We start from the raw sequence: 72089 nt of genomic DNA, 5'->3' as shown, positions 1-72089 counted from the left end.
CTCTTGTCTTGAGGTTGGGTGTCACGCCCCAAACTCGGAAACCGGGCTCACAAAATTCCCGATCGCCGAATCCGGCGCCGACAGCCTCCGTAGAACCCCATTCTCGGCTCCCAGCGCCCATTCGCCAGGTTCCGATCCTGGGATGCTACAAGGAGGATTTTCAACATCAGTTTGATTCATAATAAGCATAACCAAAGGCATAACCCACAACAACAACCAAAAACTCCATCACATTTCCACTATAATAAAAAACTTTATAAGTACAATGAGCATAAAAGTTGCGATCCAACGTCACCTGCACGCAACGGTCGTGCATAAGCTTATAAAAAGCTTAGAGGGTGATGAAAGTGTATGCTCAAGGTGGTAATGTAGTTATGCAGTATCAGAGTAATGCGGAACATGCTGATGAATGCCAAGAATTCCATTAGCCGTACTAAGGTCATGCGGTGCAAAGAATGATGTCGGCCATACCAAGGCCATGCAATGCGAAATGCAATTCAAGCATGCAAATCCTTACTTAAGTCTACATATCAATACAGCTCAAAATCTGGAATATCACCGGGGTCTAGTACACTCCAAGCCAGATTGCCGCCCCATCGCGCGCAATAAGGTGAGTGGAAAAGGCCTCACTATCCGCCTGCCAATATCGGGCACGGCTCGTCAATAGCGGACCCATTCCTCGAGCTGGTCAGACTCAGCTTAGCATTGCCCCCTACTCTCGGGCGGGTAAAGCCGCACCCCCTTCCAACCGACCACGACATAGTAAAAAGCGCAACCGTCTGATAATCGGCACTCAGCGCTCATGCATCCACTCGGTCTAGACGTTGGAGCAACCTCTTGGTACCATAAGGGTTTAGGGACTTTCACCCAGGGATATCTATCGCACCCCATGTAGAACAATATTTTTGGTATCCAATCCTACCAACCACGATACGTCTGTGGAGGCTACGGCCCTGATGTCGCTAGGGCGTATAGTAACCATATCACACAATGCGAATGCATGAATCACACTATCCAGTCATACAGCAATCCTGCGCGTATCATGCGCTCATGTAGGGCAACACCCCCTGTACGGGAGCCCCTAAACAATCTGCCCAAAGGCATATGCTATGATCAGTCATTTCTCATATCAAGCATACGTATGATGCATATGATCATGAATCATGGAATTAAACATGCTATATAGGATGGATGACGTGCATAACGAAGGTGGGCCTAGACGACCTACACATAACACGCATGGGCCCAACAATGGGCCCTAGGGAAAGGCATAATGCGGACATTTAACCAACATTATACTTGCAATGTGGACGTCAAACCAACATTGCTCCCAAGGCACGACTGTCATAAATCATGTTGGGATTGCACATTGCAATGGACCTTTGGTATATCCCATTGGGCCTTCAATGCATCAAATGGGCCGTATCATATGGGCCTATATTCATTAAGTGGGCCACATCAATGGGCCGCACCAATGGGCCTTATGTACATTGCAATGGGCTATAACCCGTGGGCCTTAGAGTGTATCAAATGGGCCTTATGTGTATCAAATGGGCCACACCAATGGGGCCCCAAATGCACATCAAATGGGCCTCAACCCATAGGCCCCAATACGTCTTAATGGGCCTTAAACCATGGGCCTCGACCCATTGGCCTTACATATCAAAGTGGGCCTCAACCATCAATAATTTATATATAATATAATATATATATAATATATATATATATATATATATATAATATAATATACAATATATACAATATTAAATAATATTATATATATGCACATATATATATATATATATATAAATATATACACACACGCACACACCCACACACGCACGCATCACACACGCACGCACTCCACAGGCCCACCGTCCCTGGACGGTGGGGATAAAACACTTACATCACCATTGGCCCCACCGTCCGCCTGGACGGTGGCCACATAACATATACATCACTGTGGGCTCCATGTGGGGCCCACCATAATGTTGATATGCCATCCAACCCGTTGACAAGGCCGAGTGGGCCTAGGTGGAGGGTGGGAGCAATTTTCACCCTGATCCAAAACTTCTGTGGACCTCAAATGGGTTTCAAAGGTAGAGGTTCAATCCCACTGTTCCATACGGTGTGGGCCACCTGAGTCTTGGATCACGCTAATTTTTGGGGTGGGCCCATGTCAGGGGGTGGCCCACCCTATGAACGGTTTAGATGGTATATAAACATCAAGGTGGGGCCCACGGCTACAGCCGTGGGTGGCTATACATGGGCCCGTCCGTCCGCTGGGCGATGGCGCAGGCAGCGCTGCTGCCTTCTGACACAGCAGCAGCGGCTGCTGTGTTGCCTGTTATAATTTTTTTTTGATTTTTGAAAATCCGCAGATTTTACAGGTGGGGTCCACATCCAGTGAATCCACACCATCCAGTGTTCTTCCATGGCTCACCACGAGCAAAACAAGTCCAATATTGGACATATTCCAGTGTATAACCAATCAGGGAAGTTTTCAATGGTGAAAACCACCATTTGCTATGGTATGGCCCGCCTGAAGGTCTGATTGATCACATCTTTCGGGTCAATGCCTAAAAAGGGCTTGAGACAGGAATGGATGGTGTGGATTTTATACATACATCAAGGTGGGGCCTACACAAGTGGACCACCCCCATTGGCAAGCTAATACTTGCATTTTCCCAAAAACGTCCAGCGTCCCTGGACGCTGGACCCTTGTAAATACATTAAAGGTGGGCCCTGCTTAGGTGGGCCACCTCATGGAAAATGGTGTGGATACTACACACAAAGTGGGCCCCACTTGTAGGTGATTTGGATGGAATACATACCCTGTAGTGGGGTCCATTCAAGTGGGCCATACAATCTCATTATCATCACAAAAAAAAATAAAAATAAAAAGGAGAGAGATAGAGAGTGAGACCGTGTGATGGAGGGACCCCGGCACTATGGGCCCTCCCTTGCACTAAATCATACATCAAGTGGGTCCCATTACATGTGGGTCCATTAAAATTAAATCCAACGGTGGAGATTCCTTCTCCACTAAATTAAACGGTCTAGATGACCCTAAATATGCAAGAAAATAAATATCATGATGGGGTCCATGGAGAATGGCCCCATCATGGAATGATCATGATGATCCAAGTGGGCCATCGGCCACATCTTAGGGTCCAAAGTGAGATCCAAACCATTGATCGGTTGGCCTCACTTGGCCCATCAAAAAAAAAGATTAAAACTGCCTTATCAAAGCACCCACCACTTGATCTTCTTGCTCCCTTGGCTTCCTTAGCTCCTTGTACTTCTCTTAGATGGAGGAAGATGAGAAATGGATGGTTGAGATGAGAGATCTAAGGATGGAAAGGTGGGCCACACATGTAGCTTGGGAGGAATGGGAGAGGCTCATACGTATGGCATTTTTGTTGCTTTGAAAAGTTGAAAATGAGAGAGAGACTTGTAAGGGAGAGAGAGAGAGGGAGTGATGGGTGAGAGAGAGGGATGGGGGTGTAAGAGACTTTATAACTTTTTTTGGTTAAAGGTGTAAGAAAAGCATGGGTTGTGTAAGAGCCTTTTGACTTTGGGGGTTGCTTGGGAAAGGGTGAAAGTTGATGTGTACTTGACATGATGGGATTGATGGGATTGATTGATTGATGTGACACCTCGTAGAGATTCTCTCGGGATTCGCACACGCGGCGTTTCCTCGTACCGAACGCTGGCCCACAACTCCCGACCAGAGCATCGCATCAGCGCGCGAGTCGCGGCATCGGAACCGCGGCGACGACGCGGTCGCTAAGGTGTAAGCCCTGGGTTGAGTCGACTCAGGTTGACGGCACGAGAATCCAGGTCGCGCACAAATACCGATTAAGGGTCGAAGGTTGCCGGAATTCGACCGGGAAGACTGCGAAAGCCTATGGAACGGTACGGTCTAGGATACGGGGCTTACATTTGGGGTCCCTCTATCTCCTTCATCAGTATGGCCATGCGAATATGTTCAGATAGGCGTTGGATATAATTAGCAAAGTTAATAATGACAGGGGCCGGCTCTTTGAAGAAGGAAATGTAGTTTTCAGCAGACCGGGGTCTTTTCTGACCACGGGTCTTAGTTGATTGCAAGTCAGAAGGCCCAATAGTACTTGGGGAGGCAATATGTCTTTTTGAGCTAGCCATTTGATACCTATACATGAGTTGGTGAACAAGTTAAAGTCAAGAAAAGAAGTTCATTAAGTCAAAAGGAGGAAGTATAGAAGACTGCTAAAAAGGAGGGAGCAAATAAATTTAGAGTCTAAAGTCCGCATTTTATTATAAGCCAGTGTGCATAGATCACTGTGCGCAATATAGTGTGCACAGATCATTGTGCGCAATATAATGCGCGCAGAGCATTGTGCGCAATACAATGTGCACATAGCATTGTGCGCAAGTTCGTTGTGTGTAAAGTCATTATGTGCTACCTGTCCTTGCACTAAAAACTGGTTGTGCGCAAAGAGGTGTTGTGCACGAAGTCCTGTTGTGCAGGATGGGTGTTGTGCGGTGCGCAACGTTGTTAGCACATAACGATGTTTGTGTGAAGAATAACTTGACGAAGAAACAGTGTGCAGTAGGAGGAAGGTGAAGTGAGGAAAAAAAGAGTAAACGTGTTGTAATTATAGGAGAGGTGTGACCCGTTGTGCGGTGAACGCTATGCGGTAGATGTTGTGCGCCCACAACAGAGAAAATGACTGTGCGCCAAAGGGCTTGATGATGCGCACAACAGAAGAAATGAAGACAAAAGTAGTAGTTAAAATGAACCTTTATTTATTATTATTGATCCTACATTATTTTGTACATATAAAAATAAAAGAATGCAGGATCAAGGGGGCATCTATTAAGGCATAAAAAGAGAAAAAGACAGCAGAATGATCGTTGTGCGCATATCATTGTGCGGAAATAAGTGTTGTGCAGAGATAAGCCTTGAAACACAGATGACCGCACAGTGAAATCCGCACACAGGGCTCCGCATAGTGAAATTAGCACACAGAGGTTTACACAGTGAAATCCGCACACAGGGGTCCACACAGAGGAGTCCGCACACACGGGTCCGCACAGAGATGGCCTCACAAAGGACTTCGCACAATGAAAGTTGCGCAAAGAATTTCGCACAGTGATTATGTGGCATGTTCGCACGTGTGAGAAGGCTATAAATACCCCCAACCTGTCAGTAAGGGGTCATTAGCACCCAATCACGGAGAAGGAGAAGATTGCGAAAGAGGAGAGGTAGAGCCCATACTTGTTGTGTGGAATGGGCGTTATGCGGTGCACAATGATGTTGGCGCACAACAAGAGCCAGCGCACAACAAGAGCCAGCGCACAATAAGAGCCAGCTCACAATAATGTTCGTGCACAATGGCTTTTGACAGCGGCACAATGGTTTCTAATAATGTACAATGGCTTCTAGCACAACATTTGGCATAGTGTCTTAATGCTTGATACATTTACGCACCATGTTGCTGCTAAATATCTATTTTACATTATAATTCATAAATATTCTATTTGGAATCAAAGGAGAGAAGGATGTAAAAGAATTTGGAATGAATAAATGATGTGATTATCTTCTTTATTTTCTTTTGTTCATAATTAAGTGAATAAAATAATCCCCCAAATTAAACGCATTTGTTTCTTGTCGAAACAAGATCGATGCAAAAAGGAGTGGGACTCAGTATAGGAGGGTAGTAGGGAAGGAATGGAAGATGATTCTATCTGTTTGGCAAGGAGAATTGGGAGAGTGCATAGAGAAAAATGATTCTGGGTATGTGATTCGACGCAGCTGGGAGGGGGCTAAGCGAGATCATTGTGAATATGGGCGAAGTCCTTATGGAAATGGGCAAGTGGGTTCTTGGGGGATATAGGGGCAATTTGGTTGGAGTGTTGGGGAGTATGGTTACCTGGGACCTCAACACAAGTATGTATGGGTGTTTGCCTCTCGCGGCCATCGTGAGAGTGGGCCTCCAGTCCCTCTGAAGGCACAGAGGTATTTATACAAGCATGTAGTTGGCAAGGGATTGTTGGGATATTTTCGCAAGCATCTAGTGGGGTGGATTGTAGTGGGATAAAAGGGGTTGTAGAAATCATACCTAGCGCCATAGCATTGTGGATTGGAGAAGGCATGTCCTTGACTATGTGGAGATAGGAGGCTGAAAGCATTGCTCCAGAGGGGTCATAGGGTGATGGAAAGCTCTTTCCACCCATTCTTTAGTAGACATAGATACCGAATTGGATACGATAGGCCGCGATTCCTCTCCCTTTGATGATGACTCGAAAGAGTTGAAAATGCACAGAATCGGGAATTCTGAGTCTTACAAGACCAGCCTTCTTATTTTCTAGGTATCTCTTCCAGGCAGTAGCTTAACTCGTACTCTGGCCCCAATCTGAACAAGAACTAGAATTGAGCATCCATCTACTTCCAACACCTCACCGAAGGTACTCCCTAACCCTTTGAAAATCGATTCAAACTAGGCCTGCACAAGAATACCATACAATGTTAACCAGATTCCTTCCTGATTTGGCAATGCAGCTGGATTCCAAGCCTCCACTGACGAGATTTTCATCTTGGAGTGAAGTTCCGCATCCAAGTAAAAGGAGATGAGCTCCACCCTATATTTGAATACATTGAGGAAACTGTCAGGGCCCACTTGGGCGATGTTGATAGCAGACACTGCATACTTGGACTCTGCTAGGGTTCAAGAGAGGTGGATCAATTGGACTCTCCCATTCTCAGCATGGGCAATAAGGGCCAGCTTCATCACTTTCAACCTGCTCCTGCACTTCCTTTGTATTTGTTATGTAGGTGAGGTTGGTGGCTGTTGGGGGGTTGTTGGTTGCTGGAGGGGTGGATCGACCATCTCTGTTTTATGAGGCTGGGGAAATGTAATTAGCGGACTCAGCAATGCCTAGGCAGGAGGTAGCCGATGGTCTTTGTGGGGGAGAGGCTTGTCTGCTAGCCGAATCTCCGCACGAGGTGGGTAGGGTTTGGGAGCATTATTGGGCTTTTGGGGATTTGCAATGGCCACCATCAGAATCCTACCATCAACCATCTTCCCATTCAGCACTCCCATGGCCATAAGCATCTGTCGCGTAGTGGTATCTGATGAATGCATAAACTCTAGGTCAACAATGCTGCTCGTTACAATGCGTGAAAACGTCTACAATCTTCCCGTATTTTGCGAAGGTCCTGAACAGATCTTCATTAGAAGTGTTGAATGAGAGATTTCTAACAAAAATGCTGAACTCACTCATCATTCTATCAGCAAGATAGGGTAAACAGGAAAACCCCCAAAATCGGTGGACATGTGTTTATGGGCAATGTCATTGCCCACAAGGTTGTTGGTGTCGGATTGGTGCGCATCAAGATGTTTAAAGGGGTGAAGCGTATCCTGACAGATGTGAGACACGTTCCTAACCAAAGGATTAATTCGATATATCTTGAGGCACTTTGGTATAATTTTACCAGTTTACATTGTGTCATAAAAGTTTTAAATGGGGCGCTCATAGTGATCAAAGCGCAAGTTTAACCTTTACAAGTTGATCGAAAATACTGTATCGGGTGGAGCTGCAACATTTGCAGCGGAGTCTACATTAGCACGTTTGTGGCATACGCATCTAGGCCACATGAGCGAGTACGGTATGAAAGGACTTTGTGATCGTTGCTTGATTTCTACATATAGAAGTGTTGATTTTAATATATGCGAGCATTGTATATAACGTAAACAATCACGATTATCTTCTAAGTTAGTAAAATATGTTTGTAAATGGGGTGCTTGATTATGTGCATTCGGATGTACGGAGAATGTCGCCAGTTATTTATGTTGGGGTGTCATTATTTTTTGTCTCATTTATAGATAACTACTCTAGGAAAGTGTGAGTTTATTTTTAAAAAAATAAATATGATGTATTCATAACGTTCAAAGTGTGGATGACAATGGTTGAGAAGGAGACGTAATACAAACTAAAAGCCTTAACAACAGACAATTATAGTTAATTCACTTCAAATAAATTCAACCAATTTTACAAATATGGGGGGATTGTAAGGTATAATACAGTAAGGAACACACCGAAGCAAAATGGTATTGCGGAACGGATGAATCGAACTATCTTGGAGAGAGCCCAAAGTATGTTGAGCAATGTTGCATTGGGTAAAGAATTGTGGACTGAGGCCGTTAATACGACTTGTTATCTTATGTATTGATCCCCGTCTACGACGATAGATTATAAGATTTTATAAGAAGTGTGGAGTGGTGATGATGTAGAATACTCACAGGTGTGCGTATTTGGTTGTGATGCTCACTCTCATGTATCGTCAATTGAGAGAGATATGCTAGACCAAATGGCCAGAAGTATACTTTTTTAGGATATGGTAATGGAGTGAATGGATATAGGCTATATAATCAAGTTAATCTGAAAATCATAATTAGCCGATATGTCAGGTTTGATGAAGATTCCTTATTCTTCAAGGATAAACACAATGAACCGGAGAAATCAACGATCGTTGATGTCAAGATTGAAAAAATTATTACACAGGTAAATCCTAAGCCGCAAATAAAAGTACATGAGCAGGTGGAGCAGCCACCTCTTATGAGAAATCTACCGAGAGATAACAGATTACCAACTAGATACAGAGATAACTCGAATGTTACATTCACCCTTATTATAAATGAGGGGGATCCATATACCTTCCAGGAAACATTGAACGATACTAATGATAAGAAGTGGAGGTGGTCATGCATGACGAGATAGATTCTTTGTATAAGAATGAGACATGAGGGCTAGTGGAGCTTCTAAGTGAACGTAAAATGGTTGGAAGTAAATAGATCTATAAGAAGAAGCATGATAGGTACAAGGTGAGACTGGCAGCGAAGGGGTATGCTAAAAAAATATCGACTTCAATGAGATATTTACACCGATTGTCAAACAGGTATCTATCATATTTGTGTTGGCATTGGTTGCTCAATGCAACATGGAATTGGAGCAAATGGATGTGAATACTTATTCCTACACGAGGAATTGGAAGAGCATTCTACATGAAGCAACAAAGAAAGGCTCGAAGAAAATGGAGCAGATGATAAAGTTTACAAGTTAAGGAGGTCGTTGTACGACTTGAATCAGTCGCTTAAGCAATTTTATAAAAAGTTTTGATATTTTCATGGTGAGTCAACGGTTTATTAAGAGTGAATATGATCACTGTGACTACTTTAAGACATTGGGTGATGAGAAGTTCATCTTATTGGTATTATATATTGATGACATACTTATTGTTAGCCATATCATGTTTGAGATCAATATATTGAAGACTTAGCTATCAAGAATATTCAAAATGAAATATATGTTAGTTACAAAGAAGATTTTCGGCATAAGCATACACAAAGATAGATAGATGGGTAGATTGCAGTTGTTTAAGGCTAAATAGTTTGAGAAGGAGTTGGTGAAGTTTGGGATGAAATGTAACGTCCCGATTTTCAGGACCCGAGTATGTGACCCGTGTCCCAGAAACCCGAGTGTTAACTTTAAAGGATGGTCAGATATAATATTTTCTTTTATCAGAGTAAGCAAATGAGCGTAGTGTGGACAAATCGACATAAAGAAAAATTTCATTATCATTCAATTATGCCCATAATGACTTATACAAACCAATGTCTCAAAAATTAACAAATACAAGAATTACATGATTTAATACATGAGAAATAATAGAAAGTATATAAATAAGCCACCGGATCACACAGCTCCTCCAAGCATACAGTTAAGCATTCCTGGTGATCGTACTCTGCTTCTTATCAAGTCTGAACATGTATCACTTAAGCCACCTGTACTACCTATACGGTTTTATATTTGATGGATGAGTGGCCAACTCAGTGTGAATTCCCCTCAAGATTGCACACCACCGCATTAGGTAAGAAATAGTACAAAACATCCAGATAACCAAAACAGACTAAATGCAGACTTATTAGGTACATGGATGCATGAATGCAATCATCGACCCGGGTAAATCATCTGGACGGTCGGTGCCCCAGGAAAAATATCCAGACAGGCAATGGGGTCGTCACCCAAAGATGTGAGTGGTCATCAGCGCAACACGCAGCGTAATCGTATGGGCATGAGTGATCCAAGTCATCATCATAAATCGATCGGCTGGTCATTAGCGCAACTCGCAGCGTAATCGTATGGGCATAATGATCCAAGCCGTCGCAGTATGCTATGCGTGCATGATTTGCCAAGTCATTATTAGTCCATTTACAACCAGCCAATTTAGATAAGCTCAAAGGTCACTACAGGGAGCACATGGCCCAGCGTAGGCCGACAGCTCGGGCATAGTGTCCCATTACCACCATCACCGGCTCATGAGGCTACCATCTTAGGATGTTTAATGGAAACCTGTCGACTAATGGTCAATCATATTACAATATATGGGGCTTACCATCGTATGGTTACACAGTATAAAACATCGAACCCATATAGGGAAAATATCAAAACAAAGCCACATAGGGCGATATCAAAGCAAGCCACATAGGGCAATTATCAAAATAGGCCTCATAGGGCGAGTGTCAAAACCATGCGATAAAAGACCATCCTTGAAAACCATTTGGACACAATAACCCTGGATGGTAGGCCCACATCAATGATCCATTTAGACCACTACTCAATAACCACTAAGTCGAAGGTCTATTTTAATCACAACCAGTCGGGTTACATCCCAAGTATGGGTGTACATTTATAGGTGGTGGTTTCCCACTAATGTACCAGTTTAAAGTCCATAAGCAATACACAAATAATTCACAAGCATGAGCAAATATACAGGATGAACATTAAGTAAGTAATATAGCAATTCAATTTCCACCAGCTAATACATATGATTATAAGAGAGAGATATCAATTATAATTTTTAATAAAAACTATAACTTAAGCTAATGAGAAGATGGAAAGCTCAAGGGGAAGAATCATCACCTTATATTTTGAATCGCCTACCAGTGTCGCTAAGTGCTTACGCCCTTAGAATTGAATCCTACCACAGATCATGAGCTTATAACATTAGATCTAAGTTCCACGCACTACTTAGGGTTCTTCATATAAAATTTAGATTTTCATCTTAGGGTTTAACCTTAAATTTAGATTCTAGGATTTGAACTCTACTTAGTGTATTAATTAAAATTAGATTTTAATAATTACAAGATTACTATTAGCGTTAGTGTTATAATTTATATCAGCTAATATGTTAATAATGATAGTTCATAAGTCTATATTTAAATATAGTGTCATTAAGTTCTACACATAGATCTAAACCTAACACACCATCTACGTCCTAGTCTAAGATTTTATCTAGAGTTTAGGTCTAGGCTAGATTTTTAGATTTTGTTTATAGGATTTGAACTCTTATCTTGTATGGTCATGGATGATATTATCAAAGGGAATAATAAGATTAATCAAATAAATTGGTTATTAATTTAACAAATATTAACCATGGCTACTATTATATTAAATTACCTAACAACAACCCACGGTGGATCATATTGCTAATAATTCCAAAACAAATAGTAATATTGACAATATCCTTAACATTTAGCCAATGTGGCACTAATAGTCATCCTGATGAGAATAAATAGCGTGCTCTAGAGTTAATAATAATATTTTAAGAATGACAAGGTGAAATATTAACATTTTAATAATGAAGATTTTTATATGAATCAACTATTACCCATATGAATAATCTCCTAATGGTGAATCGTATTTTGATATAAAAAAAATATGGTAATAACAATAGCAATGATAATTAAAATAACTTAAAACTGGACAGAAAGATGTGGGCTCACCTAGTCGACTCAGTTCGAGTCGAGTTAACTCGGCTCAACAAGCACTCTTCTCCCTTTTCTTCCTTCCATTTCTTTTCTTCCTTTTCTTTTCTTCAACTCCCACGTCTGGGAATGACCAGCAAGGAGCTGGACTGGACCAGGCCTTATGATTCACAGCCCAGTCGACTCGCCAGTGAGTGCCACGAAGAGGACAACGTTCCTCTCCTCCTTCTTCCCTTTCTTCTCCTCTACTTTCTTCTCCACTCTTGTCCTTCTTCTTTCTTTTCTCTTTTCTTCCTTCTTCCCAGCTGCTGGGAACACCCAACAAAACTCGCCAACTCGGCCTGTCTCGACCGGGACAGCCCCACTCGCCTCTCTCACAAATCTCCTCCCTCTTCCTCCTTCTCTCTTCTCCTTCTTTTCTGCTTCCAGACAGTCCAGATGTGGCTGGACCCATCGCAGGGGTGGCCCAACATGGCAGACTCGGCTCGCAGTTGGCCCGAGTAGCTCGGTGCAACGGCTAGTGCGGCACTAGCTCGAGTCCACCTGACCTCTCTCTCTCTCTCTAGTTCTTTCTTTCTTTCCTTTTTCTTCTTATCTGTACCGGTTGACAACTACTGGACCAGACCGCACCCAACAGCCTCGGTCCAGTGGCACCAGCAGCACCTTTGAATGAAGAAAACAATCGGGGAAGATGGTGCGGCTCTAATGGTGGATTAAAATCTGGTGGCTCTTTCCTCATTCCACCTGTTGTGGACCGATCTAATGCACCCCAGTAAGCTTGGAGAATAGAAGAAATGAAGCTCAGATGAGCTTTTCTCGATGGGTTCGGAGGTGGAAGGGAAATGGCTAGTTTCATGGTTGTGGCTGCGAAAATGGAGGGTGAGCTACTGTTCCTCGATCCGCACGCCTTATATGCTTGCCCTGATCCCTCCTAAACTGTCGGATCAATAGCAAGTGGCCAGGATCTCCTCTGGCTGCAACCGCCTCCAAAACAGTGGGTGGGAACCAAAGCAATCCCTGGTTTTGCAAGGAACGCCCTAAGCAAATGGATGGCTGAGATTTTCCCAGACAAACGGTCGGGATTCACTGAAATAAAGGGCTGGGATTGGAGGACTTCTTCTCACACGGATCGTAACTGCTGGCGGTTTCCATTTTCGGAAATATGGTTTTGTAGGGCCGATTTGCAGTGAGGATAGTGCGTCCACATGTGTAGGAAAATCTTCTGTGACAGCTAGGTTTTGGTCAGCCCCACACTCTAGAGATGGTGGACGGTTTGGATTTTCTGATCGAATGATCATGGTGGCCAGCGGATCAATCAAACGGGCATTGCTCGTTTTGCTGGCAGAGAACGAAAGAAGAGGAGATTTCCTCTTTAGGCTTCATCGGGTCAGTTGTGCTTGACCGAGCTTGCAACTCCGGTGCACGGCGGGTGCTCCTGCACTGTGTACACGTGCAAGGAAATGTGGGTACACAAGTGGATTTGATGAAATCCACACCGCCCATTAGGTTCTAAGGGTCCAGTTAGAGACCTGGACCAAATATGAGGCAGATCCAAGGTCTAGGTGGGGCCCACAACTCGATTTGGGTCGAATTGGTGGATTCTCATCAATCTAATGGTCGGATTGTTCCGAAATTGAACGTCAATGGCTAAAAGGGTCCAAGGGTCCATTTAAGGCTTCCATCAACCAATACTAATATTAATATGTATGTACTTGTAATTAAAATGGTCAAAAACTCATACGTATATATATGTATATATATATATTTAATATGTTATTAATCACATATTTATTAATATATAATTCCTAATATACAATATCATATTACACACATGTATGGATTGAAAGTTGTATAATGTCTCATATACCATCTTATTTAAATATCTAATAAATTTTTGTATATATGTTTAATACTACGTTGATATTTATATTTTAATTATACATTGAAAAATTATTATCCACTATGTTTAGTTGATATAATATTACTTTCATAATATTATATATACATTACATATATAGGTGCGGACTATTTTTCAACGATCAAATTTAAACTAGGATGAACGTGAGCGCTTACTTAGGTCTGGCTTGTATTTATGCTAAGCTTGGTTATACGGTAACACCCGAGTACTGGAAAGTACGGGGTGTTACATGAAAAAAACTAAACCAGTTAGCACACCCCATGCTTTCTTCAGACCAATGCCTTATTACAAATGAAGAAAAGTAAGTTATATCTTATGTGTCCTATTTGAGCACAGTTGGCAATTTGATGTATGACATAGTTTCTATGAGACCGGATATTTTACATGCAGTTAGTGTTGTGAGAAGATACGTGTTAAACCCCAGTAAGCAACATCGGGATGTAGTGAAATGGCCACTTCGTTATCTATGATTTACAGTAGACTACGTCTTAAGATTTGAAAAATCAAAACGAAAAACTGGTAGGCTATGTGGATTCAGACTACACAAGAAATGTGGACAACTGAAGGTCAACTTCCAGTTACTCGTTTGTATTAGTGGCTGAAGCAATCAGTTGGATGTCAATGCTTTCGGTTTGTAGTTGCTCTTTCCACAATAAAAGCTAAGTATATGGCAGTGATAGAAGTATTTAAATAATGTGTTTGGTTAAGAGAGATAATAAATCGGCTTGGGCTTCAGTAGGAAGCCATGCTAGTCAATTGTGACAGTGAGAGCACGATCAATTTTATGAAAACTTGGTTTACCGTTCTTATACTAAATATATTGATGTTTGTCATTATTTTATTCAACAGGTGCTTGAGGAAGGCAATGTGACTCTTGAGAAGATCTACATGAGCGTCAATCCAGCGGACATGCTTACGAATGTGGTTCATACAAAGAAGTTCAAGTTATGTGCAACGCTTTTGGGCTTTTAATGAAGACAGAGTGTGCACGAGAAGTGAAAACAATGGTGAAGTTATGATGGAGGCAATTAGAGATGAAGTTTGGAGATATAGTTCATGATGATTGAAGTCATGGTGGAAATTATTGTCAAATGTCTTCAATCTGGCTGGAACATGGGTGTGTTGATACCATCAACAGACCACTTGATCCAATCGACAGACCACTCAATCCCATTAAGAAAATTTAAATTTTCTCCTATGCTCATTGGACTTTTTTTTTGTTGCATTCTTCGATCCCATCAAATATGGCTTTGATTTCATCGACATGCCTCAATGGTTGTCAATCTTATTAACAAAATTGCACGATTTAGCGGAAGTGCGTACTTTGTTTTATAATTCGGTTATAACACTATATACGCATCTGTAGTTAAAATTAAGGTAATGCTAAGCCGTTTCTAAGGTGTTCTAGAGCAAAAGTAGGATTTTGTAAAAGAATTTTGAGATTTTCGGATCGATAAGTCCATCTATCTCTTATAAATTCATTTTCATAGTAGATTCATTGTTACTTTGTGCCGTGGTTTTTTTGCCGCAAGAATTTTTCTACGTAAATTTGTGTGTTCTCTGTGTGCTTTTGTCTACATTTATTTTTCTATTGTTTTATTCGAATTCCGGATTTGCTTTTGCAATTCCCCAACAGCTAATGTGTACACTACGCAATCCAATATAGTGTTCCTGAGAGCCACATGATCTGATTGAACGTCTACTGTTGGAAACTTCTTGAGTGACGCATATAAGCTGTAGAAATTGTGTAGTATAGTTGGGATCATTCTTTTTAAGGATTTTCTCGTATAACCTCCTATCTTTTAAGCTATTTCCGAATAAATACTTACTTTCAAAATATTTAAAGTAAAAAGCCTAAAGTTTACACGGTCAGACATCCATTAGCAAGGAAGCTGAAATAGATTTCCTTGTAAAGCTAAGTCTCCGCTAGGAACTAAGTGAGTCCATCATTATGTTTGTGAGAAATCCACCCCATCCATCCCTTTTTTGAGATCATTTTAGGACATTTGACAAAAAATAATCATATCCAAGACTCAAGTGGGCCACAAGAGAGGGAAATTTAGGAAAAGAAATGACTGCCATTGAAAATTTCATGGCCTCCACCTTGATGTTTATATGCCATTCAAACCCTTTATAAGGTCATTCCCACTGAGATGAACTTAAAAAATGATAAACTTGATGTTTAGCCTAACACAAAACTTTTGTAACCATACAAATATTTCAACAGTGGATATTCAGTCCCCACTATTTCCTTTTCTATGGATGACCTGGGTCTGGTATCCGGTTCATTTTTATTCTCATGCACTACAATGATCTCTAAAAATGGATGGACGATTTTGATATAACACATACATCATGGTGGGGCTTACTTAACCACACCATGAAAGTAGGTGGTGGCACACCAGGCAATCTGCTTCCGCCGTTGGCAGCGGCATACCAGGTGCGGTTTCAATGGATCGATTTCGATGGATCGCTAGATCCACCCAGGTCAGTGGATCCCTAATTGTGGGGCCATTGTGATGTATGTTCCTTATCTCCACCGTCCATCCATTTTGATAGCTCATTTTGCTTATAGTTCATTTTAAGTAATGATCCAAAAAATGAAGCATATCCAAAATCTTATGTGGGCCATACAACAGGAAACAATCCTTATTGAATCCCATCATTAAAAACTTTATAGGGGCCACCGGGATGTTTGTTTTCCATCCAACCTGTTGATAAGGTCATCAAGACCGAGAGAGAGAGCTTTTTCCTACTGTACGCCTCACTTTTAAGCCACCTACTTTATTACGCCCGTGCAAACTTACCTTACAAAATTAATCCCCTACTATACAGGCGCACTTTTACCAGACCAAAATGCCCCTGGCATTCCTTTCGGAAGTGGATTGGCTGGTGTGCGAAGACGAGCATCGACGCTCCTTGAGCTCTAAGTTGTACGAACGATTCAAAAGAGATCAAAGTTACATGGGCCCCCACAGTTATGTATTTATTATATCCACAACGTTCATCCATGTTTCGAGATCATTTTAGAGCATTATCCATAAAAAAGAATCGTATCCAAAGATCAACTGAACCACACCACAGATAGCAGCGGGGATATTGATTTTCACCATTAAAAATTTCGTAGGGTCCACCATAACGTTTATTTTCCATCCAATTTATTCATAAGGTCACAAAGACCTGGATGAAGAAGAAAAACAAATTTCATGTTGATCCAAAACTTTTGTGACCCCTAAAAGGGTTTCAATGGTAGACATTCAATCCCCCACTGCCTTTTACAGTGTGGTCCACTTGATAGGTAGATCTGTCTTATTTTTCATCTCAAGCCTTAATACGAGCTAGCCAAATGGATGGATGATGTGGATATAACACATACCCCATGATAAGACCCACAGAACTTGTTGACATCAATACACCAACTATATAGCTGGTGTGTGGTACGCCAGCCAATCTACTCCCATTCCTTTCACGGCCACATCGCTACCATCGACCAGGCATCAGTCAGCGGTAATGCCCTCACATTGAGTCCCATCGAAGGTTTGGACCAATCTAATATTTGTTTTTTTTTCAATTCATCTAGATCCACGTGACCTCATGGACAGATTGGATGACAAATAAACATCATGGTGGGCCCTATTACTATTTCAACGGTATGAAACATTGACCATTGAGATATTTGTTTTTTTCATTCATCCAGATTCACGTGACCTCATGGACAAGTTGGATGACAAATAAACAAATGGTTGTATTACTATATATGTTCATTTCTCTTAATCAAAGAGAATCTTTTCCCTTCTAATTTCACATCAGCCATGAATTGAAAAGATAGAATCCTCCTCACAATGTTAGTTTTTGTCTATGGTCCATCTACAGTGGAGCCCACTATTTAGATGGTTTGGATTAGTTCATATTTATGGTCATTTTTCTATTAATATAGTAGGTAATTTGACTCTTATTTAGGAGTTTTTTTCGTCCCAAACACCTATTACCAGAAGGGCGTGCAACATTTTTCTATTAATATAGTAGGTAATCTAACTATTATTTCGGAGTTCTATTAACCTTGCGGTGAATTTCACTCACTTCGTGATGAATTTTATTTACTTCGCAATCAATTTCATTTACTTCATTCACTTCGCGGTAAATTTCATTCATGTCATGGTGAATTTCACTCACTTCGCGGTGACAAGGGAAGTAAAAAGGGGACAAAGGAAGGTCATTAGGCGAATGACCTAACTGCTAGTAAGCTTCTCAAGGAAGCGAACAAGTGTGTGAACATTAGCAAGCCAATCTTCGGAAGCATGCCCAAGGTCGAAATTGGCGATGAGTTCCGCGACAGGGTGGTGCTTTCCATCATTGGCCTTCATCGGCCTTATTAGGGTGGGATAGATTACACAAAGGCAAGGGGAATGATTCTGGTTACAAAATATTAACATTCCTCCTAGTCAATCATGTAACTTATTAAGGTCCATCACATAAATTGAAAAAATCTTCATCGTGAACTTCACTGCGAACAGAGTTAAATTGACCACGAAGTGAATGAACTTGATTGCGAAGTGAGTGAAATTCACCGCGAAGTGAATGAAATTCACCAAAAGGTCAGTGAACTTCACCGCGAAGTGAGTGAACTTCATCGTGAAGTGAGTGAAATTGACCGCGAAGTGAATGAAATTCAACGCAAAGAGAGTGAACTTGACCGCGAAGTCAATGATATTCACCGCGAAGTGAGTGAACTTCACCGCGAAGTGAATGAAATTCACCGCGAAGTTAATGAAATTCATAGCGAAGTGAGTGAACTTAACCGCAAAGTGACTGAAATTCACTGCAAAGTGAGTGAACTTCACCGCGAAGTGAATGAAATTCACCGTGAAGTAAGTGAACTAAGTCAAATTGACCAATAACTGTTTCAAATTGACATTGTGTTGACTGAGAACTTGCGAAAATTGGCCGACAGCTTCATGAGCGAGTTCTTGATCAATTTCAATCACTTACCGGTCAATTTCGCTATGTTCACGGTCAATTTAACTCAGTTTACGGTCAATTTCAGTTAGTCCTCGATCAATTTCACCAACTAAGCGATTTATCGGCCAACTTCACTCAGTTATCGATCAGTTTCACGATGTTCGCGGTAAATTTCATTCACTTCGCGGTGAATTTCATTCACTTCGTGGTGAACGTCACTCTTTTCACAGTGAAGTTCACTCACTTCGTGGTAAATTTCATTCACTTCGTGGTCAATTTCAATTAGTTCGATGTGAACTTCATTCACTTTGCGATGAATTCCACTCACTTCATGATCAATTTCAATCAATTCGCGGTAAACTTCATTCACTTCACGGTGAATTTCATTCACTTCACAATCAATTTAAATCACTTCACGGTGACGTTCATTCACTTCGAGGTGAATTTCATTCACTTCGCAGTTAATTTTAATCACTTCGTGGCGAACTTCACTCTTTTCGCAGTGAATTTCATTCACTTCGTGGTTTATTTCAATCAGTTCGCTGTAAACTTCATTCACTTTGCGGTGAATTCCACTCACTTCGAGGTGAATTCTATTCACTTTGCGGTCAATTTCAATAGTTTGCGGTAAACTTCTTTCACTTCACGGCGAATTTCATTCACTTCGCGATGAATTCTACTTACTTCATGGTAAACTTCATTCACTTCACGGTGAATTTGGTTCACTTCATGGTGAATTCCACTCACTTCACGGTGAATTTTATTTACTTCGCGGTAAACTTCATTTACTTCACGGTGAATTTCATTCACTCCGCAGTGAATTCTACTCACTTCGCGGTAAACTTCATTCATTTCACGATGAATTTTAGTCACTTCGTGGTGAATTTCACTCACTTCACGATGAATTTCATTTACTTCACGGTCAATTTCATTCACTTCGCTGTGAGTTTCACTCACTTCACGATGAGTTTCAATCACTTCGTGGTCAATTTCACTCCACGGTGAATTTCATTCACTATAAGGATGAATTTGACTTACTTCGTAAATTTAGTGTGTGCAGCCCCAACGTAGTGTGTTGGGTCACTAAAGTAGCTCGTCCTACCCCAAAATCATATGTGGTACATTTAACAACTCATTTCGGTTTGCGAGATACATCCGTTTTAAGTTATAACGGTCTGGATCATCTCTACTTCCTATCGGGCCTTTTTTTGGTCCACCTTGACCATGGAATGAACTATATGAGAGTCGTATTTGGAAAGAGAGGGAAGAATGAAATAAAATAAAATTAACTTCGACATAATCCAGTCCTTCGATGCCCAAATGGGCCATTGTCATTTCTGATTAGTCACTTTTTAGCTCATTTGAGGTTTAAGTAGGCTTTAGATGGGACCCATCTAACAATTTGAGTGCAAAAGGCTATTGTGAGGGTGACCCACCCAACACAGCCCCACATTTAGCAATAGGTGGGACCCACATGCGTTTAGAGTTCAGCTTGCCTTTTGTTCTTTCGAATAGCTACGGTTATAATCCGTAGCCACAGGGAGCGGCTGCTTTCATCCACTAATTAGGGGCATTTTGGTCCAGTAAAAGTATATCCATACAAAAGGGGCTTAGTTTGGTAAAGTAAGTTTGGACAGGTGTAATAAGTAGGTGGCTTAAAAGTGATGCGTACGATAGCAAAAAACTCCGATCGAGGCCCACACACCGGAAACGGATTGGCTAGTCCCCCAGCCAATGGCTGATGGTCGGTGCTCTGTGGGCCCCACCATGATGTATGTGTTTCATCCATGCCGTCCATCTATTTTTATAGATCATTTTATTGTAAAAGAAAAACAATGAGTTATATACCAACCTCAATAGACCACATTACAGGAAACAGTGTTGAAAGAATTTCGACCATTAAAAACTTTTTGGGGGCCATAAAAGTTTTGGATCAACCTGATCTTTGTTTTTTCCCTTCATCTGGGTCTATATGAGCTATCCAACATATTGGATGTCAAATAAACAGTACAGTGGGTCTCAGGAGGATTTTAATGGTGGATATTTAATCTCTCTTGTTTTCGTACGGTGTGGTCCACCTGAGATTTATACTCTTATTATTTTAAAAAAAACCTAAAAGGATCTGTAAAAATGGATGAACGGAATGGATTAAGCACATACGTCATTATGGGGTCCACAGAGCACCGACCATCAACCACGGGGCTGGTGGCAGGGGGAGTAGCCAATCCGTTTCCACACACATGTCAGTTTTTCCTTCCTCTCACGTGAGTGCCTTCTTATAAAAGCTCGGGTTTCTTCATTCGCAAGCGTTGGATTTTCTCTTGCAGGAGACGAAAGGCTAAACTCATCAGATTCACGAACTCCACCGCTGAAAGAAGGTACGATAGGGTTTCTTTTCTTCTCTTCTTATTATGATCTTTGGAAGTCGATTCCCGTCCCGATCTCTTTCATTTGCAGCAGTCCTCGATTATCAAACAAGATCTCGTAATCCACTGATCTTTCTTTCGTAGCTGAAAAAGGGGTTTCTAGGTTTTTTTATTTTTTTATTTTTTTATTTTTTTATTTTATAGAAATCATTAAACGAATGGCTGTCTTTTTAAGAAACATTTTTTATGCTCTGGCAAAGTGTGTTGAAATGATATGCAGGCACTTAAACATAGAAATTGTATATGGGTTTTACAAGTAATTAAAAACAAACCATTGATCTGACTATCCGATTGGTGGGCATTTATTGGACGGTTAAAACGCGATATATCCAACTTATTTCAACAAACAAATGTCCTTGAATCATAGGTCAGGGTCGTTTGGCAACCTAGAACCAATTTTCATGTTTGGCAACCTGGAATTTGGTCAGAATTCAATTTGTAATTTTAACACCTTTATGATTCTTTCTGAAAAGCTGACTTGCGAATTCCTGGGAATTGGATTCCAATTCCACGCAGCCGAACACAACTGCCAGAATGAAATTCTTAGAATCAAACTCCTGAAATTGGATGCGTAAGTAATTTTCAAATTCCATGTTGCCAAAAGGTAACTTAGAGACGGTAGTTTATACAATTAGTGAGTCAAATTTTAGTTAATATATGCTATCTATACCATCTCTATGTGCCTGCGTATCAAGTGTCATACGCAGCCAGAGTATTAAACAACTCCCTTTTTTCATAATTTAAAGGGAAAATTACAAGAACCCATGTTTTAAAAACTGGAGCAGACTAAGACTGGTCTTCCATTCAACCAGTGGTCCAATGGGTGAGACCCGCTTGGGGATCGTTTTGGCCCTGAAAGTTGATTGATTTAAAATACTAAAAAAAAAAATGACAGTCAACAACTAATATGTTGTTAACATGCTAGTTAGAATATGTTTAATTTTTTCCCATAAGGCGTGGTTTCGAGTTTTGACGTATGCATTTGCATTTTTTTGAGAACAATTATATAAAAGCTGACCAGTTGTTAGGGTGAGCTGGACTGTTTTGGTACCAGTTTTTGTCCAAACTGGTCTGACTGCTTCATCCAGGTTTAAACACTTTAGAATCAATTAGTTTCCTATTTCCATTTCCAGATTCTACTCGTTCACCAAATATCTTGCTGGGAACTATTTACTGTTAAACGGAACAATGACAGGCCAAGTTATGCGTGTAGTTAGCAAAATGCTGTATAGCAAAAAATGGTACAAGAAATGTTCGAGTTTAATTCGGTCTCGATTGTTAAAAGATGGTAAAAATTTTGATGAAAAAAGGGAATGCCAAAGAGTACGGAGAATGAAGAAATTTGGGTTTAATTCGGTTCCAATTCAATAAAAGAGAATGAAAAACGGCTATATATGCATACCTCTATATGTGTGTGTGCATGTTATATTTAGATAATGTTAAAGTAATAAATTTCAACCAAAATTAATAAAATTTCTAAATGCATAAGTAATTATGTATACAGGTAAACAAATAGTGGGTTAATGTTATTCTTTGCCTGTCTTAAATAGCATGAGTTATTATTATTTTTCTCTTTTCCCCCTTCTAATGGAGCTTTGCTAAAAAGGGGTACATGTGACCATCTATAACATGATCAGTTCTATAACATAATCTATGACAAGGCCCAGGCCACTGGACACGTGACTGTCTGTAACATAGTCAATATTCTATGGCAAGATGTGGGTGTCCATATTCTGAGCCCCGCTTTAGATGGGCTATATCCCCAAATGGGATTTATTAGATCTGATCCTCAGAATAGTCAGTATTTGTTTGTTAATTTTCGGCTGCTAAAGTTTTCACTGCACATCCTTTTGGTTGGTTATCACATAATAGCTACATAGGACCAACCATTTAATGTAAAATTTAAGTGATGCCCCTTGTACAGTTCTAATGGTTTAGATCTTGCAACTTTGCACATGCCTTTGGATCTTCATACCATGCTATCGTTTCAAATAACTCATATTCAATATTTTAAATGGTGCCCATAGCGTAGCGGTAGCTACATGCTACATAGTGCACCAAAATAGACTGTTGTGAATGCTACAAGGTACATAGGGTGTGGTGTACGTGGTACCATTCTTTGTTTTACAAAAAAACTTATTAGTGCTGTTAGTTGAATTGCTGATGTAAAATGGTGGTGACCATCTTTCTTATTGTACATGTACCGATATTGGGTCCTATTGTAGATGGAAAACATTTGTACATGTACCCATATCAGACAATCTTAACATTCTATGAATGGGCCTCCATGTGTACGGTTGTGGACTCATGACTATTTCTAAATGGTGTAGAATTCCCATTTTAAGGCAAAAGTCTTAAAACTTAAAGGTTTTGAAAAGCCCTCTTTTAAACCTGAGACTCACCCCTCCAACCCCCTAAATCCCAATTTTCGATTTTCTCGATCCACATCCATTGAAGATGAGATTTTGGCTGACCAATCGACCATGTAAGAAGGTCCATTTGCTGTATTTTCAAGAGCATTGGAGCTAAAACAAAGGAGGAAATCAGATTTCCCCCTTTTCACATCTGTATAGCTACCAAACTCAAATTTTCAGTTTTTTCATTGATTGAATTTCTTCTTGAGCTTGGTAGAGATATGTTCTTGCACCTTAATATCTGTTAATGACTTCTTTTTTCATTTTGGATGAAGATATATTGTTTCTTTTGGGATTTTTTGTTATTTTATTTTATTTTATTTTGTTTTAGGAGGCTGGTTGCAATGCAATGTTGTAGGATAGGGGGTGCTATGCATATATTTTTTTCTTCAATATATATATATATATATATATATATATATATATATATATATATATATATATATATATATATAAATAAATAAAATTTTAGGGGCCTGTTGTAGTGTGTTCTAGCTGGTTGCTATGCAATGTTTTGCGCGCGCGTGTGTGAATGGGGGTGGTTGGGTGATTTGCATTATGGCATGGCCCACACAAAGGGTGGATAGGCTTGATGTTTTTAGGTGGCTGACTGTGGGCCATCGTTTTTATGGTGTGGCCCATTGCCCAGTCCAGCAGGGTGGATCCATTTTTCTGTGTTGTGGCTGTCCGTTGTTTTCTATCATGTGTCTGCCCATTGCCCATTGTTTTCTATGGCTAAATACTTAAATGTTAGCATATTAGTTATCATCTATTGTGATTTATGAATAAAAATGATTTTTGAAGTTTTTTTTTTTTTTAAAAAACATTTATTCTTACTATTTATCACATTTTCTCTATTTTTTAATAAAACAGAAGTATCGTGTAGCTTACGCTACACATTATGGAGGGCTGAGCGCTACACAATATGCTACGTGCTAATTAAAACACTGCTCCTATTTACTCGTCCACTGTCAGCTGGCCTAGGGCTGGGGTAGTAAGTTTGGGATGTCTGACTGCTAGTTGAAACAATGGGCTTTGAAATGCAATAGTATATGCATTGTTGCTAGGGTGCATATTAGGCTGCTTATCCTACGCATGACATATCCCTAAAATCCAAACCACCCAAATAATGGGAATTGCTGCCAATTGGTCTACTCAAAATCTGATTGATTAGACAATTCCAATATCTTAATGGTGATGCATAGTGCCAATCTTTAACGCTAAGTAGCATGATGCATTAACATTGCAGTAATGATGCAGCACTGCTATAGTAACACTACAACAGAGCTGTAGTAATTTTAAATTGGTCGACAAGTTCCTTTAGTAGATAGGTCGTAGTTGGTTTTGCTTGTTACACAAGTTATTGTCCTAGTTGCTTTGGATTCTTAAACAAGTATTTGATGTCCTATCTGACATGGAGGAATTCACCATCAGCTTCCACCAAAGCAACATAAGATTTTCTATGGAGGGATATAAGCTATAGGAAACTCGAGGGTGAGTTCCCTTAACCCCTGGTGAGATTTTGCATAGCTGCAATCTTTAATGCTGTAGCGGCATGCTACAATAATACTACAGTAACGTTAGAGTACTGCTACAGCAAAGCTGCAGCAATCTTCACTTGGTTAAAAAGCTCCCTTAATACAAGGAAGAATATTACAACACCAGTGATGATAGAAACCACGTCTGGAATACTAACACCATGGAAACGAAGCATAGACAGTAGATAACCGAAGCAATGAGGAAAACTAGCTATAGAAGCATGAAGCTGGCCTAAAGAAGGCACAAGGAGCAGGGAGATAACTAAAAGAAAAGCACAAACAGCTCCTTATTAAACATGAATACTGGTCCTTGAAGAACCTTTCTTTGCAAGACAACCTGCAATGTCATTGGCCTCTCTTGAGACATGAGAGAACACCAGCAAATGTTGATCACACGAGTCCAAGGATTCATCTATTCTGTGACTCTCCACAGGCTAGCTTCTGACTTTGTCCAGCTGATGGTATTAGACAAGGCCCCCTGAATTGTGATGGGGAAGAAGCTGAAGCCTATTGGAACTTTTAGCATCTTGTAAGAGAGCAAAAACTTCTGCATAGCTGCAATCCTTGTTACCGATTTAATGCAACCTGGTGAGCAAACAATAAGGTTTTGATACCAGATTAGCAAGAATGGATGAAGAGCACACCCACAAGAATGTTACAGTAGAGAGGAATAAACAACTTCATTGATATATCTTTAAACAAAAACAAACAAAAAAAAAAAGAAGAAGAAGAAAAATGTTCATTGATATTCAAACTTCTTCTTACAAATACTTGGAAAAATTTGTAACTCTCAGAAAATGTGGAATGCCTTACCTCCTACATCACCCCTCTTTCATAGATTTCTAAAGAACATAAAATCCCTGCAAATCTTCAGTTCCCCAAACTATGAAATTGATTTCAAATCAATCTAATCTTATTTAAGATAACAACAATCCTACCTACAAACATTTGGCTTGAAAGTAGTAAAGACAAACCCACCAAATAATCCTTAAAATCATCAACCATATCTTCAAAATCAGCGCCCCCCCCAGAACTAGTAAAAACAACCCAAATGTCAGCACATGGCGGGCATCATGAAAGAGAAATCAGCCCGCACCCTTCTCTAGCTGTTCCGAAGAGCACCATGCACCCCATAGACCAAATGGTGGCATTCAGTGTTCTAATGACATTCCATAGCTAATTGGCCTGTGGACATCATGCCATGCGACCAAATGGTAATTGTGTCCATCTTCACTATCATTATGGTTTTAATCCTGGCTGTAATTTTGACTTGACATCTCAAAATTGAGAGAAGATACACTGACAGGCTGGTGATGAGAGATTTGATTAATGTGATTCTGCAGCGTAGGGATAACAGCTTGTCCTTCCATGAGGCTAATCTTTTTTGTATTTTTCAACCATTGCTTCCCACATGTCCTTCTCCATTCTTCTGGAAGAGAGAGGGACTCCCAAGTGCTTCAAAGGGAAATCAGCAACCCAAAAGCCAATTTCTTTAGCAACGGCAATGTTACTTTCCTAGCTGTGTAGATTTGATTCGTGGAATCTACTCAGTCTTGTCTGCTGATAAGCACTTTGAACAATGTGAGTCCCTGTAAGTAGATGGACAGCCACGTGTATGGTTGTGACTCATGATTAAAAAGGGAAAAAGAGGGAAAGATGGAATCTGCCAACGCTGCATCAAAAAAAAAACAAAAAACAAAAAACAAAAAAAATGAGTGATTTGATATATGGAATCTACTCGGTGGGCTTAGCTGGTAAGTGCTCTGAACAATGTGAGTCGAGGCCCTATCACTAGATGGACAGCCATGTGTTGTGACTTGAGATTAAAAGGGGAAAAAGAGGGAAAGTTGGAAACTCCCAATGCTGCATCAGATATGGATTTTACACACTGTAGGGCACATGTAAGTGGTCGAGTGAAGGAAATGGTTCCTTTCTATATAGCAAGCAGTGCCATTGCAAGTAGGAAACTGCTCACAATGTGGGGTAGAAGAACTTTGTTTTTAATTTGAAAAAAGGTGCACCACCAGATAAGCCCTATTCAAATTTGAATTAAACGTGTCAGAACAAATTGGTATCTGTGGATATTCAAATGCATGCATAGTTTTCCTGTATGGTTACGGTTATCTACCTTTCTTATTGTGAAATATGATATTCTGCCTATAGCTTAAAAGTTATTTCTCCATTGCAGGTTTATAAGCATGAAACTTGATACAAGTGGTCTTGAATCATTCACCCCATTTCATGGGGGAGGAAATGATCTTTGTGGAGGCTTCTCATCAGTCCCATCGTTTGAACTACCCAGTAGCACTAATGTGAGTTCCAGTGGATTCTTTTTTCTTTTTTTCTTTTTTAAATAAATATAAATTTGAAACATGATCTTGCCTTCGAGAAAGAGCTTTTGGCATTAACCTATATGCATGAAGGATTGGGATGCTAATTTTCATTTCTTTTTCCAGTTTGATGATTTTCAGAAAAAGGCGATGCAGATGGTAAAGCCAGCAAAAGGGACAACAACACTTGCTTTCATTTTTAAGGAAGGAGTTATGGTTGCCGCTGATTCTCGGGCTAGCATGGGAGGATATATTTGTATGTATTAGATTCAGTTGGATATCTGTTTAATGCAATTTTATGCTATCTTATATTTTTATAGGTTGATTGATCTTAGCTGGTTAGGATGATTTCGTCTTATGTGAAATGATTTAACTTCATAAAGAAGTTTAATAATGTGCAGATTTAAATTTTAGTTCTTGCATAGCATTTCCGCATTGTCGTGTAAAGAAATACAGTGAACTGAAACTGATTGCTCAATTTTTAAGTGAGATAATTCCAGAATCTAAGTTATACTATTAATTTGCATGTTATTTATCACTATTTTTTGTGGTACTTGATGCTCATGAATTAACAACTGGGCAGAAGTGCATCTACCGGAAGGATACTCATCTCTTGTTGTGCTGAAACTAAAAACTATTTACTACGAAACTATTGTCACAATGCAAATTGAAAAGGAAAAAACTGTTCTTAAACTGTCAGCAGGTGCTTGATAATTTAGTTCAGAGAATTTTTGGGTAAACGAGAAGTTGCCTGGCTTGTCTGTGATTTAATTAATCAATTAAATCATGCATTGGTTATTCTCAACCCAACCATTGGGGAGGAGGCAAGGGAGGAGGATGCTTATGCGAGAAGAAGGCGATTTTCTGTAACAAGTGGTTTCATGCTTCTTAGGTACAAGGAAGGAATCTGAAGATGCAATTAGTTGTTTCAATAGAGGTCTTTGTTAGGGAAGAGATTAGCCCTTAGCTTCCTAAAGTATGGGCTGGAGTTTTTCTCCGAGGTGAGTTTTGTGCCAGTCTTCTCATCTGCAGAAAATGGCCCCAAATCATGTTTTTTTAGATTCTCCCAAATCATTTGATGATTTGCTGTAAATCCAACACGGGGTGAATCAGTTTTACCCTATTTAGTCATCCATAGCATGTTTCCATATTTTTTTGTTGGATTTGTTAAGTTTTTCTCTTTGATTCGGAGCTTTGGCTATTTTTGGGGTTTTCCCGAATCGTGCAGTACACCTGTGGCATGTTGTATTTCAGCAGATTTTTTAGGATTGTTTTAGCCCCTCCTTCAGTGTTTTGAAGAGAGATTTGAGGAATATGGAACTCTATTCCCATTGATGCCAGATAGGCTGAATTTCTTTGGGTTTGTTCTTCTATGCTCGTGACATACACCATACGGTCTGTGTATAACCTTGTGTTTCAGCCCTATTTGGCTTCTGTTAAACCCGCGTGATATGTTGTTGGGTATGATTGCATCCTTTTTCCACTCCGTGGACGTTATTTTAAACCAGGGTTCATGTATTTGGTGTGTGGGACTGCTTTGAGGTGGAAGAGCATACACCGTAACTGTGGTGTATGTGCAGACCCAGTATAGCTTGCTTGGGCTCATACAATGTTCTTGGGGTTTGTTCTTTTGGTTCCAGCGGACGTTTGTGTTTGAATTGTAAGATTATCACTGTGTAGTGTATAGGAGGAGAAACTGGGAGACCTAATTGAGTAAAAAAAGTTTTCAATTAAAGTAGCTCAGGTGAGTCATTACTTGATACTCCGCTTTAGCACTTGAGCTGGCCACAACAGACAACGAGTACAAATTACCTTGTTACGCTCATCAATTGATAAATTGCTCTTACCCCTTCCAAGATCAGTATGTCAAAGATCCATTACTCCATGGCTACGATTAGAGTCATCTGAGCGTCCTTTGGCACTATCTCCTCTTTTTAGTCCATGGCGGTTGCCATTAGTTGAACTAAGCAGGTCAGTTGGATCATGAGAACTAGGAATAGTATCCATCATAACTTTTCTGCCACTTTCTTCTGTTGAAGCAAAGAGAAGGGAGTGCCGAGTGAAGACAGATGTTCTTGGTTGAGAATATGTGCTTGAAGTTTGAATTAAGCCCTGCAAGAAGGTAAAAAAATTGTTATTCCTGAGCATAACATGACCAGATTGGCCTATGATGGCCCAATTCCAACGATAAACCTTTAATCACTGTATAATAATTTCCCAAAGATCTCTCCCCCTGACAAAAGTTAGCAATCTCTCAGGTTAACTAAAAAACTGGAGCTACATTTTTCTTCTAACAATAAGCTGCAACAATAGAATCCCACATCTCTTTAGTAGTTTTCCGGTACTAAGAGTATCACTGATTTTAGCCTTCATTGAGCGCAACAACCATCCCATAGTAATCATATTATTGGTCCCAATCGACGTAAGAAGCATCCAACTTCTCAGGTGTTGGAATAGTTCTATGTATAATAGATTCTTCTTCTTCTTTTTATTTATTTATTTATATTTATTTTTATTTTGTGGACCATCGACAAACATACGAGCCAGTCAGGGACACACTGAGAATAGTTCGTATCATCAAATTTAACATTGGTAATTTGCCAACCAGGGTCATTACTTATTTCAGGTACACTAACTCCCTTGGAGTAACTAAGGAACTTGGAGCATCCCTAGAATTCCATTTTACTAAAAAAAAATAAAAAAAATACCCCCACCTACTAGAGACCACCCAAGCATGCTCTCGACTGCACACACATTATTGCCCACCACTCCAAATGACTTGGAATCACCCAAAGGCTGACCACAACTATTTATATGGTAGCGTGACAACTATTTTGACATACATCTAAGCCACCATTTGAGGAGATCGACAACAAGAACATGCCCAAGAACAAGGTTGTACACTGTTATTCCTCGCAAAACATATTATAAATTCCTCAAATCTTGCCCGATCAACATGATATTTGTTCTAATAGATGGGAACCCCAAATTGCACCAAACCCCTATGAAAAAAAATGCAAGAAATCCCAAGAAAAAGCGTAGAGAGAAAAAAGGGAATCGGCAGCTTTTCTAACTTTTTCTATTTTTACTAACACTCCGAAACCCTACAAAAAAGTCTCATAAAAATCAACATAAATCTTCTAAAATCTTGTTTCTCCACACACACACACACACACACATATATATATATATATCACATGGGTTCATCCATCCATACACCGTTGACATCACCCATACGGATGATGATGTTAGAAGTGGGACCCACCAAAGCGATCTTCAATCGATGCCAAAATTCCGCTCTGATTTATTTATTTATTTATTTATTTATTTTTTTGGGAGGGGGGTGTTCTCAAGTTTTGGTTATCGATCAATTAAACTTGCTTCAGGTTCAAGGCTTAGCCCAAACTCTCCTATTTCTATTTCTATAGTATTTTTATTTCTTTTAGATCTCAGCATTTTAAAATAGTCATGTATAAATTATTTTCTCTGTTTTCATAACTCGGGCTCAGAGCTTGGTCAAGTTGCTCATTTGGCTTTTATGCAAATTTCGCTCTGCAAAAACAACCGGTTAAGAACAACCAAAAAGATTTCATTCAATTGTTTCACTTTGGCTTGAGAATTTTTAGCCCTTACCTAGTTTTTAAGAAGTTTTTTTTTTTTTTTCCTGAAATGCATATCATCAACAGTAGAAAGGTCTGTTTGTGACAAAAAGTGTTTTCTTGGAATCTCTGTGTGACGCCTTTTAAATAGAGATAATTCCACTGGCTCCCTCAAAATTTTTTTTTTTTTCTTTCGTGTTGTGAACATAGTTTGTCTGTTGTGAACATATCCTTCATAACATATTATGGCCAATTTCTTTCTATGTTTGTGTGGTCCGGTTCATTATATCACTTAAAAGCACCATTTGATGGTGTTGGTAGAATAAATTTTAGTGGGGAATATCAAGAGACAGTTAACATGGACATCTCTTTGCTTTTTGTTTCGTATTTTCAATGTTTACAATTTATTTATTAAGAAACACAAATTTACAATTTCATGGTGCAGTTTACTTTGAGGACATTGATCGACATGTCAACATGGCAATTGGAAAATAATCTGGAACTTCCTTTTCGATTTTCAAATTGCTGACGTACTTCTCTATGATTTATGCATGTTGGCATATTTCCATGTTATTATAACAATTTCCTTGTATCATGTTTAGAAGAATAAAATGGCATAAAATGCAGAAGTAAATGTGGTGTTTTAGAATCCATAAAAAAAATGTGGCTATTTGGGTAAATTGCACAAGTACTATTTTCAATATGTATAGCTTGAATGTTAGTCCTTCATACTTAATATGGAAAATCCACTGATTGCATTAGCTTTGGACTGTCAAGTTGTTTCTCTCATATTCTAACTATGAGCCTCTGCCATCGCCGGTTCCAAAGTCCGGATAAAAGGGGAAGGCTGATGTCTGGTGGGGAACTGATCATAGAACCTTTTCCAATCTACCATCTAAAAGCCGGCCCCAAATTGCTGGGAGAAAGGCTGGGTCGACGATGAATGAATTAAGAAATGGTAACTTCCATGATGGACTGTTGGATGAACGTTAAGTCATAAGTAAACTGCTATGGAGCTTGATCCCACTCACACAGAACTTTGTGACGTTTCATCCCATCGCTTGGGGTGTGCAAATACCTCCAAGAATGTTTGCATTTCTGACAAGATTGATATTATAATTTCCATTTGATATCATGCCCCTGGTCATACAAAGATCACACATCTAAATTGTTGTCTTAAGTTCCGATTTGAAATACTTTTGCTTGTCATGGTCTTCAAGCTTTAAAAAGCCTTTTGTTATTCCTCATTTACTTGCCTTGAAATATGTCAACACCAGTCCTAACCGTTTCCTCCTGCAGCATCCCAGAGTGTGAAGAAAATAATTGAAATCAATCCTTACATGCTTGGCACAATGGCTGGAGGTGCCGCTGATTGCCAATTTTGGCATAGGAATTTGGGCATCAAGGTAATGCATTTTATTAGTTTTGAATTTGAAACTTTGCCAGGTCCATGTGTGTGTGCAGTAAAGCTCATGTGCACGCCACATATTTGACAGCATGGCATGATAGGTCTGAGATCCAATCCACCAATCAGGATGACACCAGTATATTGTTACCCTTGCCCAACAATTATTTTGATCCACTAGTCATGTGGACCAAAGTTGGCAAAACAAATGTACAACTCTAACACATCCACCTGTTTCTAGTATCGGGGCTTACGTGCTGAGTAGAGCAGATTTATTTTTGTTAAAACACGTACAAGGTCAGACCAACCTGATTGGATCTTGCACCCATGTGCTATGCTGGCACATGCGTGGCATGTACACGAGCTTTACTGTAGATGTGTGTGCTCTTAGCAAAGCTCTTATTATTTTTGTACTCTGTTATCAATTTGTCTCTTGATGTTTCAATATGGAGCTAACCTTAATTTCTTTCAACTATTGGGTTCACCATGAGTAAGATGTTGTCATTGTGGATTTTTTGTATTCCTATTCTAAAAGCATTCATAAGAGAAACTTAACTAGGTGTTTTTGTTTTTTGGGTTCTGCATTCGCTTTCAGTGCCGTCTGCATGAGCTGGCGAACAAGCGGAGGATTTCAGTAACTGGCGCTTCAAAGCTGTTGGCTAATATCCTATATTCATACCGTGGAATGGGTTTATCAGTAGGAACAATGATTGCCGGATGGGATGAAACGGTATTATTCTGTTTCGTAAATTGTGCGTCTTGCCTTCTTCCAATAAGGGTTATAAAAGGATTGCATATTTGATGTAATGTTTTTTGAGGTTGAACTGGACTCTCTGACAATATTTTGCTCCATGTGCAATTTTAGGGTCCTGGTTTGTATTATGTAGACAGCGAAGGAGGGAGACTCAAGGGAACACGATTCTCTGTTGGATCTGGTTCTCCGTATGCTTATGGTGTACTGGATAATGGGTAGGCCATTTAGCACATGTTGCTTTGCTATGTTCAGAAATGAGCTATTTGTAGCTGATATCTCTGGGATTTTATCAGGTACCGCTATGACATGTCTATTGAAGAAGCTGCTGAACTGGCTCGGCGTTCTATTTATCATGCAACTTTTCGAGATGGAGCTAGCGGTGGAGTTGCTAGCGGTCTCTCTCTCTCTCTCTCTCTCTCTCTCTCTCTCCATGCACATGGTGCATGCACACACAAAGTTCTGTTCATGTTGTTGCTTCTGCCAGGATTCCCAATTATATGCCACCTTGTCCTTGCTTCTGATTGTTAATGTAAATCCTCTCCATCATCTTATGGTCTGTTTCCACCACCCTTTTGAGCTAGAGTTATTATAAATGCTTAGGCTGAAAGTTTGTACAGTGCTGTTCAGGTTTCACCCTGTACAAGTGGGGCCCATGGTCAGTGATCCAACATAACTACGATGGGTCTCATTGTGGATGGTTGTGCACCACACTCTCCAGTTGACATGATTATGAAATATTTGGCCTTATTGTTTCAATTTGAACCATCTTTCAAAAAAAAATAAAAAATTTGTTTGAATTTAAACTTTACAGAATTTTATTTCTTAACCATCCATTTGTTGACCACCTGGTTAGAGAGTTTGGATTTTTCTTTCTAGTAGACTTTTGGTTCAAAACAGTAGAGCCATAATATATTCATGGTTTGGACCATTGAACTATGGTCCCCACCGTAGAAGCTGATGGCCCCGACTTCACAAACTTTCTGCCTGAGCATTTTGTAAACCACCTAGAATGGGAAAGCTAAAGTGACCTGGGAGAGCCTCATGGAGATGGCCATCTCCCATATCTCCACCACACTCACTGCACATGCCTAGGGCAATCAGAGCTGCTGATCTCCTGTCACCATGCTGGCAGGATATAGCCTAAAATTCATGGTGTTTTGATAACCCTTGCCATCCAATGGGTGTAATTTTTTATTTTTATTCTATGAATATGGACCAATGCTTACCATTTCTGCTAAAAAAGTGTGGTGAATCATCTTTCGACCACTGTTGTGTCAGCTATATATGGCTCCAGTCAGTGGCCCACGAGATCAACCACTCCGATTGCCCTAGAAGTGTGCCAGAGTTAGTGGAGATGCTACTGATCAGCAAGCCTTCTCTCCAACTTGTGAGCCTCCCTTGGAAACCTACTGCAACCAAAATTCCCTTATGTCAACCAGACCGAAAACCCTCTGGAACATGCTCTACTAATATTATACGTGTTGCATGTGGATGCATTCTGATATTTTGGGCCAAATGCTTAGAAAAATGCTATGTGTGTTGCAGTTTATTATGTTGGACCTGATGGCTGGAAAAAGCTCTCTGGAGACGACGTAGGTGAACTCCACTACAAGTACTACCCAGTCGTTCCGAGCTCTGTTGAACAGGAGATGACCGAGGTTGCCACAAGCTGAGAGAAAGAGGTTCCATATCACTGTTGAAATGTCTGAGGTAGCTGCAACCTGAGAGAAAGAAGCTCCATTGTTGAAATCACAGATTCTGGCTTTTTTTTTGGTCCACCCATTTGGAATTTCTAGTCTGACTTTTTTATGTTCTCCCATTTGGAAATCCTAAATGCTCGAGTGGGAAAATTGGAAAAATTCATGTCCTTTGTGTTTTAATGGAAGAAATCAGAACACCTTGGTATTCATATGCGATCTACCCCATTCATAAGGTCATTACTACCAAGATGAAGGGAAGACACAAATATCAACCTGATCTAAAACTTCTTTGGAATGCAAGAAAGTTTCAATGGTAGGCGTTCAATCCCCCAGTTTTTTTGGTATAAGCCCATTTGAGCTGTGAATCAGCCTGCCTTTTGGACCTCATGTTAAGCCTATTTGAGTTGTGAATCGGCCTGCCTTTTGACCTCATGTCTTAACCTGAGCTGGTGCAATGGATGGACAAGGTGGACATAACACATCTTGGGGGGCCCTACAAATGTGTTGGTTGTGGTTCTCTCCATTTACATGGATGACTTTACTAGAACCTCTGCATCGACTCTTAGGGCCTGTTTGGATACCTCCAAAGAAGAAAAGTTTTTCTACTTACAGTAGTAGATAAGTGACTTATTTCAGATAAGTAAATTTGGTTTATGATTAGTTATAAGTAACTTTTTTACTTAAATATCATAATTACTTAATTTTATTTTATTTTATAGGTTTTCTACTTTTCATAAGTTAGCCCAAGAGAGGCACCAGGAGAGACAAAAGAGAGGAGAAGCTGATAAGTATGCTGTTTACCAAACATGATTATCTTCTTAATAAGTAGAAACTAAGATGAGGTACTTGTGGTGTGAGTAGTTTATCTTAAGCAACTTACAATCTGCCGGAAAAACCAAAATTTTTAACCATGAATATGTCAACAGGTTTCTCTTCATGAGAAGAAAGGGCAATTTTGTCATTTGTTAAAAATACTTTGCTTGATGTAACTACCGTTGGCAAAATCTAATGGAAGGTAGCTTAATGAAATTTACTTAATTAGGTAGTTTAGTGAAAACATTTAAAAAAAATGCTCCAGTGTAAATCCTAAAAAAAATTAGGTAGTATTTTATAAAATTATATTTAAAGAATTTCTTTTGTTTAATTACCAAAGAGACTTCTAACTTTGGTATAAATTTATAGCTTTCCGGCCGTAAAAGGCACGACACGGTTTGGCTAGTAACCTCAACACTAGCCAGCTAGTTAGTGTCAAATATCTGTGGGCCCCACCATGATGTACGTGTGCCTGATCGTATTCGGGCATGGGCAAAAAATTTGAGTGGGGATTAAATAATTCATAGGGTTCACTGTAATGTTTATTTGCCATCCAAATTGTCAATCAGGTCACACTCACCTGGATGAAGGGAAATCACAAATATAAGCTTGATCGAAAACTTCTGTGGCCCCAAAAACAAGTGTTCAATTTTCACTGTTTCCTATGGTGTGGTCCACCTGAGATTTGGATCTGCCTCTCTCTCTCTCTCTCTCTCTCTCTCTCTTTTTAATCTCATTCCTTAACATGAGCTGGCAAAACAGATGGACGGCATGGATAAAACACATACATAATGGGGGGGCCCACAGAGCTTCGAGACCAGCTGGCTGTCTGGTGTTGGGGTCACTAGTCAGACCAAAACTGCATGGTAAAGGTAGGCCTGTCAGCTATTTGGATCATCTAGGTGTATGTAATCGGGTTGTCGGGGGACTGTCTTCGAGTATCCATCAGATCTTAGGTCAAGGTTGGGTTTCTAGTTGGTTTGGTCAAATAAGAGTTTTTATACGGTTGAGCCCATTTGATGAATGGCTTTAGATCACTTACACATGTGCCACCTTGACATATGCGTGGTGTTTGAATGGGCTCCTTTACATGCCCATGGCTTGGGAAGCCTTATTCCATTGTTAGAAGAATACTATATATATATATATATATATAAAATGAGGCATGCTCACCTATGCACGTGCGCACCTTTGCACATGTGTCATGGGTGTCGAATCTGAACGGTCCATAAGATGCAGAATCCCATGAAACCTTAGGGGGTGAATTTTCACCCTGATCTAAGATTCTGGTGGACCATCGCAAAGAGAAATTCAAATCAAGGGAAGAAACTGTTTGCATTTTTGATGGCCCATCGAAGTTTTGGTTCAAAGTAAAATTTGGTAGCAAGTGGTTTGAAGAGGTTCTGCTTCATGTGGACTGTTCAGATTTTCGAGACTCATCAGATATGATGAGTTCTAAAAAGAGTTTGTATGTAGTCCGTGTTTGCAGGTGAGCGTTCCATATATATATATATATATATATATATATATATATATATATATATATATATGGAAATAGTAGACCTCATGGGAACTTCCCAACCTGAATTTAATTGGGTCTTAGTTGATAGACCATACCCAAACATGACTAAATCCAAATTTAACCGGGTGTCAAAAGCCGAGATCCGAACCCGACTCAATTAGCCTGCAGTCCCATACCCCGATACCCATTCACAACCCACTTAAAAGAGTATTTTTAGGGCCTATTTGTTAAATTTGAAGTGTGGAATGTTTATTTGCCATCTAACATGCCCGGAAGGTTAAAAAAAACCTAGTCGAAGAGACGACACAAATATCATCTTAATCCAAAGCTTTGTGGCCCACAACAATATTTTAATAGTTATTTACCACAGTTTCCTATACTATGGTCAATATGAGATTTGGATCTTCTTGGATCATGTCCAAGAACGAGCTTTCAATAAGAATGGACAACATGCATATAGTCGCATACATTACGATAGTGGGATGCATATTTCCAGTGAAAGGGTTTCACTGGAAGTTCGATATGATGGGATGCCATGTAGGGCCCATCATGATGTTAGTGAGAAATCCACCCATTCATCCATTTTGACCTTCTTAGGCTCCACCTTGATGTTTATATGCCATCCAAACTATTTATAAGATCATTATCACTGGGATGAAGTGAAAAGATAAAAACTTGGGTTGATACAAAACTTTTAGGGGACGTTTCAATGGTAGTGTATTTCCTTTTGTATGACCCACTTGAGTTTGGGATCTGCTTTATTTTTTGTAGAGAAATTTGCGACTGTACGACCCATTTATGGCCCGTTTAGGAAACTACGCCCACCTCATTTTCCTTTGCGAGAATACGCCCGGGCTGTACGGAAGGCTTGCCAAAGGTCGAAATTGCCCCTGCTTGTTCCTTCAAGCGGATATGTGGCGCTCGAAGACAAGCGCTGACACTCTTCGAACTCCGAGTTGTACGAACAGTTTAAAAGATATCAGAGTTACATGGGCCCCACAGTTACGTATTTATTATATCCACAACGTTCATCCATAGTTCGAGATCATTTCGTAGCATTATCAAAAAAAAAAATCCGATCCAAAGGTCAACTGGACCACACCACAAAGAGCAACGGGAAAATTGATTTTAACCGTTAAAAATTTTGTAGGGCCCACCGTAACATTTATTTTCCATCCAATATATTCATAATGTCACAAAGACCTGGATGAAGAGGAAAAACAAATTTTGTAATGGTCCAAAACTTCTGGGACCCCTAAAAGGGTTTCAATGGTAGACGTTCAATTTTCCACTACTTTTACAGTGTGGTCCACTTGATAGCTAAATCTGTCTTATTTTTCTTTCCAAGCGTTAGTGCGAGTTCGCCAAATAGATGGACAGTTTGGATATAACATATACCTCATAAAAGGACCCACAAAGGCGGTGGGGATTACAACAGGAAAAAAAAGAGCTGGTATCTTTGGCTACGGATTATAGCCGTAGCGATAACCGCAGCCAATGCTTTTTCAATATGTCCTCTACTATACATCGAAGGTCTTTCGATATATACTTCGATATATCGAATGTCTTTCGATTAATCGGAAAAGGTCCAAAACTGTCCAGCAACTTTGCATAAAAAATCCTGCAATTTTCGATTAATCGAAGTGTATTCGATATGTATCGAAGATATAGCTACAGATTATAGCTGTAGCCATAACTGTAGTCCGTAAAAGTCTATGCAAATTTTTTTATTTTTTTATTTTTTATTTTTTACATGGAGAACTTTATTCTACCTACAATTTTCTCTAATACATATTTATATAAATATGTATATATAAGCATATAAAAAAAATTCTCTCTTTTTTTCATTTATTTCTCTATTCATTCAACAAGAATATCTTATAAACCAAAATTAGTTACTTGATGTACCCTATATGATTTTGGGGTAGGAGAAGATACTTTAGCCAACTAACCTAGTTATTTTCTAAGATTCCATCAGGTCGATGGTCGAAAATCCATTTCATTCACTTCGTCAATCAGTTCGTGGTCATTTCTATGCATTTCACTGGCAATTCCCTCCACTTCAGGTACAATTCCATGCATTTCACGGTCATCCTAAACTATTTTGTGTTGATTCACGGTCGTTTGAGGCATTTGCGGTCAATTCCTTCACTTCACGATCATTTGCATGCATTTCGCGCAAATCGCTTCAAACCATGATCATTCCCATGCACTTCACGGTCGTCCCAAACAATTTCGTGTTGATTCACGGTCGTTTCGAGGCATTTCGCGGTCAATTCCCTTCACTTCACGGTCAGTTGCATGCAACTGACCGCTGATCATGAATTGATGCGATTTGAGTGCGAAATGCATGCAAATGACCGTGAAGTGAAGGGAATTGACCGCGAAATGCCTCGAAACGACCGTGAATCAACACGAAATTGTTTGGGACGACCGTGAAATGCATGGGAATGATCATGGTTTGAAGCGATTTGAGCGCGAAATGCATGCAACTGACCGTGAAGTGAAGGGAATTGACCGCGAAATGCCTCGAAATGACCGTGAATCAACACGGAATTGTTTGCGACAACCGTGATTTGCGACTGGGAATGATCATGGTTTGAAGTGATTTGACCATAAAATGCATGCAAATGATCGTCAAGTGAAGGGAATTAACCGCGAAATGCCTCGAAACGACCGTGAATCAACACGGAATTGTTTGGGACGACCGTGAAATGCATGGGAATGATCATGGTTTGAAGCGAATTGATCGCGAAATGCATGCAAATGACCGTGAAGTGAAGCGAATTGACTGCGAAATGCCTCGAAACGACCGTGAATCAACACGGAATTGTTTGGGACGACCGTGAAGTGCATAGGAATGATTATGGTTTGAAGCGATTTGACCGCGAAATGCATGCAACTGACCGTGAAGTGAAGGGTATTGACCGCGAAATGCCTCGAAACGACCGTGAATCAACACGGAATTGTTTGGGATGACCGCGAAATGCATGAGAATGATCATGGTTTGAAGCGAATTGACCGCGAAATGCATGCAACTGACCGTGGAGTGAAGGGAATTGACTGCGAAATGCCTCGAAACGACCGTGAATCAACACGGAATTGTTTGGGACGACCGTGAAGTGCATGGGAATGATCATGGTTTAAAGCGAATTGACCGCGAAATGCATGCAACTGACCGTGAAGTGAGGCGAATTGACCGCGAAATGCCTCGAAACGACCGTGAATCAACACGAAATTGTTTGGGACGACCGTGAAGTGCATGGGAATGATCATGGTTTGAAGCGATTTGAGCGCGAAATGCATGCAAATGATCGTGAAGTGAAGGGAATTGACCGCGAAATCCCTCGAAACGACCGTGAATCAACACGAAATAGTTTGGGATGACCGTGAAATGCATGGAATTGTCCGTGAAGTGGAGGGAATTGACGGTGACATGCATGGAAATGACCACGAACTGATTGAAATTGACTGCAAAGTGAATGAAATGGATTTTCGACCATCGACCTGATGGAATCTTAGAAAATAACTAGGTTAGTTGGCTAAAGTATCTTCTCCTACCCCAAAATCATATAGGGTACATCAAGTAACTAATTTTGGTTTATAAGATATTCTTGTTGAATGAATAGAGAAATAAATGAAAAAAAGAGAGAAATTTTTTTTTTATATGCTTATATATACATATTTATATAAATATATATTAGAGAAAATTGTAGGTAGAATAAAGTTCTCCATGTAAAAAATAAAAAAAATTCGCATAGACTTTTACGGACTGCAGTTATGGCTACGGCTATAATCTGTAGCTATATCTTCGATACATATCAAATACACTTCGATTAATCGAAAATTGCAGGATTTTTATGCAAAGTTGTTGAGTTTTGGACTTTTTCCGATTAATCGAAAGACATTCGATATATCAAGTATATATCGAAAGACCTTCGATGTATAGTAGAGGACATATTGAAAAAGCATCGGCCGCGGTAGCTACCGCTATAATCCGTAGCCAAAGATACCAGCTCTTTTTTTCTCGTTGTAATCCCCACCGCCTTGGGTCCTTTTATGAGGTATATGTTATATCCAAACTGGCCCATCTATTTGGCGAACTCGCACTAACGCTGGGAAGAAAAATAAGACAGATTTAGCTATCAAGTGGACCACACCGTAAAAGCCAGTGGAAGATTGAACGCCTACCATCAAAAACTTTTAGGGTCCAGAAGTTTTTGACCATTACAAAATTTGTTTTTCCTCTTCATCCGTGTCTTTGTGACATTATGAATATATCGATGGAAAATAAATGTTACGGGCCCTACAAAATTTTTAACGTTAAAATCAATTTTCCCGCCCTTTGTGGTGTGGTCCATGATTTCTGATCGGATTTTTTTTTTTTGATAATGCTCCGAAATGATCTCGAACTATGGATGAACGTTGTGGATATAATAAATACGTAACTGTGGGGCCCATGTAACTCTGATATCTTTTGAACCGTTCGTACAACTCGGAGTTTGAGGAGTGTCAGCGCTTGTCTTCGAGCGCCACATATCCGCTTGAAGGAACAAGCAGGGGCATTTTCGACCTTTGGCGAGCCTTCCGTACAGCTCGGGCGTATTCTCGCAAAGGAAAATGAGGTGGGCGTAGTTTCCTAAATGGGCCATAAATGGGTCGTACAGTCGCAAATTTCTCTTTTTTGTATCATGGTCTAAAATAAGCTTGAAAAACATATGGAAAGAGTGGATTTCTCACAAACATCACAATGGGCCCCTAACATCCAACGCAGGAAGTTCGTGCAAAAGGGTGTAGCAAAAAATTTGTCCTCCCAAATTCAGGAGCGGATTAGGTGAGACCCTGGATCCAACGATGTGGGTGGGACCCTGAGTATGGGGCTCACAGTGATGCGGGTGGGACCCTGACTGTGGGACTCATAGTGATGTGTGTACCTTAAATCCACACCATTCAACCATTTTAAAAGTTCATTTTAGGGCATTATGCCAAAAATGAAGCTAACACAAATTTTAGGTGGGCCACACTATAAGAAACAATTGTAATTTAATCTTCATCATTAAAATTTTCATAGATTACACTGAGATGTTTATTTGCCATGCAATCTAAAGATTTTGTGGCCCACAAGAAGTTTTTAGTGGTCAATCACCACTATCTCCTTTATTATGGTCCATCTGGGATTTAGAGCTACTTCATTTTTTGGATCATGCCTTAAAATGAGGTTCCAATATGGTTGGACGGTAGTCACATACATCACAGTGGGCTCCATAGTAAGGGGTCCCACCCCAACTTGGTGGAACTGGGGTCTTACTTAATCTGTTCCCTATGGTTGGGCATTGAGTTGAGTCAAATCGAGTTAGGGTTGACCCGACTTGAGTCGATTTTGAAATAGGCTTGACCGAACTTGACCTGACTCAGTGCCGAGTCCAGCATGCTTGACTCAATCCGAGTCTAGGTCTGGGCTAGACTAATCCGGACAGATTCCGACCCAATCATAAGTACCAAGTTAGGTCAAATCAGCACTGAGTCGGGTCGGGTGCAGTTGGTATCCATGGGCTAAAATTACAACTCAAAACCTAAATTCACTTATCAAATTTGCAACCTCTTTATCAACTCAAAACCTAATATATATATATATAGACACACACACACACACACACAAAGTTGGATTTCGGGTTGAGTCGAGTCGAGTCGACTTACTTGAACTAGACCTGATTTTAGTTTAAATTGGACGAAGTCAACTTAATTTGGATCAACTCACCCACTCAGTTTAGATCCAATCGGATCTGAATGAGTCGGTCAAGTAGAGTTTGCCGAGTCGAGTCGTCCCATGCCTAGCCCTACCACTCCCCCAAATTGAGTAGGGATTGCATACTACCTCCGCGAAGATCTAGCTAGAGACTGGCAAATGGTCATGTCCAAAAGGCTTTGTGGGGCTTACTATGATGTATATATTTTATCCACACCATCCATCCATTTTTTTCATATCATTTTAGGAAACATGACAAAAAACAATGTAGATTTAAGGCTTAAGTGGGCCACACTACAAGAAATAGTTAGAATTTGATGCCTACCATTGAAAACTTTTTTGTGGCCACAAAAGGTTATAATTAAGCTAGTTTTTTGTGTTTTTCCTTCATCTTGGTTTGTGTGACCTTATGAAAATATTAGATGGCAAATAATCTTCACAGTGGACCTCAGGAAGGTTATAATGGTAGTCATTCCATTCCCACTACTTTCGGTGGTGCGGTCAAGCTCTAGAATGATATAAAAAAGTTGATGAATGGTGTGGATCTAACACATAAATCATGGTGGCCTAGAGAAGTGCCACATGTTAAAAGTTAGATTGTGTATTATGCAAATTAGAAAATTTCTGTTGCCCACGGTAATTTTGGATTTCTATTTGAGTCCACAGTGCTTATTTTAGATTTACCATTAAACTTAGCCTCGGTCACAAAAATAAAATAAAATAAAATAAAAAAATAATTTATGTAGGTGCTTCAGACATTTGGTTTTAACGAACACCACCAAACGCTTGGTGCTTACCAAATTCTGCATGTTGGCTTATAAGTTGGGAATCATGTGTAGTGTACTGAGAAGCGTCCGAATTAAATGAATAAGTGTGGCATGATCTATTACTTCTGATCAACTACAATTCTCGATGCCAATTATATATCATGTGATCCAATTGATGAGCGGATTAGATACTGTTCATGTGAGCAAATTTGGCACATGTGATCCATAACAACTAGAGAAATGAATGTCGTATGTTGGTCATACTTGTGATTATTAATGTACATTGTTCATCATTCATGTAGTTCTCACCATTGATTGCATGTCCCATAAAAATTCACTCTTATTGAAAAATCTTACTTCAATGGTTAGATAAATGAATACTTATATTTATCATATTACAAATGATCTAATCATTAATTTAAACCATTCGTCATCTAGCTCCACTCTTTATTGCTAGTCACAGTCAAAAAATTCAATTTTATTGAAAAATCTTACTTCAATGTTAGATAAATAAATACCTATATTTATCACACTACAAATGATCTGGTCATTAATCTAAACCATCCACCATTTGACTCTACTCTTTATTGCTAGTCACAATAAATAAATAAATAATAATAATAATAATAAATCACTTTTGTCAAATATACTTACCCACCTATTTAATGGTTATGAAAATGGAATCTATTATTGGGGTAGACCATCTATCAAGTGGGTCCTAACTTTGGCTGTCCATCCCTCTAAAAATAATTACTTTTTATTGTATGGTCCAGTCAATTCATTCTATGCTTAGGAAAATGGATGGCTTATATCAACAATATTACAAATGGTCCAATCATTTCTACACTAATTATCATTTAGCTTTCAACCTTAATTTTTTTTCACTTTAAGAAAATCACTTTGGCTAAATGATCCTAATCTCCGAATCAATGACTAGGGAAACTATTGGAATGCATTGATCATGTTACAAATGTTATGATATTTGATCTTATGACATTTATCATTAGGGCCCACCCTTAAATGCCCATCCATCTAAAGAATCACTTTGATGGGATGATCCCAACCTTTCAATCAATGCCTAAAAAACTAACAATTCACATTGATCATATTATGAACATTTGAGTTATTAATCAATAACATTCATCATTTGGATCTTACTTTTGATTGGCCATCCTTCCAAAAAATCAGTTTGGTTGGATGATCACAACCTCACACTAATGCCCACCAAAATGAATTATTAATCTAGACTTTTCATCATCTGGGTCTCACCTTCATCACTTAGCTCTATGGGAAAATGACTTGGGCTTAATGATCCCAATCTTCCAATTAATGTCCAGGAAAACAGACGGTCTATGTTAACCATGCTAACAAATGTCTTGATCATATATCTATTATATCAACCATGTGAGCCCCCATTTGATTGCCCATCCATCTCAACAGTCACTCAGATGATTCCAATGTACTGTCAATCTCCAGGGAAAATGAACAGTCCACTTTGATTACACGAAATGGTTTGGACGTACTAACACCACACGTGTACAATACGAATACAGTAGATCTCTACGAAATGTCGAGCATATCATTCGAATTACAGGGCTTTGTCTCTATGAAAGCCGTTTGGCTTGTGTACCACACACCAACGATATAGGGAAGCGAATTGGCCGGTGTACTGCACACCAGCTATATAGCTGGTGTATTGACGTCAGCAAGTTCGGTGGGTCCCATCATGAGGTAGGTGTTATATCCAAACTGTCTATCCATTTTGTGAGCTCTTCATAAGGATTGGGCCGAAAAATAAAACAGATCTAAAAATCAAGTGGTCCCCACTGCAAAAAGCAATGGGGGATTGAACGTCTGCCATTGAAACCCTTTTGGGTTTCACATAAGTTTTGGATAAATATAAAATTTGTCTTTCCTCTTCATCTAGGTCTTTGTGACCTTATGAACCGATTGGATGGAAAGTAAACATTACAAGTGCGCCCTACTAAATTTTTAATGGTGAAAATCATTATCTTCACTGCTATTTGTGATGTGGTCCATTTGATATTTGGATATGATTCATTTTTTGGATATTACTCTAAAATGATCTCGAAAAATAGATGAACGGTGTGGATATAATAAATACATAAATATGGGGCCATGTTACTTTGATCTCCTCTGAACCGTTCATACAACTTGAGCTCGAAGAGCGTCCGCGCTCGTACTCGCACACACGTACCAACACCAGCTATATACCTGATGTGTGGTACACCAGCCAATCCGCTTCCCCGATACAGCTGGTGTGGGGTACGAGCCGTGTGAAGATGGGATGTGGATTCGCTACGGACAGATTGAATAGCAAGACTACCTACTTAAGTAATATATTAAGTTATGTGAACCTCACTCTAGTGTATATGTTGTATCCATCCATTTCGAGAGATCATTTTAAAATGTAATTTTGAAGGATAAATGAGGCTATGATACGCTAACGTTGAACTTTCCCATGGTCTCATTATGTTTATTTGAGATCTAACCTGTTCAACACGAAAGAAGGTAAAACATAAATATTAGCTTGATTGAGAACTTCTATAGCCCCTAGGGAAGGTTTTAACTATATACAACGCTCTCCCCCCTTATTTCCTGTGGTGGGTCTACTAAAGCTTTAGATTTGACTCCTTTGTGTCATACTCCAGGATAATGATCTTTTCAAAAGGATTGACGGTGAGGATACAACATATACATATACACCATGGTAGGGCTCAATGAACTTGGTGACGGCACTTCAGCATATTCATTTTAGAGCATTATCCAAAAATTAAATCGTATCCAAATCTCTACCCACATAGCTTGCTGACGTCAATACATAAGCTATATCGCTGGTGTGTGGTACACCAGCCAATCCGCTTCCCTCTGCTCTTCTTCTTTAGTCTCTCGTCCTCGAAGCAAAAGAGAAGCGAGCGTTTTTCGGCGATCGTATAAGGTAAGGGTCATCTCGCGCCTCTCTCTCTCTCTCCCTCCATTCTGTCGTCCTCCGATCTTCATTTTCAATCGATTTCTCCAATTTTCGGCTCGGAATCGATCGATTCTGTCACTTTTCTGGTAAGATTCTTTAATCCGATGGTCGCCTTTTGTTAATCGGATTCGACATTAGAGCTTCGATTGCGTTGCTGGGTGTTCTGGACAGATCAGAGCTGTGATGGATATGCTTTTCCTCTTCTCATAGCCTTGATTGGATTTTGACAGATCTGTGTTGTTTTTGTTGGTAATGATTTCGATGTGCGCTAGGATTGTGTGTTTTGGCAGGAGGATCCGTTTGATATTGCTTAGGACAGATGTAGATCTGTTATCTGCCACTACTCACTGTTCGTTTTTGTTTGATGATTTTTTTTTATTTTTTTTGTTTTGTTTTATATATGATTGCTGTTGGATTAGTTCGGTATGATCTGTTTGAAAGACGGGTTATATTTAGTGTTTTTTTTTTTTTTAAAAAAAATTATTATTTAATAATGCGAATTCCCACATTGAAAACCGCAGAGGATTGATTTGATAAAATCCTGATAAAATTGGGAGTGGATGCCGATCAAATAGGACTGGCCAGCTAATCTGTCCGATATCTTGAACAAATGGAAAAGTCGCCTGCTAATTAGATGAGCTGGTCGAGACAATGTAGTGTGTGCAAGTGATTGATGCAACCAAATGGCCACACATGCCGATTAGTCAAGATTTGAAGAAAAGGCCCCCATCTCACGCGAGCATGCTCAGCATGTGTGCATTGTTGAGCTTCCTCACAGTCTTGCATTCGTGATCTCTAGCATTTGGCTAGATGATTGTTGGGTCTTTTTCCGCAATCTCGTTCTTTTCTTATTGATTTAAAGAAAAAAGATGTCATGGATAGGAAGATGTTCGCATGTATCTTGCATTCGTGATCTCTAGCATTTGGCTAGAGGATTGGTGGGTCTTTTCCCACAATCTCTTTCTTTTCTTATTGATTTAAAGAAAAAAGATGTCATGGATAGGAAGATGTTCTCATGTGTCGTGCAATTATCCCTATTTGGAATCCCTATTCGGACTCCCATGCCTTTCCATATCCATCATGCTATTCTTATCCGAGTTACTTTGACGATCAAGATCGCCATTCATATCACCTTGAATCATACCCATTTTCATATGTGCCTTATGGTGATTCTTTTCAACGACCCTCCCCACATGTCAGTTATCCAAAAGCATCCTATCGCACGGAAATGCCGGTGACGCCTAAAAATATTCAAAAGATGTGGAAGGAGAACTTACAGGAGGTCAAGAAGGAGCTTAAAACATCTAATGAAGATATTACAAATGAAATCAAGGAACTCAAGAAGTTTGTGAGAGCTTGCTTTGAGCCCTTAATTGAATAAGAAAAGCTTTATGGGCTTTAATATGTTTGATCTAGCATTCCAAGGAATGACGTGTTTATAAATAGTATAGCAATCCAAAAGGAATCCTCCTTTGGATTGGTTGATGGATCAATGGTCAAATTGGAGGAAATTCAAGTAATGCCAAAAGATCAACTGATGGATGATCCAATTGAGGAGACTGAAGGCTTAACATATATGGACGATCCGGTGGTCAAAGAGATGGATAATACTACAATGATTGACAAAATCCATAGAGGTTAACATAATAGTACCATCTCAACATCAATCAAGGTATGCAAATCGAAAGCGGACTATGACGAAGGGGCCACAATCGACGTCTAGAACGTAGAGGGCCAACGAGAAGCAAAAGAAAAGATGGTTCACGTTTCAACACCATATTATGCACCGGCTACCCTTTAGGCCTGTAAGTCTCCCCAATCAACTACCAGTGAAGCCGAAGAAGATGCTACAAACGAGGATCTTTGTAGGAGATTATGACTACCAATTTAAACTCGAGGACGAGTTGCTTTCGAAGCCGGGTGGAATTAATGCAACCAAATGGCCACACGTACCGATTGAACAAGATTTGAAGAAAAGGCCCACATCTCACACGAGCATGCTCCGCACGTGTGCACAAGAAAATGCTCACTTTCCCTTTTTAGCTCATCACTACTTTCCATTTCTTTCAAATCTCTAGATTAGGAAATTCCGGCATGGGAGTAATTTTAGATATTTCTTATTTAAGTATATTCTTATTTAGGCACTTTCTTAATTACAATGCTTTGTTATTTAGGTAATTTTCTTTTTTCTCAGATTTTTAGATTCCATGGCTTTTATTATAGATTGTAAGGTTTGATTATAAATAACGCATATGGCCCATGGAATAAAACAAGTTGAATGAAATTCTCTCTTATGAAAATTTCTTATTCTCGAAGGGGGGGGTGATGTCTAGTTTAAGACTAGAGGATTGTTGAGCTTGCTCACAGTCTTGCATTTGTAATCTCTAGCATTCGGCTAGAGAATTGTTGGGTCTTTTCCCGCAATCTTCTTTTTTTTTAAAAATAAAATAAAATAAAATAAATATTGATTTACTTATTTTCTTTTCGTGGAGGCCATAGGCCCTATTTATAATTAAACCTTACAATCTGTAATAGAAGCTATGAATCTAAAAATCTGCAAAAATAGGAAATCACCTAAATAACAAAGCATTATGATTAAGAAAGTGCCTAAATAAGAAAATACTTAAATAAGAAATATATAAAATTATTCCCCTTTCTAATATAAAGATATGAAAGAAAGAGGGAATTTCCTAATCTAGAGATTTGAAATAAAAGGAAAGTAGAGATGAGCTAAAAAGAGAAAGTGGGCGTTCTCTTGTGCACATGTGCAGAGCGTGCTCACCTGAGATGGGGGCCTTTTCTTCAAATCTTGATCAATTGGCATGTGTGGCCATTTGGTTGCATTAGTGATCCAGGGTTCAATCCCTAGTAGTGGTACCTTCAAAAAAAAAAAAAAAAAAAACCTAGAGTTGAACCACCATAAAGTGTTATTAATTGTTTGTTAAACTAGTTTGGATCATTGTTTTTAGGTGAAATAGTCTTTGACATGATTACAACTGAACTTTTAATGGCACGCGTGGTCCAGTTTGTGATGTCATTTTTGGAGTTAAAATTCCCCATCTGACTTGGACAGGATCATCGGATTCCTTCCCTCCTCCCCGTGGAGCAGCCCCCATGCCCCGATCAATTTTCTTCTGTAATATGCTAGCTCTGTATCGGTCTCCAGGCCTTTGTTTTTAATAACGTCTGTCATTAGCGATAAACAAACACCATGATGATGGTTTAGGCTGATTTTGAACTGGCGGTTTAACTGTTTTGAACTGTTCTGCTCCCTTCTCAGATGTCTAAACACGTACTGTTAACATTCTGTATGGTTTTTATGGTAATTTAGTTTGCTAACTGATCACCTACAGCAGGTTGTAGGTTAACCTACAAGTCTACAACCTATTTAACCAGTAGTTTGTACTGAAATTTCTGATATTTTTAGGGGAAAAATTGGAAACAAAATTTCTGAAGGCAAAGAAAGTCATGTTGTTGACCCAGTTATAGACTTGTAGTTGATGGGTCCTTTAAGTTCATCCTAGCTTATTGAAAAAGAGAATTTTGTCATAACCTAAAGAAATAACCAACGATGATATTCTTCTTCTTCTTCTTCAAAAAAAAAAAAAAAAAAAAAAACCTTATGATGATGGATTATTGTCTTTCATATTGACGAGAAACTTATAAATGGGAGGAGAAGATTTTGTCCATTGCTTTTATTCCTTTCTCCTATCATGTTTGAATGTTTAAAAATTTTCTTTTATCAAATGTAATAGAGACACCAGTAATTTGCTGTTGCCAATTTATGATAGAAAAAAAAGGAGGTCATGGCATGCGCTAGGTTGTAGTTGATTAGTCATTTAAGTTCATCCTAGCTTATCAAAAAATAAGTTCATCATAACCTGACGAAATAACTTACGGTGCTAGATTTATGTCTTTCATATTGAGAAGAAACTTATAATCAAGAGCAAAAGATTTTATTGATTTACCTCATTCCCCTATTATGTTTGTATGTCTAAATTCTTTTTTATAAAATGTAATAGTGATGTTGAAGATGTGTATTTTCTTTTTCTGCAAGCTTCTTCTTTTTTTCTTTTCTTTTTTTTCTTTTAAATATATTTTTTTAATGCCTTAAAATACAAAGATGAAGTATCCGGTCTAAACATTAAGATTAGAAGTCCAAAGTGGACCCACCCAATGTGTTATCAGATTTTAGATGTGACCTTGGATTGGCACCTTGATTGATGCAGGACAATTAACCACTTGCTCTAAAAGCTCGAACTGTTAGAGCATGACGAATTAATCCCTTTATCTCATAGCCCAGGCCCCACATCTCATGGGTTAGGACCTTGGCCGAACCCCCCTCGTGGGCCCTAAATCACATGGGTACCGCCTCACACGGGCCACCCACCCCGAGTGTGTCCCCGCATCCCACAAGATACCCTACTCGAGCCTGGTGTGAAATGCGCATTAATCACCCCCGGTGAGGAGTTTCGAACACGAGACTTCCCTCGTGGGTCCCGCCCACCCCGAGTGTGCCCCTGCATCCCACAGGCGACCCCACTCGAGCCCGGTGTGAAAATGTCCATGCATTAATCACTTCCGGTGAGGAGTCTCAAACACGAGACTTCCCGCTCTGATACCAATTTGATGCCACTTGTTCTAAAAGCTTGAACTGTTAGAGCATCGCGAATTAAACCCTTTATCTCATAGCTCAGGCCCCACATCTCATGGGTTAGGACCTCGGCCAAACCCCCCTCGTGGGCCCCAAATCACATGTGTATCGCCTGACATGGGCTGCTCACCCCGAGTGTATCCCCGCATCCCACAGGCTACCCCTCTCGAGCCCGGTGTGAAATGCGCATTAATCACCCCCGGTGAGGAGTCTCGAACACGAGACTTCCCCCGTGGGCCCTGCCCACCCTGAGTGTGCTCCTGCATCCCATAGGCGACCCCACTTGAGCCCAGTGTGAAAATGCCCTTGCATGATTGATTGGACTGAAACTTAATAATCTGATATGATTGCCTGGATAGTTAACTGGTTTGACTGTTGGGCTTCCAACTCCAGCCATTGTCATCTTAAAAACAAAAAAGAAGAAAAAAAAAAACAAAAAACTCCAGCCATTGTCTTAGTGTGGCTCTTATGCACAACTAGGGCTTTCTTCCTTTCCCTTCTTTTCTTTTCTTTTCTTTTTTTTTTTTTTTTTGGGCTTTTGTACAGCAATACAGCTTGCAACTACTAACTATAGTTGTGTGTGGTTCTTATTTTTCAAGATGTCTCTAAATACAAATTGTATGCTATTTCTGAGTTACGAATAGAACTAGAGCTATTGTTGTTTACACCTGACCTGTCACGGCCAGATCTAATGAGTAAGATACGGCCATGTGTCAGCACACTTGTACGAAGGCCAGAAAAGGTACTCACGGAGCATAGTGGAGAGATAGTAAGGATCTGAGATACACCTCTGTAAAAGACGCGTGTCATGACAAGAATGCTAAAACACCCAGAGACATGTGCACAACCGAAACCCTAAAAGCGGTCATCATAATACATAGGCTGCACATACGCAAAGTGCCCAGAGACTAGAGAGCATGCGTAACTTAGCGCAATGCAAAGGCGGTGATATCTAGTGACATGTGACCAGATTTAATTGGCCACGTGCAACTGCAGACCTCTAACCGGTGCACTAAGACAAGAAAATTGTCTAAAAACAGAAACAAGACCACACATAGTAACATAATGGTTGGCTGGTCCCTTCTCAAAATAGAAGCATATCAAGCCAAGATCGCTAACTAATTAGAATGTCGATCCCAAAAGTCAAGGGACCATACACAAGGCCACCACCTAACCCAAGTCTACAAAAGTAGCATAGAACGAAGAGCTCCAGGCATTCGCCAATTGAATCAAACAAGTCTCTTTTTAGCTTAACGCTACCTATCAATCTTTCTTTCTACATTAACGCCTATCTTAACTTAGCCTGGCGTAGTTTTACCTCTTCATTTCGATCCAACACCATGTTGCAACAAGTTAAATTGATTAGCGTTGCTTAGTTTAGTTTCTCCACTTAGTACATACACGACCCCGTTGTTGGAATCCCTAAATCGCCAAGTTCTTAGTGATTTCCTTAGTCACAACTAGTGTTCGAAGTGTCGGTATCGCTACAAGTTCCGTTGGCTGGGGATATGGAAACAATATCGATATCGCCGATAATATCGCTGATAACCGGAAATGCGAGAAAACATGGGAAAATTGGTAGAATTTTCAGTGAAACTTTAGGAGATGCTAAAATACACATATTTGCATATTTAGGAATAAAAATTTGCAAAAAGAATGTATGCACAATAAGTTTCCATGTAATGGAGGCTTAAAAGCATATGTCGTTGTAAGAAACAGTCTAACCATCCCATCCATCCCATCCATCCCATCTAACCATCCAATCATCCATCTAAAAATCCATTGGTATTGTAGAATATCAATAACTCACGATATTTTGCTAAGAAATCATCAACAACTAAAAAGGAAATGAAAGATTGTGGTCTTGATATCGCGCATGTTCTGGTAATGATAATATTGAGATATTATTAATATTAGCAACGACAAATTGAAGACTGCATGCAACAATGTGCTCATGAAATAATTGAAATAATTTTTTTTTTTAATAAACAAACTTTCTGTGATATCTCTACGTTGACGATATTATTGAAATATCGCCAATACACTTGTGATACAAGCGTTACGGTGTCACCTAGAATTTACATAGTCGAAAATATTGGTGATACATTGGCGATATCGATACAGTGGCAACACAAGCTATGCTTGGAATTTACACAAATGAAAATATTGGCAATATTGATACGTTGGCGATACTTAGTACATTGCTTATGCTTGAAATTTCTAATACTGCCGGTGTTATTGGTATCACTACCAATGTTATCGGTATTGCCAAGCTAGAGATAACGATAATATCAGAAATATTTCGACAATATCGGAGATAATTTAAACAATGGTCTCAATATCGCTCATGTTGCGATATCGATAATATCGAGATATTATCAATGACAAATTGAACACTACTTACAACCATGTGCCCATGAAAAAAAAATTGATTTTTTTTTTCTAATAAACAAAATTTTGATGATACCAGTACGTTGGCGGTATTATTGAAATATTGTTGATACACTTATGATACAAACATTACCTAGAATTTACATAGTAGAAAATATCGGCAATACGTTGGCAATATTGATGCATTGGCAATACAAGCGACACCTAGAATTTACGTAGTTGAAAAATATTGGCGATTACATTAGTGATATTGATACGTTGGCGATATGTAGCAATACATTACTAATACCTTGAATTTTCGATACTACTGGCGTTATCAGTATCGCTACCAGTGTTATCGGTATGCTAAGCTGGAGATAAAGATAATATCAGAGATATTTCAATAATATCGAAGATAATTCAAACACCGGTCCAAACCTATTGACTAAACCATGACCTTCTCATGACCGTCCAAGTTTTGACGACTGTCTCACGACCATCCAAGTCCAAAGACTATCAATCGTTCATGGCTATCTCGCTTGCTCGAACTGCGGTCGATAATTTATTCTACATTATTTTATTTATCTGCCAATTGTACTGCATCTACATTTAAATCGACACTTGGCCTTTTATTTCCTCTTTTCTTTCTAACACTTATTTGTTTAACGAACGCAACCAAACCATCATCTTTATGATATAAGTCCTTGTCTTTAAGGCAAAAAGAACTCATCCGAAGTACTAACCTCCCCTTTATAAATTGCTTGATTCTTTGTCAATCGGTGGCTGAGTAATCAGGCCAATCTTCACAGATTTGGTCCTAATTCAGATATTTAGGCGCCTGGTCACAAGGTGTTTGGTTCGATTTGAGTTGAATACGACTCTAGCACGCTTAACACATACATTCTCGCGCGCACAATTAAAATCAGGCCATTCATTACATGTGTGGCCGTGTGTCCAAATTGAAGCCCAACAATTCCATTGTGTAATAAAATTGCATAGCACTACTCTATTCCATATGGTTGTAAATAGATAGGCCATACAATTGATATAAAAAGAGTTGGACTCTCAAATTGCTGTTTTTTAATTTTCTTATTTAAGTCTCCTCTTTATTTAGTAGTTTTGAGTTGAAGTTGGCCACCATGTGTGGACTATTGGGATTTATTTTCTTATGTTTTTTGCATTAAACGGTGCTTTTGTGTAAATTATTATAATTGTAGCCATATGTATCAGGCAGATGAAGATGATACCTTGGTTGCTGATTTATATTCAAGTTTAATTTGAGCTTGAGTTGTTTAATCGTCTTAGCACTTGTTTCTTGCATTCTAATAGCTTCTAGGTACCATGACGCCATTGTTCCAATATGACATGCTTGGAGAACAACTTTCGTTAAAGAGCTTTACTCCACTGAAATCAACCGTTTTGCCCTCATTTTCTCTTTCCAAGTTCCTTCCTTAGTACCTAAAATTATCAAAAGAAACATCATAAAAGAAGAATTCAACAAAGATATCGCCAACTACCATCTAGTAATCTATTTCAACCCCCCACAGGACACATAATCTATCCTTAAACTCTACCGAAGTTCCATATTTCCCATTAGGGTTGTTTAGATTTTGTATATTTATTTAAGGGCATGAAACGGAGAATAAAATTAACAACATCCTCCATGTTGACCCTACGTTGGACTCATGCGTTACCATGTGGGATCCACACTAATGATCTAGTTGTGTATACATGTACGACTTATGATCTGCTTGCATAATGAGTGATCATCCCAACCCACCTTAAAGCCAATAAAATTACATAATTGCCCCCAAATCTCCCTCAAGATGTTCCCAATCACACCCCATGAATGAAGGATGGCAAAAAAAAAAAAAAAAGAAGAAGAAAAAAGAAAAAAAAAAGAAAAAAAGAGAGAGGATAAAAACCGATTAGTTTGGTTGATGGAGTTGACAAAACTTTAGTGAGACTAAGGGAGGTCTTAAGTGTGGTTAGTTCCCCCTTGCACGTGGCTTTTGTTAAAGAGAGGTAAATAATAGATGGCATTTTGGTGGCGAATGAAGCCGTGGACTGTAGAAGAAAATATGATCAACCCAAAATGCTTTGTAAGGTGGATATTAAGAAGGCGTACGATCATGTTGACTAGGACTTCTACTTTACTCTTGAAAGAAAAGATTTGGAAGGAAATGGACAAGGTGCACTAAGGAGTCCATTGGATTTAGCTTCTTTTCCTATCCTAAAAAATGGCTCTCCTGCGGATTTCTTCTTGAGCTCTGGAAGGCTTTGACAAGGAGACTCTCTTTCCCATCTTCTCTTTGCAGAGTGTTGACAGCTAGAGGATGTTGATGGCTAAGGCTTCTTGGTTGGGTTATTTGAGAGGTTTGGACATTGGTAAGTTGGAAGTGATTGTGTCCCATCTCTAGTTTGCATATGACAAACTTAGATTGTTTGAGGCTTGAGCCATGTAAGGGTGATGAAGGATGCCCTACTCTACTTGAAAGCAGTCTTTTGGGTCAATTTGAGGGAGATTGTGTGTTGGCAGATGTTGCCATAAATGAGGAGAGTGTTGATTCCTTAAAGGTTTGTTTGTTTCATGCATTACATCAGTAATGTATTGCACTTAGGCAATGATGACCTTTTACGTCTCCCTAATAGTAGTCATTAGTGAACTTTGACCAACAAGGCACCTGTTTCGAAATAAGTTGATTTCATGGTAATTGCCTAAGAAAGCAACCTATTTGCATTTGGAATGGAATCGAATTTCCGTAAAAATATGGGTGAAAGCAGTAGAAAAGAATGTCCTTTTCATACACCCTCGCATACACAGACACGGTTTGGAAGGATCTCTGGATCCTCCAAAATTGGGGGAGAAGTAATCGTGGGGCCCACAGTGATGTATGTGCCTTACATCCACACTATCCATCCATCTTGACAGCTCATTTTAGGGTATGATCCTAAAAATGAAGCAAATACAAGTCTTAGGTGGACAATACAATAGGAAACAGTTGTGATTGAATCCCCATTATATGGATCAGTGTTTTAAATAGCAGTAGCGTGATGTGTAGCGCTCAACCCTCTATAGCGTGTAGCGTGAATACGTAGCGTGTAGCGTAAGCTACATGATACTTCTTTTTTTAATTTAAAAATAGGACATATAATAAATAGTGAAAAAAAAGGAAAAAAATATTAAAATGCCTAAAAGATGATTCATTTTATCAATTATAAGCATGTCCAAAAAAGTTATTAGTTATCATTTATCAAAATCCAATCCACATATATAAGCCAAATCAAATAATTATCACATCAACAACTTTCTAAGCAAATCACTTTAATTAATAATGTCTAATTGAAACCACAAGTCACAATTATGAAGAGAAATAAAAATCCCATAGGTTAAAAGTATCAAGTATAATACAAGTGTCACATTCCTCAACATTAGAAACAAAGAAAACGTGAAAAATAAAAAAATAAAAATACATTGTAGCTTACGCTACGGACGCTACGTGCTACGTAGCTGTAGCGTATGCTACAGGGGATTTATACTATTTGGGACGCTACGTAACGCTACGGCCACGCTACGGGCGCTATTTGAAACACTGGTATGGATCACTGAGATTAAGATGTAAGCAAGATTTCTCTTATGAGAGGAAATTCATTCACCTTAGAGGCCATCGGTGTTGGTGTGTTGATTGGGGGGTGGTTTTATAACCATGACCATCGTTCATTGGGTACTCATGCGGAACACGGAGATGACTGGGTGATTATCTCAAATCCCTCTAGAAGTCCACAACATGGGAATTTGGTGTATTGCGACTGCTGAAATTGCCGAGCTATTCAAACAAAATGCGGGAATTTTCAAAGTTGTAAATCCCGGGATTTATCGATGTAACGCATGAAACAAACAGGCCCTAATGGAAAAGTTTTTTGTGGGGGTGGGGGGGCTTATGTCGACCGAGAGAATGGGTTTATAAGCACGACCACCGTTCACTGGGTACTCATGCGGAACACAGAGATGACTGAGTGGTTATCTCAAATCCCTCAAGCAGTCTGCAGCATGGGAATTCGCTGTATTGCGACTGCTGAAATTGCCGAGCCATTCAAACAAGACGCAGGAATTTTCAAACTTGTAAATCCCGGGATTTATCGATGTAACGCATGAAACAAAAAGGCCCTAATGGAAATGTTGGGGTGTAGTAGCTCGAGGTTTCTGATGAAATACCTTCGCCTTATATAGGTGGGAATGCAAATTTCATTTCATTTTGGGACCCGATCATTGAATTGAAAGGAGATTGGGTGGGTGGAAAAAGTCATTCCTATCCTTTGGTGGTAGGATTACTCACAAAATCCTTCCTCTCAAACTTGTCGGTGTAGGTGTGGGCCTGGTATGAAGAAAAACTGGGTGCTTCTTGGTAAGTGATGGTGGAGAGTTTATTCTTTAGAAGTAGGATGTCTTGGGGCAAGGATTTGGTACCCTTGAGTCCCTACTTAGAATGTGAGCTCTAGCGTTTAGAAAACCACTAGGCTTATCCATAGAAGACTTGCTCAGAATGGGAGGGCTATTTACAAGAAGGTGCGTGGCTTAATTTTTCATGGTGCTCAATTTATTGTTGGCCTGGGTAAATGAGGTTTGGTTTTGGAAGGATGTGTTGTTGGCAAAGGCCCCGTTATTTTCCTTAGTGGTGAATCTTGATGCCAAGACCAAAGAGTACTATGAAATCATTGTAGATTCCATATTGTGGAATGTGTGGTTGTTGAAGAAAACCTTTATGATGATGAAGTGAGTAGGTGTGTTCACTAGAAAGCTATATGAGACGATCACAGATTCTTTGGGAGAGTATAAAAGAAATTTGGAAGTGGTTGTCTATTGGGAGATTCTCCTCAAAATTTCTATTGGTGAGACTCTGTGCTAGTAGCAATCCTCTCTATCCATGTGCAAAAGGGTGGAAAACTCACATTCTCCCTCTTGTTTGATAAGTGGGAAAAGAACAGAATTTGCAGTGTGGAAATGGATTAACTCTAATGATTATTTAATGATTATTTCCGTTGTTACTATTGAGAAATGAATTCCATTTTTAGAGGTATGTTTGTTTTGCAAGCATAAATCTCTTATTCACTAGACAATGATTACCTCATATCGTGTTCTAGAGAATTGCAAATGTGGAACAAGGCTAATGATTACATTGTGAAATCCTTGGTTTTTTTTTTTTCCTTTGCGTATTAAACAAGTGAAAACACTTTGTCAAAGGAAATCAGTTCTTTTCCTTTACTTTTCCCACTTATCAAATAGGCCACAGAGTTCAAACATTTGTGTGGACTGCCATAGCAAATAAATCCTCATAATTGATAAACACAAAAGAATCTCCTAGCTTACTTATTAAGATCATTGTTGGTATATTAAATGTTTCATCATTCCAGAGATGTACTTTTGTCATGCCAACTAGTTGCCTTCATGGAAAATTGAAAACCAAGCACAATTTTAATAGGATTCTCCACTTGGTCCTTTTGTTCACACAACAGTCCATACATGAAACCAGAACATCATGTAGCAAACAGAGTCCACAAGTTAGTGAGGTCCTAAACCGACACTGGGAAGTAATATTACTTGTCCAAGCATCTCCAAATAACAGTTTTAGAAATTGCTTGACCTACAACAGTTGCTGGCCACAATGAGTTGGCACATCCTTTCTAAGTGTATGATTGCACAAAGTTTTAAGAAAAGTGGCAACAAATTCGGGTACTGGAGTAGGGAAGTGTATGTTTCAAAATGTTTGCGAGTGTAAACGAGTAGGAAGTGGGATCAGGATGTGAGTCTAACACACAAGAAGCAACAGTGGCACCTAGTTAAAAGGATTGGGCAACTAATGGCCTGTTTGGTGGGAAAAGAAATTATTTATACTTAATTTGACATTTTCTGCTATTTTGTTTGCAAAGAAAACAGTGGATTCCTCAAAGTAATCATTAGCCTTATCCTTAGTTGTATTTCTTTGGCGTAGTATATGAGGTGACCTTTGTCTGATGAGTATGAGATTTCCGGTTTCAAAACAAACCTACCCGTAAAATGGAATCCATTTTTCGATAGTGCCAATGGAAATAATGATTAAATAATCATTATAGTTATCCATTTCCATGCTACGGATTCCTTGTAATCAAACAGGTCTTAAGGGCTTGTTTGATTGGTGGAAAATGGGAGAAAACTGATTTCCTCTAATGTAACGGTTCCCCTCATTTGCGAAAGCCAAGAGGAGTGAGGAAATTGGTTTTCATTTCCTTGGATTTCCTCAGAAAAGGGCCATTTCCCTTTTTGATTCTAAAACCTATGAAATGGAGATTTCCATGCTTTTTGAGTGACAATTCTCACTTTTGACCACCGACTGTTCCACTATTCCATTGAAATGTATGCTAAAACAAACAAGTTATGTAGTGGTTCTTTTCCAAAGATTTCCTTTCCATTGCTTTCCTCATATGTGACTAGTGTTTTAAATAGTGGTAGCATGTTGTGTAGCATTCAGCCCTTTGTAGTGTGTAGTGTAAGCTACATGATACTTCTATTTGTTAATTCAAAAATAGGAAAAAAATATGATAAATAGTAAGAAAAAACTATATATATATATATATATATATAATGCCTAAAATATGATTCATTTTTTCAAGTATAAGCATGTTGAAACAAGTTATTAATTATCATTTATCAAAAGCCAATCCATATTCATAAACCGAATCAAATCTTTATCACACCAACAACTTTCTAAGTAAACTACTTTAATTTATAATATCTAATTGAAACCACAAGTCACAAGTATGGAAAGAAATTGGATCCTTACCCTTGCTCTGGTGGTAGACTCTCAGGAGTTTCAACACCCGGTCAAGGGTTCGAGTATCCATAGGTGGTGAAATCCCACTATGGCATGAGTGTGTGGGGGTGTGTGTGCGTGTGTTAAAAAAAATATGGAAAGAAATTAAAATCCCACAAGTGTAGAATATTGAGTACAAAATACAAAATATAATTATCATTTACAAAACGCGACATACGCTATGGGGGATTTACTCTATTAATGCTATGTGTACACTACAAGGGACCTAACGCTATGTATCGTACGATATTATGCTCAATATGGATGCTATTGAAAACACTAGATGTGACATTTCCTTTCTTCATTCGCTTTTTGGTTTTCACCAATCCAAACGGACCCTTAGTTCAGATCCCATTGTGCCGAAATTGCCATCGCCTGTCTGCTTGCATGAGAGAGCTGCTAAGTTCATTAGAGGCTCATTATCCTTCTTTTACAATGACTGTTTAATGCTGGACTAAAGGTTGCCTCAGGGTGCCTTTGGTTACACCAAATATCATAAGTTTCATTATTATTCTGTCTGATTTGGTTCAAAATTTCATGAGCTTTGGTGCAACCAAACTCACCCTTGGCTGCTGGAGAGTGAGCTAACCGTATTGAAAAGCAGCAACAGATTGCATGAGTAACTAAAACTGAAGGAGTTAGTGCCTACAGCCTCTTTGATTTCCAGATTCAATGATTCGTTTAGACACTGTTGTTAAAAATGGTGTTGTAACACGGAAACTATCTTGGTCAACTGCAACTAATAAATCCTTAATATCTGCATTTTTATTGTGGCCCCTTTGCATCTTTACTTTTTCATATTAGTAAATTTGCAATTTACAGCTTCCAGTAAGGAGAGACATTCTCAATAAATGCACGATAAACAGAAGTCTACAAAACTATTTGTCAGGGAAGTGCTGCATCCTAGTTAGCCCTGGGGATATATCAATGGCCTGTGAATTGATTAATTACTAGAAGCAGGAGCAGCAGCAGCAACAGTACATAGAGAATAAGCTATTTTATTAACATATAATAATTGTGTGATTCGAAATAAAGAATGGTATACTAAGAGGAAACTTTGTGAAACTCTAGAATCAGTTCAATCTACATCAACATAACCCTATCTGACCAGACCCATTTCTGTATATGAGCTTCCGCATTTTCCTCTTGACTCGATTATACAGCATTAGGTAGCTGCCCCTTGTTGAGAATGGACAGCATTCCCAGTATATAACTTCCACCATACAGTGAAAGACTAAACCAGATGATAGTCATAGCAAGCCCTACAGTACAAATATCAAAACTTGTGTTCCATTTTATTATTATTTGAACAGCATTCTGGTTCCATTTGTTTATTAACCAGACACAGAAATTATCAGAGTAAGACAAAGGGGTCTAGAACCAGGAGGAAAAATAAATTGCTAAGCCCAAGATTCTTCAAATTAGTCAACCTGAACTACATTAGAGGCATTCTGTCCCATATGTATACCCCAATGGATCTTGTGGGTCCCTCATGGACACAATGTGAGCCCAACACAGGATATAGATGGAGCATGTTTTTATTTTATTTTTGGTTTCAGGCCTTGAAATAAATTTTAATAATCTAAACTACCCTGACTTTTAAGGGTTGATTAGACTAATGTTTACAGTAGGGGTGTTTTAGTGTTATCCTTTTATTAGGGTTTTAATCATTTCTAGGTGGGTTTCTTTGTAAAATGTTCCAGTGGACTAAGGAGTGGGCTCCTTGATTGTGTATGGGGACAGGTCATGAGTTCTGGGAACTCTGCTGTTGGGGTGTTTGTTTCGGTTTTTCTTTTCTTTCATTTCCTTTGTGTAGTTTGTTTGCTTTTCTGTTTTATAATATACTCTCATCCTAAAAAATAAAATAAAAATTTAAAAAAAAATCATTTCTAGGTTATAAATAAATGACATGTGACTTTTTTAGAGCTTGAACACTGCAAAAGTTGACAAGTTTATTTTTCTTTTCATGAATTGCAATGGTGGCATATGCTGTGATTTTTTGCATGTGTTGCTCATTGAATTTGCTATGTAGATCTTAGTTTCGCAATTAGTTTCAATTTGTTTTGATCTTAGTTTGCCGACCCCAATTAATTGGGTAAGGCTTACATGATGATTATGGTTGGATTAACTCATTATCCCACTCTTTTTAGTTATTCATTTGTACCATTCTTTTATTTATTTATTATTTTTTGCTTGCTTTAATAAATTTGTCTCACCTTTAAAAAACACTTCTTATTCTATTTTTAAAAAACCTTTTGAAGTATTATCCATAAAAAAAGGGGTTATCCAAAAAAGAAAGTGCATTGGGTTTATTTGCTGACAAATGGGTTTTAGACCAAAACCATTTCTAAGCAAATGAGTTTTGCTAGTGCTGACATCCAATCCCAACGCATTCAAAGTCATTCTCGACATTCAGAAAAGCTTTTAGAATTTTTGTTTCATGTAGAAGTTGGAAAGTAGGATGGTTATCAAGATGGTTGGTTTCCTTTAGTTTAACCGAGAAAGAGCCTGTTTTAATGCATGTTGGTGTGTGGTTTTGGGGCTATCATTTAGATATTTGCGAGGCTCTACCAATGCATCGATGATGTTTAATCATCATTGCATACATCTGATATCTTCTTGGCCTAAGTAAAAGAAGTTGAAAATCAAATTAAATTTGCTAGCTGAAAGTCATCAACAAATAAGAGGCCTCATTGAAAGGTAGAATCATTATCATGAACATAGCCTTATCTCTGCTATTTGAGGTCAACTTTATGGATCCTGTTTCGTCAAAAATTCTGGAGGCCCTATTTTTATCAAGTGAAAGCCTTGTTGTTAAAGAAAGAGAATAAACATGATCTATATCAAGAGAAGAGCCGAGGCACCTTTACTAGCTACCAGATGCACAGGGAGCTACATTGCTTACACACTCTCCTTGGAGACACACTGGCACTAAGCAACAGCCCTCGTCATGCTTGGAGATATGTCAACAGAGGTTCTCCTTGAGCTTGGAGACATGCCAGCACAGAACAGTACCCACAATGCTCAAGCCAATCAATGTGAGGGCCAACGTATGCGCAAGCCACTTGGGATTTGGAGATCTCAAACCACCAGCCTATGGACAGAGAACAAATTGAATTAGACAATCAACGGGATGTAACTAATCTGATCTAATACTCAAATTTAGAGAGCGGTGTTCCCTTGCTGCAGTTGTCTCCAGTTTTCTTGGCTCTCATTTAATCCAATTGGGCGTCTGGGAAGAGTTCCCTTGCCACAGTTGTAGCCGGTTTTCTTGCTTGTCATTTAATCCAATTGGGAGTTTGGGATCTCTTATAGGCTGCTCCAAACGACCTCATTTTTAATTCTCTCCTTATCTCTGTACATCTATCTCAACATGTTTATCTCTGCAACATTCATCCACTGTTCATGTTGCCTCTTCATTCCCAACATTCTGTCCCTTGGAGCCTAATTGAGTTACTGTCCTTGATTTTCATCAACACGTGTCTATCACAGTACTCTCAATAGTCACATCTCCACTAAATCTACATCGCTTCAATTCAATTGGAAACATCCTTCTTGTGGTCTCCGTCGTTTTTAATGGCAGAGCCAAGCTAAACAGAATCGATCACTTTCATGAATCTCCTGGCCATCTGTTTTAACTAAAACCTCACATCTAATGACAAGATAGTCTACAACAACAGCACCGTGGATGTTTGAAGAGGCACGGTATCTCCTTTAAGTTGATGAAAATGGGGCAGTTGGTGTGGAAGTCTAGGTGAGGTGAAAGAAGTGATTGTTAGCAGCCAGTCTGTTTGTCCCTAACATACCAATGAGTATCTCTACAAAATATGCTGGGGTTCTTCGGAAACTAATGCATCATATCAGATATTTATACACCCAGGGATTGATTATCAGGCAGAGCTGGGGATTTTGCATATGTTATCTTTCAATACATTTTGGTTGATATGATATTTGCTGTTAGTTGTGTGAAGAGGTTATTGTTGGGGTATTTGAAAACCCGCACTTATGTTACGCCACATGATATCATTTGAAAACTTGATCTTACTTTATGGAGTGACATGTCTTCTTGAGAAACTGTTTCTGGATCTCATCTTCTACCACACTAATAGGCTTGAATGGTAGTGGGGTTACCATGCATGTCGATGGTTGTTGCTGTGTTGCAGACTGAGCTGGTGCTGTTCTGACCATGGTCCTATTTGAAAGAGACACTCAAGCATTGCAGGAAATAAAGACGACCCATTTAATGTATCAGGACTCCATCCCAGTCAAAGTGTTCTGCCCCAATCTCAAGTTTCAACCAAACATCGGACCCACTGTCACCCAGGGGCCATGGGTGGCCAGTGGACTCCAGCATGACTTGCACACATATGGGTAAACCATATATCATGCGCCTTGGGGAGGGTTTATTTTTGGTTTTAATATCCCTTATTACCTGACTCTTCATAAAAAAAGGGGGGGGGGGGGAAAGAAAAGGGGAAAGAAAGAAGAAGAAGAAGAAGAAGAAGAAGAGAGAGAGAGAGAGAGAGAGAGAGAGAGAGAGAGAGAGAGAGAGAGAGAGAGAGAGAGATCATTTATTACAGAATATGCCAAATACTTGAAACTTTTCCTCAGTGAAAATTCATTACACCAAAAATACATTTTGATGCAAATCCTAATGTAAAAAAGCATGGCTAGAAGGCAACCTACGTGCTGAGTTACATTGAGTTGTGCTGGCAACAGCTTTCATTCCTCCACAGAAAGAGTTCCTCATCTAGCAGTCCTGCTAAAGTTGAAATTTCATTTGTCTAGTGGCGCCATCCATATATGTATTTCTGATGCTGGTTTCATTGTGCAGATGATTGACGACCAGGACTTGGGATTCTTTGCCAATTTCCTCGGCATCTGTATATTCGTTCTGGTAATAGCTTACCACTATGTGATGGCAGATCCAAAATACGAAGGAAACTGAGAATGTTTGGAATTTGTGTTTTTGTTAGCCAAATTCAAACTCGTTAGAGACCCGAATGAATGTGGGCATAATGTCAGCTTCTTACTAAAATTGTTACAATGGAAATAGTTTTGATTTTACCCTGAGCTTAGAACGCAAGAAATTGCAAGTAGGGGTCTTTTATCTGCAATTCTTGTGCATTGCTATTATGTAGTAGTTTCCTGCATATCTGTGTTTGTATTGTCCTACTTGCTGCGGGCCACTTGTTTTGAAAGAATCTGACCGTTCATCGGGCTGGCGGTCTGCATGTGGTGTGGCCAAGAAATAAAACTGTCCCAGGTATCTTTCTGCAATGCTTGTACTTACAAGTGCAATCCTTTTTAGAACATTTGACCAGGCAGCTTGATGGGCAGGTTTTTGGACCAGGATGCACATGGTGAAGCCTGACTGATGAACTGCCCAGATTGCGCGCCTGCGGAGCTGGGTGCAGGCTGTTTTTAGCATTCCGCTTTTATTTGCAGATGCATAGCATGGCCCCATCCTGGAAAAAAAAATAAAAATGATTGAGCATTCTTCTGTTCTATTTGGGGGATTAGAGCTGGAATGAGATTGTGGACGGCTTTGCAGGTGAACAGACCAGATCAGCTTTTGAAGTCTTGGCTGAGGTAGTTTTGCACCATTTAAAAGACGGTTGACTCAAAAATGTTGTGGAGAGTGCATATCCATGAATTCACACTGATCGAACAATCCTAACCTTCCAATTAATGGCTATCAGCTGTATGCTAAAGCGGCCCAAATGTGATGGGGAAGTCAGTTTCAGTTATGCTGCATCCACAGTTTGGTCAGATATTTGGACGGTTTGGATCGCTGTGCAACTACTCTGTTCATGTCCGATGAGCCACAAAACAAAGGAGGCTAGCCGAGAGCAATCTTTGTGCGGTGGTGAAGTTGAGATGACTCTTAACCATGCTCCACACCAGGCTCTGTGTAGGAAACATCTAACACTGGCAGTTGGTGGTGGTAGGTGCTGGTAAATGTCGGGTAAAAGTAAACCCATGCATCTACCACCACCAACTTGTAGGGGTGGGACCACCTGAACCAGCCTGATTTTTACACGGGTCAATGGGCGTGGCAGGCACGCCAGGGCACCTGAACTCGGCCTGACATGGGCCATGTGGGTGCGTGTTTTGGGTATTATAGAGAGGTCTCAAGTCCAACCGGTTGGACCACGACTTATGGTCCATCCAGCTGATAACTTCTAACTTACTAAGTGAATGGGACATCTAAACTGTTCAGTAGATTGGCCCACCAAGAGGGACAGTTTATGTGAAACTCAGCCCTATCCACTCATCAAGTGGACCATACTGTATCATGCTATTTATCAATGGCTACACACTTTTCTACGGTGTGGCTCACGTGATGATTGGATAGTGCTGATTTTTGCACAAGGTGATCCTCATGGTGGGGCCAACGTATTAGGAGGATTGGATGTCACAAGCACTTAAAAAAGGCTGGGTTGACCGTTAACCGGGGTCCAACCAGTTGGACTTGAGAACTCTATTTTAAATTTATAAATGAGAAATGCTTTAACGCTTTTAGAGCACTAACTATATATACATTAAAAAATAATAATAATGCTGAGTAGTATTTGGACATTCTTGCCTCCTCTGCCGATGGTTTTCTTGTGTGAGAGATTTTAAATTAAGTGGGGGAGTATTTTGGCACCATGAAAAAGGGGGTGGTGTCTAGCGTACGGTTTGAGATTTCACTCAAGAAAAGTCACTGACGGCCTAGATTTTCCGTGCACCTTTTCAAAATCTCTCATCACGTTTCTCTCTCACTTTGAAAATCTCGCCCACCATTTCCCCATTTTTTCCTCTTGGGATTTGAGGATGCCACTTTCCTGCAACCGCGTGAGCTGTGGGGCCCACCATGATGATGTCCATGTGACATCCATCAGTTTCGACAGCTCATTTTAAGGCCATGAGCCGAAAATAAGACTGGTCCAAAACTTAAGTTGCCACTGTATATGGGAAACAGTGGGATGGATCACACACCGTTGAAAACTCGCTGGGGACCACAAATGTTTTGGATCAGGATATATTTGTGTCTGACATTGATCCCTGTGAGAATAACCTCATGAATGGGTTGGATGGCATCAAAATATCATGGTGGGCCGTGGGAAGGTTTCAACAGTGTTTACATCCCACTGTTTCCTGTGGTGTGTGGACGACTTGATATTTTGAACTGTCTCAATTTTGGGTCCATGTCCTAAAATGAACTGATGTATCTAACTGATGGATAGTGTGGATGTCCTATCTTGGCTTTTCTATAGCTGACTTTTCGCTCTCCCGTCCGCCTTCCCTCTCCAACATGCGTTGTAGGTGACATGCCAGGGTATAGTGCTCCTAGTTGCATGGGTTCACTAGGCCTTTCCAATTGATTGATTTGAAATGTGTTTTGAGTTTAAAACACATTTGGTGGAGTACCACATGAAAATTGCAATGATTATGATTTAATCCATTGTGGCCTTATTTTCTTTAGCCATCTTTTTTCCCGGACTATGAATGGAACGGCCATGATTGCTTCATAAAAGTAATTTTTTTCTGATAGTATAAAATCCATGATGGCCCTAACAAGTTGCTGGTTCAAATTATTTATTGGACTTGTTTTCTATAAATAATATTCATTATTTTTTTTAATGCCCATTTGTCATATGGTTAGATTGTTGTTGTGTTTGTATGTCAGCCCATGAAACGTGAGCTAGACTTAATGGATGGTTTGGATCAATGGATTGTTGATTGCATTGTGAATATATCACGGAGGCATATTTGTTGCTCTCCCATTCGAAAATTGGGCCTTTTACTTTAATACCATCTTAAACAACCACTTGATCTAAAAGCTCAGCCAATAACATTGTCTCTATAAAGAGTAGGTTTCTAGTCTAATAAAACATTCTCTCCCATACTTCATCTGTCCATGTGTAGTGGCATCTAATCCGTTGATCACATATGAATTTTGATTTGGGACCTTGGATCAAATATCAACTCAAATTACAACTTGAGCGAGTCACACGACTGATGCCCATAAGATTGTCTAAGTATTGAATCCAAGTAATTAAACAAGTTCCTCACACCATGAATGAAGGAACATACCAAATATTTTGACGATTAAATACTCAGGTGGGCCACATTATTCCATTTTAATGGGTTTATTTGTGATTTTACATATATTTTTTTCAATATACTACACGAATTTTTTTTTGCTCTGAGCGGAGAAACTTAATGGACGGAGTGGATTTCACTCTAATATATAGCTTAATACACCCTATAGATCTCTGAACTTTTTGAAGGAGAAAATAAAACTTACAAAGCTTCAACAAATAACAAGCAAGACTTCTTCACACCCCAAACAGCTTTCAATGAATAATAGATAAGTAGGACAACATCAGCTTAACCAGATAAGACCAAGACAAGCTCTTGACCGTTTGCAGCTACAAAACGGACGATGATGCTATTAGAACCTATGATCCCCGTTGGGTCAGGACATTCACACAAATACATGTCATGCATTGCTTATGGTTCTAAACAATCACTTGTTAGTCAATTGTAACCATCCTATCCATCACTTTGAAAATGGATGGATAGGTAAAATACCACCAAATCAAAGATGGATTGGTTCATTAGATGGTAAGATTTTTATATGATAGACCTATGACATGTATTATGGACTTAATGGATGGTTTAGATCAATCTAATGGACTGCCCAAGTGAATAGATCCAACTAGGGTACTTTCAAGTTACAGTGCTCCTTCATGCATCTGGCCATTTAAGCAGTTCATTAGGTTGATCTGGACAGTCCATCAGGTCTAGAAAACATATAAATAGCCTATCAATGGATGGTCAAGATCATATATATAAAAAATGGGCAATCAATAATTTGAGCCATCTATTCACTTATAAATCATGAATTGGACAAATAAGGATGCAAACAAACAAAATCTTAATGTCTGTAGCAAGCAAAGGATTCGGATTCTTGCATAATTATTGTGAAAGCCATCTGTAGGAAGATTCCGTGCAAGGATGCTGGGTGGGCCATCAAGACGTTCGCCAGAAATTCAAAATGTCCATCTGTTTTGCTAGATCTTGAGACTATCCAACACTCAAGTAAGCCACACCATATGAAACAACGGGCGTTCAGTGAACACCGTTAGAGTATTTTTATGGCCATAAAAGTTCTTTATCAGGCTATCTTTTTTGTGTTTTAACTTCATACCGTTGGAAATAACCTTATAAACGGTTTGGATAGCATATAAACATCAACATGCAGCTCAAGAACGTTTCAACCGTAGAAATTTCTTTCCCCAATTTCCCCTCTCGTGTGACCTACTTGAATTTTATATCCACCTCATTTTTGGTCACACGTCCTAAAATGAGCTCACAAAATGGATGTACGGAATGGATTTCTAACATACGTTGCAGTGGGCCCCACTCCGTATCCTTGCGTAGGAAGTCCTTGAGAAAGGCTTTCGCAGGCAATCCGCGTCTCCCAAGGACAGGGTGCCCAACAATACCTAAATGGGCCGACATTGGGCTGAACCCGACCCGAGGCCCGATTCCACGCATCGACAACCCTACTCAGATAATATAATAATGAAATCAACCCCTTTTCTGGTTCTTTCTATCCTCTCCTTTCGCCAACAGAAATCTCCGGTCGATTCGCGCGAGGAAGGAGTGAACAGGCTATTCACGGCACACGCGTCTTGTTACCGTACGTGTACGGGATCCCTGCGATTCAGGTGGGGACACCATAAACATCAGGAGAGAAGACCCCGCTCACGTGCAAGAGTACTGTAGGCAGCTACCCCATCAGTTTCAACCGTCCATTTATCTCATACACGTGCGATGATCTGATGACCGTACTGCCTAGTCATGAGAAGCCCCACTTGTCACGTGTGCCACATGCTCATCGAGATTACTTGTATTTGGAGCCAAGCCATCGTGATCTAAACCGTTGATCCCATGGATCGGTCTGTGGATGATGGACAGGTATGACATCTGCTCAGTTGAATGATCCTGGTTCTTCGATTTTTTGCGGCTAACAAATGTATGGTCGAGAGTCAAAATAAATGGACGGATCAGATTCAAGGATAAGGGCCTGTTTGGCCAGGCAGATTGGAAGATTGATCTCGGGATTGGCCAGGCGTGCCAAACAGATGCGGGATCCTAATCCCGGAATATTGCAATCCCATGGATCTTCACGACTTGTTTGGCCGGGCGAATCCCATGGGATTAGGAGGGATAGGATGGATTTTAAGTTAACGATGGTGGTGCCAGTGGATTGTTTTAACATCCATAGGATTGCTATATCCTTACAAGTTTGTTGTGTCTGTTTGGCACGCCCGATGTATATCGGGATTTTACCTTTCAATCCATCCTACGTATCTCGGGATTTTACCTTCCAATCCGTTCAACCGAGGGATGTGATCAAATTTAAGGTAATTATGGTGATGTTAGTGGATTGTTTTAAGATTCATGAGATTGCTTACATCCTAGGACAGGTTCACTGGGTCTGTTCGGCTCGTCATGTATATCCCGGAATATCATAATCCCATCCCTCCTAATACCGTAGGATAGGTCCGGCCAACTAGGCCCTAAGACAATCAAATGACATCACCATCATTACCTTTAAATCCCATCCAATCGACTCTAATCCCTTCAAAATTGCCTGATTTGGTTGGAGGGATTGAAAGGGATTGAAAGGTTTAATCCTGAGATTGGCTGCCAAACAGACCCATATAACAATCCCGGGGATATAGCCATCCCAAAAATCTTGCCCCCATCCACTGACGCAGCATCATTACCTTGAAATATGTGCAATCCACTCTAATCCCATCTAATCCCATCCAATCTGCCCGGCCAAACCGGCCCTAAGATCTCCAATACTAAAGGGTCAAAAACGCCCAATCTGAGAGTTTTCAGGGACATCCACCGTCCAAATTGAGGCCCATCAAATGAACGGTCCGTATTCCCTAGCTACAGCCTCAGCTACCTGAAAATCACGTGCGGCGGCAAACTGTTCAAACTGTACGACTGCTGTCGAGCGAGCCCTTACAAATATCGTAAGGTCCTGATGCATCAAAACGTGAATAATCCTCTGACGTCACCTTCAATGAAATTTGGGTCCATCATTATATAATCCAAACCGTTCATCTGTTGGATCCATTCTTCTTCATGAAATTCTCCAAAAAAAAAACTCCCAAGATGAAATTTTCTAAGCCTTTGATCATTGGCATGAAAATAGACGGCTGAAAAAAACAGCCAGCAACAGTCCAGACAAATCACACATAATGAATCATTGAAATTTCCAATCTGGACTATTTAATTGAAGTGCACCATCCATGTAGGGGCCCAGCAATTTGACGTCTTCGATCATATAAATGGTGGGCCCCACTTGTAATAATGGGATGTACAGGGAAACCATACCCGCTCTGATGCGTCAGGGCCCCTGTCATTTCCCTCCATTATAACCAGCTGCAGAAGACAAAAGCTTACAAAATCCATTCCTTCCATTTTCGTCTCTATTTAAAAAACG

General features: G+C 39.5%; 3 protein-coding genes across 6 annotated transcripts in view; all 3 read left to right on the top strand.

The window, feature by feature from the left end:
• The first annotated feature begins 20930 nt into the window (after positions 1-20930).
• On the top strand, positions 20931-35065 carry LOC131232646 (proteasome subunit beta type-5-like). The gene is made up of 8 exons (XM_058229032.1): positions 20931-21068; positions 27257-27380; positions 27525-27654; positions 32297-32403; positions 32998-33132; positions 33268-33371; positions 33450-33550; positions 34702-35065. Exons 2-8 carry the CDS (start codon positions 27267-27269, stop codon positions 34827-34829), a joined length of 819 nt encoding a protein of 272 aa, XP_058085015.1. The 5' UTR covers positions 20931-21068; positions 27257-27266; the 3' UTR covers positions 34830-35065.
• Positions 35066-46525: 11460 nt separating this feature from the next.
• Positions 46526-65927, top strand: LOC131233029 (dolichyl-diphosphooligosaccharide--protein glycosyltransferase subunit 4A). Of its 3 annotated transcripts, XR_009165041.1 has the most exons (3): positions 46526-46663; positions 65403-65834; positions 65909-65927. XR_009165041.1 is itself a non-coding variant. In XM_058229593.1 (2 exons), exon 2 carries the CDS (start codon positions 65403-65405, stop codon positions 65514-65516), a length of 114 nt encoding a protein of 37 aa, XP_058085576.1. In that variant the 5' UTR covers positions 46752-46782; the 3' UTR covers positions 65517-65721. The 3 variants fall into 3 exon arrangements, 1 of the variants encoding a protein (XP_058085576.1); XM_058229593.1 differs by lacking the exons at positions 46526-46663; positions 65909-65927 and adding an exon at positions 46752-46782 and having other exon boundaries at positions 65403-65721; XR_009165042.1 differs by lacking the exons at positions 46526-46663; positions 65909-65927 and adding an exon at positions 61552-64939 and having other exon boundaries at positions 65403-65721.
• Positions 65928-72060: 6133 nt separating this feature from the next.
• LOC131233790 (transcription factor UNE12-like) overlaps positions 72061-72089 on the top strand; it is a 15452-nt gene continuing 15423 nt past the window's right edge. For both annotated transcript variants that reach the window (XM_058230588.1, XM_058230587.1), the window contains exon 1: positions 72061-72089. This exon is cut by the window's right edge and continues 410 nt beyond it. The gene's annotated coding sequence lies outside the window, so the exon portion shown is untranslated.

The sequence above is a fragment of the Magnolia sinica genome, chromosome 18 (assembly GCF_029962835.1).
Source record: "Magnolia sinica isolate HGM2019 chromosome 18, MsV1, whole genome shotgun sequence".
Classification (NCBI taxonomy): Eukaryota; Viridiplantae; Streptophyta; class Magnoliopsida; order Magnoliales; family Magnoliaceae; genus Magnolia; species Magnolia sinica.
This window is presented reverse-complemented; position numbering and strand designations above follow the sequence as displayed.

What these genes read in the sequence shown, in the direction of transcription:
- LOC131232646 (XM_058229032.1), top strand. Translation starts at nt 27,267, where the DNA reads ATGAAACTTGATACAAGTGGTCTTGAATCATTCACCCCATTTCATGGG. An exon ending in TAGCATGGGAGGATATATTT is followed by an intron (nt 27,655 to 32,296) that starts GTATGTATTAGA and finishes TTCCTCCTGCAG; the next exon opens with CATCCCAGAGTGTGAAGAAA. An exon ending in TTGCCGGATGGGATGAAACG is followed by an intron (nt 33,133 to 33,267) that starts GTATTATTCTGT and finishes GTGCAATTTTAG; the next exon opens with GGTCCTGGTTTGTATTATGT.
- LOC131233029 (XM_058229593.1), top strand. Translation starts at nt 65,403, where the DNA reads ATGATTGACGACCAGGACTTGGGATTCTTTGCCAATTTCCTCGGCATC.